We start from the raw sequence: 69,540 nt of genomic DNA, 5'->3' as shown, positions 1-69,540 counted from the left end.
CAGTACAGTAGCATTAAATAGCTACTTCCCTTGTGTGTTATCAAGGTTGTTTGAACAAAGAAAACCGTATCTAAGTTAAGCACACAATAGTACTTCCAAAGCAGGAGACTCTGATGCTCACCTCTGCCCCGAAAGCCAACGGCAGCCTTGCTCTTAAAGCTACGGTGATGACAAAGACAAGTGACATTTGTTTAAGTTACAGTTCTCCTGCTTTCTAGGTTAATTGCCATGCAGGAGCAGTATGTTGGCTAATGGGTCATTACACAAAGGTAACATCTGAAATGGAATCCCAGCTGCAAGTACTGGCAGTGATCCTCCAGGATCAGAAGTTACATACAGAAGACTCCTTTCTTTAACAGCCATGCTCAGGAGCTCCTTATTTCTCAGATAGCTGCAAGCTTGGAGAAGCAAGAAGGCATTACCAAAAACACAGTCTTTACTTACTGCCAGAGCATTATCTCCACCAGGCACTTCCCTTACTGAGGAGGGACCACAGGAACAGCAAAAGCACATGCTGTGCTCCCCAGACTGCCTTTGAACTATGAAATGTCAATTGTCAAGTCACCTCTTTTTCCATATCCAAAGTTTCATTGTTTCAGTGCAGATGCAGAAACTTATTCTAGCTCCTGGAACATGTCAAGGGCTTTTGGCGAGGCAGTGGGAGGTAAGGAACAGGAGCCGCATGTCCCTCTGTGAGAGCTGATCCTTCACAAGGAGCAGGTGAGGTTATAGAAGAAGGAAATACCTCTCAGTGTGCACCTGAATGAATTCTGTAGGAGCTAATTGTGCCCCAAAGTCAACAACACTCTGAAGGAGCACAGCTGGGACCAGGCACTCACCTAGTGATGTCCCCTTTATTTTCTGCTGATGTCTTTGGGTTGTTTTTCTGTATCGTCTCTGTCTGATGTGTTGTTTTTTTCCTGTGTGCGTAATATTCTTTTCATCCCCCCAGATTGAATTTTTTTACTTGTTGGCTTTATCGCTTAAAATTTTCGTAGAGTATTTGGGTGTGCTGCTGACAAAATAATAATTCATATTGTATCAGTCAGTATCACTCCATTGTCTTAATCTTTCATAATGGTTTTTCTGCAGCTTCCAATTTTCCCCAGAATAAAACAAATTACTTAGCAAGTGGAATATCTTCTTGTCATAATAATTTAATATTAAAATGTCAATAAGATTTGGTACACACAGCAGAGGGCACAGAGGTACAGAGACAGAGTAGAAATGAAGTAAACTTAATAAAGTGAGTGAGAAGGTGCAATTGGGATTGAGTCTGGCTCCTACACTGGATATGAAAGAACCTTTTTATCCTGCAGTGCAGTACAAGCATTGTGTAAGCAATAATATGATTGCAGGAGCACTTAGGCGTGCTGCCTGCCCACTTATGCTTAGTTCAAGTCCAATACCAGCGTCCACCCCTGGGGCTGTGTATCCTCACCAGGGAAGAGATCAGGGAGCACTAGGTGCTGACAGTACATGGCACATCATGGCAAATAGTGGAGAAGGAGGGGATGGCCCGTGACTGGTCATGGACCCTGGCTTCTGCCCAGCACCATCAGAGGGGGCTCTTATGAAGCAGTTGAACAGTTTTTGTGGCTTGTAGGTAGATGAAAGCACCAGCCTGTGATTCAGCATCCTGATCCAGACACTGGGTTAGGATCCGTGTTGGGGAGTCTGATCATGGCATGCACTAGATCAGACCTGAGCACTCAGTTTCATTTTGATGCAATCCTGGAAGGGTAAATTCTCCTTCTGATTCAAACTTACCCATTGCACTGGCAGATGAATGCCAAACGCTGTGGATTTCTCTAGAACATAGCAAGCTTCCTAAAATTGTCTGGAAGGCTCAGGAGTACATCCGTCCTTTCCCTCAGTACAAGGTGGACAGCAGGACAAGGTTTGGGAACAGTCCTGCTCTTCCCTGGGCAAATCCACATACCTCTGTAAAAAGGGCAGAACAGCAATCATAAACCCAGAATAATTCAGGTTGGAAGAGCAATAGAGATCATCTATTCCGACCCACTGCTCAGAGCCAGGTTAACTTCTAAGTGGCATAAAATCAAAAAGGAAGCAAATTTGCATGAGCTTCAGGAGCTTATTATCTGGCTCTGTTATGTCTTAGACTATAGGAAAGCCATTCCTATAGCTAGCAACTCTTTTCTCTTTGCAGCCATAGAAATGGGTGTTACATTTAGCAGCTGACTCTTTCCACACAAATATATCAGTATTTGAAGTCCCCATTTTCAGCACTTAATGTCTATTTCTGTAAAAATGGGACATAGGTCTGGCTTTGAATGTTCGGTCTTTTCATAGTCCTTGGGAAGGAACAAAGAGGAGAGCTAAAGAAACCAAAAGGCTACGCTTGCCTGGTTTCTCCCTTTTCACAAAGGAATATTCTATGCCGTAGTTATTGCCCTGCATAGCAAGTGGGTGACACTTTCATGCTATTTCAACCAAAGGCTAACCAGGAGTTAGCTCAAATATGTCTTGCTCTCTCCTACAGGTATTCACAAGCAAGCACAAGGGTGCCTGCGCCACAGAGGAGGGCAATGGGACACCAGGGAGCTGCAGAATGTTCCCACCAGCTCAGGGCATCAGAAAGTTGGTGGGGGTCATCTTGTGCTCACAGTTTTTACAAGGATCAATAAGGAAGGTTCTTCATCCACTCTGGGAGGCTTCTGCTTATTAACTGCTGCCCTTCTGTGTGTAAAAATAAAATTGGTAAACAGCAAAGTCCTTCTCACAGTCACAGTATTGAATGTCAGGATGACTTAACTGTCAAGAGCTATACACAGAGCTGCTAGAAAAGGAGGAGTTTTTGAAGCCTTGTGCCAGTGGAAGGCTGTTTTCTGCTGTGCAGTTTCTTTCCCAGTTCTCAGTCTGTACCAGTTTAAAACCACTCAGCACTTTCCTTGAGAGCTCATTCAACAGGGCTAATTGCTCCGATAATAGGAAACTGATCCTGATGTTCAGCCAATATTTTCCCATCCTCCCTAGTGAGCACTTTCTGGCTGCCACCAGGAATCCCTGCCTCTTTTTCTATCTACATGTTAATGCATCTATCTACATCTTAAATACTTGTGGATGTTCACTGCATTTCTGCCTCCCCCAGTCAAATTTTAGCTCAGCAAAACTGCCACAATACAGCTTTTATTTATCAGATAACTGTCACTCCTTCTTAATTGCTTTTCATTTGTTAGCTTCTTTCTGGGGTTAAAATGGTCATAACTGAATACAATTTTCTACATGTGCCCAGCTGCTGTTTTATAGACTGTATTCACAGCCTTTCTCCCTGGCTATGTCTCTGCTCATTCAGACCCAACAGTGTGATAGACTCACTTGCAGGCATGCTGCACTGCCAAAACCACATTCTCAAATATAAACTATTTGGGTCCTTCCATAGTGCCTCTTCCTGTGTGTGTACCCCACATACCAATGCCAATGAACGTCACCTACCAATCCATCCATCCATCCATTCATTTCATCTAATTGTATCTTGTCTCATTTCTTTCCTTCCTTGGTCCATCAGTGTTTTTTCCAGGATGGTTTTCCCATTGTTGTTTGCTCTGCCTCCCAATTTAGGCATCACCTGGGAATTTAATTAATGTGCTTTTTACCTGCTTTTCCAGGTCATTAATAGTGCTTTTGAGCAAGGCTGGATGTAATAAAACTCCCAGAGGTAATCCTAGTACAGCTTCCCTAACTAGACATTGCACACTGATGCCTGTTGTGCACAGCTTTCTAGATGCTTCCCAACCCATGCAAAATGGCTTAGTTCCAAGGCAATTAAAGAGAGGTAGTTTTCAAGGGAGGTTTTGTGGGCAATTAAAATTATTTACCAGAGTAGACATAGATTCAGATACAGATATAGATGATATAGATATTATCAAGATATAGATATAGATATAGATGACATAGATACCATAGATATATAGATATAGATCAGATATATAGATATATATCACAAAGTGACCTCATACTGTAAAGGTTTAATGTTCCTGCGTTTTCACATTTAATAAAACTAGCCCAGCAAGTTTCCTTCTAGTAAGAAACAACACCCACTCCCCCTTCTATATCCCTCCTCTTCCCTGAGATTTACACAGGGTTTGCTTACCTATTGTGCATCAGTAACCTTAATGTTAGCTCCCTACCAGGGATTTTCCAGTTTTCTCATTCCATTCTGCATCCTGCCCTGCCTGGTTCTGTCTGGGAGTCACAACATTTTAGCTGAAGGACAGTGATGGGTTTCTCCCTCAGGGACACCACCAGCCTCTAGTACCTGTGATCACACTGTGTGCTAAACACGCATCCATGGTCCTTCACAGATCCACACCAGCCTCCTCCCAGGCAGATTGTGTTCAGACATGTGTCTGTGTTCAATAAAACTCACCATGGAATGAGTCAGATGTCCTACTGGCACACAGATTGCTGATTAGCAAACTGTAAAAGTTACCTATGAAGAACTATGTCTAAAACCACTCAGTTGTACGCGCTGCGTTACGTAGCACTGTTGCTTTTCAAAGGATTGCCCTATACGTGAAGAAAAGCCCTTTAGTTCCTTACTCCTTCTGCAAAGGACTGAGGAGAAAAACACTCAGAAATTATTTGTAGGATTATTTATCAAAATCATTTCAAAATATTAAGGGGGCTTGAAATATCTTCAAAGCTCCACAGAGCGAGATAGTTAAATCAAGTATAAATTATGCATTATTATCTACCTATCACACAGAGCAGTGTTGCATCCTACAGGGTACTGCATGTTCATTGGTGGGCCAAGAACTTCATAGAAGTAGAGCTATCACCAATTTATAGCCAAACCTAATGAAGCAGTATGTGTAAAGCACTTGGGACCTTCAGTTAAAAGTATTATGATATTATAGCACTTAGGGGCATAAAAGCCAGTCTGATAACCAGTTGCAGAACAATTAAATCCAAGTATGTGTCCACACAGAAACAACAGAAGTGGGTAATTACACATGGCTGACAGGAAGAACGTGAGCAAGAGATGCTGCACCAGTGCCTCTGCTCTGTGGCAGTCCCAAAAGGCACTCAGAAAACATTTCAAGGGGATCAAAGCTGCCTCATGGGCACTATACAAATTCACCATCGTAAACACTGAATAATACATTACAGTAATCTGATTGCTATTGACTGTTACAGTTGCATGTGTGACCTTGGGCATACATTAATCAAAGGGAGCCGTTCATATTTCCATCCTGTATCCTGCAGCGATGTGCAAAACTCATCTCAAATCTCTGCTTGTCCCTGTATCTCTTTCGGTTCCATCTGATGTCACTTGGAAATGCAGGCTGGTATTTGGAGGGAAATGGCTTTTTCTATCCTCCCCTCTTTGTTTGAATACACACACATGCGCCAATATAGAATAATAAAAGCAGGTACCTTTTTGTCCACCCAGTGCTCTCTGAACCCAATTTAGCAAGTGTTGTAATCTGAAAGAGCATTCAAACTTTAGAGTAATTGGTTTCTCAGCAGAAACTATAACTAATCCAAGGCTCCATTTGGAATTTCACCAAATGTGCTTATTATTTACCCTAAGAAAGGATACATTGTCAAAATAAAAGATCCCATTGCTTTCATCTACCTAGCACAATGCAGTGTGTATAATGTGCTGCTCGCACAAGGTGCATCAAGGCTTAGACTGGAGAAACCAATCTCATCAGTTCCTTTTCCTTTTCTCATTAACAGAAGACAGTGAATACAAGAAAGAGCTGACAATGTGTTGAAAGCAAATTGAATAGGCATTGCTTTGCCTGCAGTGATTCTCTTATCCTTCCCCCAAGGCTCTCAGATGATACTTAGCACATGATAGTGCAAAAACCTCAGGTACATGCTGACTGCCATGCTGCCTCCTGCCCCAAGGTGGTCTTTGAGTAAGGAGAGCCTTCCCCCAGGCTGTGTGTTTAATCCCAAGTGAAGGGCTCTCTCAGAGCTTGGTGTAAAAGTTATAAAACCAGACTGGGTTTGGTATGGTTTCAGAGCACTGGCATGCAAACACATTTTTCTAACAACTTTATTCCATCACCTGAGAGCTAAGCACAATAGTCAATAATTCAAGGTAAAGGACTAAAAAAAGGCTGGGATTATTCCCCAAGCAAGTATTGTAAATTCAGACCATTTATATTCCAGATCAAATTTAAACAAGTTATGGTAATACCAATACTATATGAGTAGTTTGCTCTACACCCACAGCTACCTGCTTTTTAACTGTTTGATTTAAAAATAAATAAAAGTTTTAAAAGTCTTGCAATGCTTTTACTCCAAGCTCTCTCTGTGCTTTGTCAGAGTGTCGAGGAGCTGCTGAAGAATACCTGGGCCTGAAGGAGACATAAAGAGGAGCAGGCTGTATGCTCACTGCTGACAATCAAGCAGTCCTCCCTCCTGGCGATGTGAAAGCACAGAACTTAATTAAGAAGTCCCATTTTGTCTACAAAGCCTTTTATGATCCACGGCCTTTGCTCAGATACACTTACTTTTTCCATCAGTCACATCAGGAGCCGCGGGTTGCTGCAGAGCGTTGCCTGGGGACCCCCTGGAAGCTTTCTCCTTTATAAATCTTTCACACCGGTTCTATTACCTGGAGTGGACTTCCACAGCCTGCTCCCTGCAGACCTTCATCAACCCTACGTGCATATGCCACGACAAAGAAAAATAGCGCATGTAGACCACTCTTCCTCCTCTTTTCATTAAGCAGCAGCTCTTCAGCCCATAACAGTGTTTCAGAATAAATTAATAGATGTTTTAGAAGTGGTCTTAGAAAGATGGACCAAATTTCGTAAGGAGAATCTCAAGGCCTTATTAATCCCTTGGTTACAGCTATGAGTGGCCAGGGAATCTGGAGGAGAAATGTTAGATGTCGGACCCCCTTGGAAATGAAAAGTGATTGCAGAGTTTTGATGTCTTTGTGGGCTGCTATCTCAATACAGAATGGTCATGCATTGGAAATCATGTTGCAAAAGGATCTGTCTTGTCCCTACTAACTTCTCTCCTCACATCCCACAAGAAAACCTTTATTCATCCCCACATGGAAGTCCAAAAGGGAGAACTGCTGGATGTAGAAAATAAGAATGTTTCAAGGGTAAAAACTAACTCTAGGAGAGAGATCCAGGAATTCATTCCCCTGAACTCGAGGTTCAAGAAGTAATTTGAAAGAATGGCTGGAGACTGCAATCTGCAGCGCCTGGCTATGTTGTCCTCCTATGAGCCATACAGCTGATCTTAAAAACTGTTCTCCCTTCTCACTAGGAAAGGCTGGAGTTAAGGAACCTCAATCTCACTTACACAAGTTTATAGCCAGCATAACTTCTGCCTCTTGTGGGTGTTACTTTTGATTTATACTCATGACGCCAAGAAGAAAATCAGATCAAGGAAATATAAATCAAACAGAGATCAATACTGAGCATCAAGGTACTAATTCTATCTCCTGAAACAACCCTTACAAGCTGCAGGAGGCTGGGAGACAACTCCCTTGGGGCAGGCACAGCAGATTTATCTCAAGCTCTGGTCCTGGTACAGGGGAGATGTTGGAGGTGGAAGGGGATGGGTCTGCACTGAATGCTATTAAGAATCTGTGTCTGTCTGGGCTGTCAAGCAGTCTGTAGGCAGCTTTGGGAGGTTGTCATAAATCAGTGCACCCTTGCACTGGGGACTGGTGATGAGAGCCAACTTGGTTTGAAATCATATTTCACTGTGTTTTGCTTTCAGGAACCACTACAGAACCTCAGCCTCATGCTTCTTCTTATAGAAGGTCCACAGGATAAGAAACAGTAGGTGGCTGAGAGCTCTTCCCCAAAACCAAACTCTCCCAAATGGCATAGCAATGTCTTCTTCATCTCCCTCCAGTGACACCACAGCAGTAAAGCTGGTCTTTAAAGTGTACTGAAATGTTTCATGACTTGAGCAAACGTGCACTGGCTGGAAAAAGGCTGCTCTGTTGGTCCATGGGAGAACACAGTGCAGTGGTTCAGTGCTCTGTAGGCAGCCCACAAAGTGCCAGGCAGATGCTCACATGAGCCAACAGCTTGTCTGCTGGAGTCTTAATTTGGTTTTAGGAGACATAGTAAAAAGAATGAGGCACTTTGGCTGCTTTATGCTAGCACTGGTAAATGTGACTCTATAGATTATAGAAGTCTGAAATCAAAAGGCTCAGAAGCGGAGGAGTGGGAGAGAAAGAGAAAACAGGCAAGTATTTCGTACATTAGGAAATTTTACACCTTATTGATCAAAGCACAAATTGTGCAGGGCCTTACTTTGTAGAAATTTTCAGAGAAGTGAGATGGAAAGGGGAGATTTGTTTGGGGTAGAAGAGGGGCTGGTCAGGAGAGATTGATGGCATGTTAAATTGCAATAGCTGATAGCATAATTAAGTAATAAAACTCTCCAAGCAGTAATTATAGTACATGTCAAGCAGAGTTATAAGGCAGGAGGTCAAAGGGCAAGTGATTAACCATCTCAGAAGTGTAACAATCCCCTGGAAATGCCCAGCCCAGACTGCTGCTGCTTCAGTGAAATATAATTTAATAAGTGGCAGAGAGTAGGACCAGCTTTCTGTTTCAACTCTGAGCTGATGGCAGCGCCTCCCATCGGTCGCCAGCATCCATGAAGAAGAGTCAGGGGAGCTGCCCAGGTTCCTCATTATGAGGCTGAACACGCGATTCCTTACTTTGTGCCTGTGAAGCCCAGACTTCCCTTGACTTCCCCTCCTTGGAGCTGGGCTGTGGTACCCAAGGTTTCACCTGTCCCAGCACTAGCTGAAGCCAGCACACACTGAGCTGCTTGATTTTGCTCCAGACAGGACCAGGAGCAGTCAGCTGAAGATTCGTTTTAGAAAGCTCTTCCTCACTGTCCTGTTGCAATTGCAGCAGTCTCCTAGCAAAGGTGTGGTGCTTTATTTGAATAAGATCTCTATTGAAACATGCAGAGGATAATTCCTGTTCCTGTAGATTTCACATAGAGACGTTTCTACTTCATTAGTTCCAAAGAAATAAAGGAAAAAAACCCTGATCTCTATCTCAGTACAGAGATACATAAAATCGTATTTTTTTCTGAAAGTCATTCTGCCTGCTGCTTCAGCAATAAATCCATTAATGAACTAAGATACCTTCATTCAGACTTCAGAAACTTGTGGCTGGGCTGAGCTCATGACCCTGATGGTTTTTATAGGTCAGTACTCCTTATGTACACTTAGACATCATTCATACAGATGCCAGTCTTCTGCTGAGCTTTGCTACCCTGCTGCTAAGTATAGAAAAAAGGTCTAAAAAAATTAGTTGCTTTTTAATTTCATGTGCTTCTTACTCAAGGAAAAGGAGTTCTTGACTTAACTTCTTTAAACACTTTGTTATTTTTTATATCTATCATCACCCCTTATTCCTCTAACGTCTAAGATATATAGTTCTAATCTTTTAATCTCTCTACACACTGCGGCTTTCTATTCCCTTAATCATTTTCACTACCTTCCCTAGACCTTTTTCATTTCTGTTCTATCCTTCTGTAAGACTGGAAAGCAAAGCTGAGCAAAGTATCCATGCTGAGGTGTCACTTCATGTTAAAGATACGCAATAATTTTGTGCTTTCGGCTAGCTTTTTCTTATACAAATGAACATTTTGTATGGCCACCATTTCTTATTAAATAAATGCCTGTTGGAAATGTTACCTTGTTCCTCTCCTGACTACCTACAGTTAATTTAACACCAGCGTCACATATGAGTAGTTTAAATTGGGTTTCTTTTTCCTTTCAGTATGCTTCACCTTATGCTTACTTCAACTGAGCTGGGCCCTGAAGTGTAGCCCACCTCGCTCTTCAAGAGACTCCCGAAATGATTTTCAGTTTTATTGCTGCTTTTGGCAATCAAAATCATTATTTTGGCTCAATGATCGGGCTGGTCTGGAGCATCGCAGCACCAGTCTTACCCTGACATGGTTATTACTCCTTCCTTCGGAAGAGAAACGATGCACATGTAGCTGATCACTCTCCCAAGAAACGTTTGTAGGAGACTATTTAAAACATCTTTGTAGATGGAAACTGTTGAAAACCTTCTCCACACTGCTGCAGGAACATGAGGAAGTGTAATAGATTAGAGAAAAATGATTATTTTTTCACAGAACAGTATGGGTTTGTCCATGAGATAACATTAAGCAGCATTTTATAACTACCATATTTTTAGTTCATTTATTTGATTAACGTGAGTATTGTTTCTCCTTGCTTGCCAGGTGTTTCCTAATATGAGAACTCCACAGATATTATGTAGCTGAGACTCCTGCAGCACACTGTGCGCCTGGCACTGCATAAGCAAGCTGGTGTGTTTGCTCCTGACTTATGGTCACAGAAGTAGCATCTTTCGGCTCTATTTCCATGTCTGGATAATGCAGATCACAATATTGACTTTTTTGTTTGTTAAGTACATTGAACCCACTCATAGCAACTAAATTACAAAGACTTTTTCATCTATCCATGTGATGCATGCAGGTACTGCAATATCTTTCTATTTTGCAATAAAATCCCCTCTTAAATCATCGTAACACCAAGTTTCCATTAACCCTACTGACTGTAAATAAATATCAGTGCTAGAAGGACACTTACTGTTATTTGCCATTTGAAATGTTCATACACGCAGCCTTATGAGCATCCAGGGAGGCTGTGTAGGCACAAGAACCTGCCTGTAACTTCCAAGGACCACAACACTCACCACCTGCATAAGCCAATAAATACATAAATAAGTCAAATAGTACTGATTTCAATGACAAAATTTAACTCCTCACTTTAATAGGTAATAAAAATTCCTGCCTTCCTCTCCCTTCACCCACACTCTTCCCCAGCCTCAGTTATGAATCACTTCTTTGTTCCAACATAGTGGCAGAGGAATGCTGTCTCCAGTGCTATTTCCTTACTGTGTGTACGTGTATGTGCATAAGAAACTTTTTCCTCCTCCTTTGTTCTCTCTTGGGTCTTATTAAACGCAGCACTCTCCAGTCCCTTGTGGTGAGCAAAGCTGGGGAGGATGAAGGAGATGCTCCACTGGGTATAACAAAGAGGTTTGTGGTAGAGCTGATGGCTGCAAAAAGGTAAGAGTTATTCCTGGAACAGCAGAGGGAAGGAAGTATTTCCCTCTGTGAGGATAATTCTGGAGTTTGTTATACGAGAATGAGGAAGGGATCCCTTAATAATGCAGAAATTAAAGAAACTCAAAGTACGATCATCATCGCTACTAACGGCCTTACAACACACCTTTAATGAAGCGTGGGCATATATCACATTTCCAGCTTGAAAACAGGAGCACAAACACCATTAAATAGAAACTCAATTATACAAAACTCTGTAATGGGTGTTTCTATGTTTTGGCTGTGCATTAAGCAATGTTCCTGAATTGCCTATCTTTGCAAGCACTGACAAAATTAAATCATTCAATCTTTGTCACAAATGTTTACTGAGTAAACATGACAAAAAGTCTGCAAATACAGGAAATCTATTATGAGGCTAAGTGCTTCCTTTGCATGGTGGACCCTTTAAACACCCACTTCAGTCTCAAAACCGTATTTCAGGAGGTACCTTTCCAAACAGGGAGGTTTGCTGAGCAGCATGCCAGTGATGGCAAATAGGCAACCTAAAATAGATGAGAAGGCTTGTTGAGATAAATTTCTAACTCTACAGCCGGCAGTAAAATAAAAGATGGCAATTCATGCAAACAGGCTTCAAAATGCAGCACTTCTTTGTGGTTAAAGATACTGACACTTCCTGAGAGTTTTCCTCTTTTCGAGCACAGACAGAGTACGTGACCCTCCCTGTGGTCCTGGCATCAGAAAACTCCACGTGGGAGTTTTGGTTTCTGGGAAAAAACCCGAGTTTGGAAAAGCCAGGTTTTCCTCTGAAATGGCAATCTCAGGTACACTATTGGCTGTATTGAGTACTTGGTTACTGACTATTACAGTCTAAGTGCTCCCCCGTGTGTTTGCTCTCACCCTCTTGCTGTAATTTTGGCATAGAAATTCCCTACAAGCTTAATAATAAGAAGAATAAAAAGCTGGGTGAAAACTCAGCACATTTCAGCCCAATTTCTAGCTCATCTCTATTAAATACCAAACCTTTCTCAGAAAAACCTTAGATATTTCGGGTTCTTAGTCATGGTCACACTTCTGTCTCTCTGGGGTTTTAGGAATCAGTCTCTGAACTGCCTGATGGGTGGATTGAAGCAGGTTCATTGCCAGATCAGGTCTGTGTGGGATGGGAGAGGTGCTGTGGAGTTGTCATCTGCCTCTCAGATGCCCCCAGGACTGGAAATAACTCAGAGGGATGAGGAGGCAAAGGAGCATTTTCACCCTGTTGTGGAGCTCAGAGAGTCTCTTCAGGAAGACCCTGTGAAGAATAAAACCTTTTCTGCCAAGAACTTGGTCCAACACACTGAGCAACAGCAAAGAAAGCATCGCAAACTGCACACGTTGACCATTTGTGCCAACCAGATGTCTTGGAAACCCATCAGAAATGAAGCTGTAGCTGATAAACTTTCCTTTTGTATTTGTTTGCTGCTCGTTATGAGGGCTTCAGGACAGCCCAATGTACTTGGATAACAGCAATGGAAAGTTTTCAGGTTCTGATGTGGTGTCTGCTCTGGAGGAGCAGAGTTTGCTAAATCAGGCTGCAGTGCATACACCAAGTTACGTGACACAGGCGTAGATGAAGGGCAGATATATTTCTGAGTTTGCTATCTGATGTACTCCATTGATTTTCTAGGCAAATCTTTTCAACTCTGTGCCTAAGATTACTCCTGCCTTCAATGAGCAATGTGCGATATAAAGTGGCTGCCTCTCACAGACCCTACGGGCCTTTAACTGAGGTTTGTAACATCAATTTCGCTCAAGATGTCGCTAATAATTCAAAAGCAACAAGTGGCATGAATGAGCCTTGTACCTGTGAATAAACATTTAGATTTGCAGCAATCATTTTTCACCTATAAAAGTAAAGTTTGCAACACCATGTCCTTGTACCTTGGAAAAGTCTTCCAGGATCTCTCCTTACCCAGGCATCAAGAGTTCTTCCTCTGTCCTGCAGACTCCAGCTTCCCATTTCACACACAGCTTTGTAGCCACTAATCCGTTCCCCCTGCACGGTATTACATGGATAATTGTGTAGATACTAGACGTCTTTCAGCAGACTTACTGGAATATCTTGCACCACCATACAGCACATCTCTTTTATTTAAAAACTTCAGATGGTCTGTTTAACATTCATCTTTTTTGACATTCTTCCATCGATTCACTTCGGCGACTTCCTAAGCAGATGCAAGAATACATTTTAGCTGAATTTCAGGGGATACTTATTGCATGTTAAATACCACCAGGCAATTATTTAATGAGGTTTAACAAGTATGTAATAGATAGATTACTTATGACCTAGATGTGAAACCTCAACGAATATGTTTAATCAATTGGCATTCAATTAACATACATTAGGCTTTTCCTGCAGCACAGTGCTTTATTTTAGCTGTCTGGCTGACAGACCAGGCTTGAATACTTGTTAACCACTTACTGGCTGTAAGTTTAGGTTCAATATTGTACCTGCAATTAAAAAAAAAACAACCAAAATTATTTGCAAACCTGCTCTTGGTGAGTTTATGGGCCTGTAATTACCCATTTAGAAGTGTAAGTCCCATTTGGTGCATCAGTATTCTCTGTCATCTTCTCAACATTCACAATTGTTGGGACCTTTCTATGCCCCAGGCAGTTATGTCCATACCTTTTCTCTTATTCAGCAAAAGAAACTAGCTAGACCCTTCTTTTGAATGTCAACATTTTCACTGGCTATGAGAAGGTAATATAGGATTGAAGTGGCATATAAAGGAGCATTAGTGATGGATGTCCTAGGGTGGAAACATCACAAACAACCCAGCGATTCCTCTTCATCTCTGTAGTGCTATAGCTTTAAAAGCTTAATAAGGAACAACAAATTTGTATGGCTCTTTGTCCAGTTGTATTCATTAATTTGCATGCAACTTGTGCTTTTTGTTCTCACCATCAGTAGGAAAATTGTCTCTCTTCAAAAACTGTCAGAAATACATAAAGCACTATTAAATAATGTTGAAAGCAAGCTTAGCCAGGAAAACTGATGAGAAAGGAATTCATTTTCACACCAAGTGCTACAGAGGCTGTGTAACATGTCATGTCTTCAGCTTCACACAGGGATTTGGAAACACCCTTGTCCCACCTCTGTGAGCATGAACAGCTAAACCATTTGCTTCATCTGGTTGAGAAGAGCAGAGGAAGGCAGAAAGCATGGGTAATGCTGAATAATAAACAGGTTGGTTTTGCTACAGAGATGTATATCTACAGCATGTTCCACGCAGAGCTCTGCAATATGGTTTCTAAACTCTGTCCTTTAACCCCAGTCTAATTCCCCATCTGACTTTCCAGGCTTCATGTCACCATTTGCTGCACAAGGAATAAGGCAGAGTTTTTGGAAAATGGAAGGTGGTTTTGTGAAGACAGAAGCCACAGTGGGAGAAGTGAGAAAAACGACCCAAATCTTGGCGTACTTCTAACTGGCTGAAGAATACATAAAATACCCATTTTGGTTCAATTTCCCATCTTTCAAACAGAAGCCTCAGTGCACTCTGAGGGAAGAGCTGGAGAGGAGGTTAAAACATTGCAGCATCCTCACGCGTACTCTCTGCACATCAAATCATAGAGTCATAGAATAGTTAGGCTTGGAAAGGACCTTAAGATCATCTAGTTCTGATCCCCCTGCCATGGGCAGGGACACCTCACACTAAACCATGTCACCCAAGGCTTCGTCCAACCTGGTCTTGAACACTGCCAGGGATGGAGCATTCACAACCTCCCTGGGCAACCCATTCCAGTGCCTCACCACCCTAACAGGGAAGAATTTCCTCCTTATATCCAATCTAAACTTCCCCTGTTTAAGTTTTAACCCGTTACCCCTTGTCCTGTCACTACAGTCCTTCATGAAGAGTCCCTCCCCAGCATCCCTATAGGCCCTCTTCAGATACTGGAAGCTGCTATGAGGTAAGACAGAGCGTGCGCTAGAGGAATAGCTGTGTGCCTTTGTCCTGTTTGAATTCACATCTTTATCTCGGAGGAAGTTTCTTTCTAGAAATTCTGTGGCTTTGGCTGATTTACCATGTTCTGTACTTTACAAACACGACTTTCCAGCACCAGATCTCACAGTTGCAGGCAAACTTGGGTATCAAGGTCTGAAAGGCTGCAAAGCAAGAAGATACATTTTGTTCTTTTCTTCTGCAGAAAGGACACCCTGCAAGATTAAAGTAACTGGATTTTGATCAGCATTTCCCATTTGCACTGGGCTCTTTACGAATTGAAATGTAAAAGGTCAAAGCTCCAAAAGCATTTTTCATTTCTAAAGAGGTTTGTTCACCACTGTAATTTAATAGCCATGCCAAAGCTGATAAGATTTTGGAATCCGTCCATGGCGTGTATTGATGTCACAGGTCAAAAATAAAGGCTTCAATGTAATTTATTTCTCCAAGCACAGTGAAGATAATAACTCAAGCACAGAGCAATATGTTAAAACTAAATTATATTCAATAAAGATGACTTATGCCAGTCTTCTAAAAACTAAATACACTTGGCTCAACCCGCATGTGCTCATTACTCTGCTATGATGGCCTCCGAGAGGTACTTTGGCATCGTGCAGTGGCCAACCTATGATTCTGGATGCGGGGTTTGAGAGCACTGCAAGGGCATAAAGCTTGTTCCTCCTTTCTCTGTTGCAAATCTGACTTGAGAGAGCATTTTCCTGCACCAGCTTCTCCTTCTGTTTTGCTTTCTGCTGGATGGAATGATGCATAAGAACAAAAATTCATTCCTGCTATAAATAGTCTGTGCATGTGATACAAGGGGGAGGAGAGCAGATGCTGCACACATAGCTTCAACTGGAATGTCATGCTTTAGCACTGAGTTAGGGATGGGGGAAGGGGGCTCTTTCCAAACACTGGGAAAGAAAGAAAAACACTTTCCAAACAGAATAGGTACACAGCAGAGGCAGCCATATACAGCATTTCCTCTATCACTCACACTGTAATTTAGAGATTCTAACACTGAGGTCCAGCAGTTGGCTCATTCTTAGTCTTTCGTCCACTGATCTGAAGGAAATGATTGACAGTGACTCTGTTCTCCCATGTGGATATTTCTGGATGCAGGAAAACCAACATTGTCATCAGTGGAGTGTGGAACTTCACCCATTCATCCAAACAGAAATCAGAGTTTCAGTACCAACCCTGAATTATCTTTTAGCTTTTGCTCATTTTTATAACTGTTTTAGCACATTGCTTCTGGTTGTAAGAGTTTTTCACATGATCAAGAAGTTCTTTGCATGCCTCTCATTTGAGGTAACGAGATTTGATTTGGGCTACTGGCTTCTGACTGGAAGCCACCAGACTATTTTAGGCAGTAAATCTTCCTGTGAATGTGTAAAGTCATAAAAAGGTTGTATTTGATTTGAAAGAATTTCATAGGTTTGTGCCATCACGGTTTAGTTCTCAAGACTCTTGTAAGAACTGAAGAGACAAACTGTGCCTCCCAGATGCAGGGCTATGGAGCTGTCTAAGCACTGGAGATACCATCAAGGAGAACCCAGATTGCTCTGCTCACAGCCCCTGACTGAGATATACCCAGGGAGAGGCAGCAAACCTGTGATCTCAGTATGCAAGCAAACACCAAGGATGCTGCACTGGATAAACCTAGAGGATCCGTGACGAGCTCTAGAATCTATAAACCAATGTAACATCAGCTGGTGTGCTGCTCCAGAGCTGCACTTATCTGTAACAGCAGAGTCATGCTGGGAGCAGCAATACCTCTGCACAAGTTTGCATGGAGTCTGAAATCTCTAGGTTACGTGGATGATTAAAGTTGTAGTACAGTGTCTACACAACTAATAATTTTCAGTAATTTGTGTGTCAGAAGAATTGCTTATACACTGGTATCTAGGGAGCCGACTGTAATTTACCTGACAGCAAACACCTACAAAGAAGTACAGGCATGAGTGGAAGGGTCAGGTCTGTAGTTGTTTCCAGACTCTAATGAAAATCCTGGCATGACTTCCTCTAAACAATGGGAGATTTCAGTTGGGAAAAATCAAGCACTGCGAGGAAAAGCAATCAAATAGCAGTCTTCATTATGCAAATCAAAACGGCAAAAGATTGGTGACATTTACCCTGCTCTCACAGCTGCAGTTGCAGAATGACCATTGGATACAGACTGAATGAGGCCAGAAGGAATCATAATTTGCATGGGAAGGTTTAGGATTAAACTAAAAAGCAAATAAAGTCCTAATTCATTAACCAAACTGACAGCGAAAGGCTGTAAGACAAGCACAGAATCAACTTCAATTTGAACTGAAAAATAAATCAGGCACTACAAGGCTTTGATTTACAGATCATACATCTTCCTGCAGGATGCCATCAACCAGTAACCACCACTGCCATCTTACAGGCAAGTAAACCTCAAGTCGGGGTAGGGGAGGTCATCTAGATTATGTGTGAAAGAGTTGAGACAACAATATCAGCTTCTCTGAAATGATACTCATGAACGCAGCAGCAGAAGTTCTCTATGAAACAAAGAACAATGCTGGAAAACGCCACGTGAGGCAAGACAAGAGGAATGAGATGGATCATGAAGCCAAAAGTGGCTTCTCAAAGAAGTGACAGGAAAACACTTCATCCAATTGCTGAGGTCCTTAATACACGCTACAGCAGCTGGAGCCCCTTTTAGGGATTAATACAGAAAGATTTTTAACAGCCAAAAGCAAAAGGTGAAGTGGCCAAACCACTTTTAGAAAGCATAAGACAGGCAGAAACTGTATGGAGCTATTAAGAAAAACAACAGTGAAACACTGCATAGAAAACTCAACAGCAGTTTTGTTGAGGTCCATCAGGGCTGCTGATGTCCATCAGTCACTGTTTGCTGGGAACACAGGGACAAACACTTATCTGCTCTGCAAGGCCTCAAAACCTGGTGCCTGCAAAGCTCTGCACGGGAATAGCAGAATGGCTCTGCAACCACGGCAGAGAAGAAACAAGGTGAATTGGGGTTTTTTTTGAGTGTTTTTCTCATCAAAATAGTACAGTTGGTTATAGTAAGGCCTGCAAGAGGAGTCTGACCCCGAGGACTGTATGTTTACTATATGAACAAATCAAAAAAGCATTGATTGTAATGAAGGAATAAATAATCAGCTGACAAGTCCCTAGGCTCAGGGAAACATCGTCAGTTAACTTCTATATTGCAAATAAAACACTCAACAGTGTCCACTGCAAGTGCATCTGGAGGTATAAGACAATACAAAGATGTGCCCTCTGCCAGGTCTTGTCCCATGGTCAGGGTGAGCACAGTGGCAGTTTGTTTGCCTGATGCTACCACAGTGCTGAAGTCAAAAGCGAGTTCTCCCACACCTACTACTTGGCCTTGCCCCCAGCTTCACTGCAAGAAACAAATAACCATTTCCCTTATGAAATGCAGAACGTGCTTTCAACGACAGCTATTCTAAGAAAAAATAATCAAATATTGTAATGACAGCATCACTCTTGTAATTGACAGCTTAGCCAACACTGAAGTGAGGACCAGAAGGCTTTGCAGAACTGTGGGGAAAACACTGATAATATTCACATTGAAAACACTCTTAGCACTCACTGCAGTAAAAACTCAAGAACAGCTTTAGAAGGTAGGGATGACAACCAACTTCTTTACATATGCTGGCAGCAACTATCTCCTGTGCCATGGAGATTTCAGAAAGGAAATAAGGCTGTGAATTAGCAGACGGGCATTGCCTGTACCACCTTAAAAATATTTGGTTATTGAAATTCCACAGCTTAGCATCAGAAAGGGCTTTTTTGCCTTTTTCATTTACATCTTAACATATGGATGTGAGAACTGAAAATCCATAGCAGATACAAGCAGATATGAAATGCCTTTGAAAGCAAATGCCATAGAAAGCTCTTGATAGCAAGCAAAATTCCCTTGTAAAAAATCAGGGAATGATCAGATCTCAGCAATCACACTCTCTGAAGTTATCCAAAAGAGAGAGTCTGATGTGCCTGCTAAGGAGAAGGTCAGCACAAATGCCCACATCTGGACCACAGAAAGAATATGTGGGGGATCCGTCTGAAAGGTCCCCTCCTAACTCTACTCGCCCTCTAGTCAGACGAGAGCATTTAGTACATTTAACAATATAAGCTCCATGCAAAGGTAGGCTGGATGTAGGATGTCTTTTAAAAACTGCTGGGGAGGTCTGGAATGAATGCAGTGGTGTGAGACAAAAACTGTTGCATTGAGCTTAAAAATAAACGGATGGGTAGGAGGGGTGGATAGAGCAGGGAGCATCTGGAAGCAACAGAGGAGGAAGGAAATAGTCCCTGAAAGAAACATGAAGAAGGAAAAGCTGCTGATAACAAAAGGCCTGAGGGAGGGCAAATGCAAAGGGAAGTGATTTGGAAAGCAATAATAGGCAAACCAGTTAAGTAGGAAACTGGCCAGCTGAGAAGTTTCAAAGGTGTCTGTATGCACATGCGAGAGAAAGAGGACAAAGGGAATAAAAAATAGTATGCAGAAAATGAGGAGGCTGTGGTGGATGAGGAGTGCTGCTCTGCAGGCAGCCATGGGGCACTGCAAAGGATGTACAGCACGCAGCAGAGCACATGCTGGGGTCAGAGCAGTGAATCAAATGGGTCAAAACTGATTCTGAATTTGCTAATTCCATCAGGACCATCTAGACAAAACACTGAGGGCAGTAGTTCTGGCTTCCTGACATAGCTCAGCTTGCTCAGAGGGGGCATCTCACACACTTTTCCTCTCGAGGTCAGGAGGAAGCAGAGCGTTAGATCACATTCCCATTATTAATACCCATCAAGCCTTTTGGCTGGCTTCCTAGGTCCAGGATGGATGATCTGCAAGTAGATCTGAGCGACAGGTTTTTCTGGTTTGCCCACTGGTATTACAAGACTTTTTGCCTCTCCTCTGCAATCCTCCCTGGGGGTCAAGCAATGCGGAAGGGATGCCAGACTCTTAGGGAATGTGTGCTCCCCTCTGGTCTTGATGCTCTGCAGCTGCACAGCCTTGGAGCAGCTCCAGCCACAAGTTAGAATTAATTTGCTATTAACTCAGCCTATTTCTAATAAAAAAAATAATAGCAGCACTACTGGGTCAGACCAAATGTCCATCTGGCCTAGTTTCCTCTAAAGAAAGAGGTTTAAAAAGCTGTAAGAGTTGCTTGATACAAGGTGAGTAGAGGTGGGTGAACATACTCAATTAAATTCCATAGGTTTAACACCGTTTAGTGCAAGGGGAAATATATTTCTGCTGCTTATTATGTTCTGCAGCAGGTTCAGGACTATTCTGCAACTAAACTGATAGATCAGTAGTAGTGAAGGATACTAAAAACATTGGTTTAAACAGATTTCTTTGTTTGCTAGTCAACCAGCCATGGGGCAAATGCTTGCATCACACAGAAAGTGAACAGGGTCAGGACTCTTACAAACAGACCTCAAGAAGCATGAGAAAGGTGACTAATTTTGGAGGCACTGTAGCTCCAGAAGACTGGGGTTGTCTTAGACAGGGCAATGGGAAAATCCAACAGAGAGCTGAGGTCTCTTATCCCCACTGACCTTGATCTCTGTCACAGAGCAGGTTTGCAGACAGGGGAAGACTTCGAAGCCTTTTTCTGTCCCAGCAAACTGCAGTAGATGTAAGCTCAGGCAGCATGCCTGTGGTCCCATCCATCCAGCACAGCCCAGTTACAGCGAGAACAAGGATTCTGGCTTTCAGTGAGCACATCACTTCCGCTCAAATCAAAGCTTCTGCGATGAGCTTGGCACCCCCAGCACTGCTGCACCAGGGGAGCAAACCCCAGTAAAGTCTGTGCATCAGCTGCTGGTAGCCAGGATGGTCCACGCTGATAAACAGCAAAACCATCTCCTGTACCGGCCACCGAGGGGCTGGTGACAGCCTAATGGGAAAATATCACAGGGCATAAATATAAAGGCATCCTTCCCACTGCTAGCGGCTCATTACAGCTCTGACCTCCAGGGATACGGGCTCATTTCTGTAGCTGGTGGAATTAGTGGTTTACATACAAATTATCTGATGAATGTAGCCTTGTTTTCTGTTCATGAATCATTCATGACCTGAGTCAGTTTTGGCAAAAACATGCTTTTTCTGTAAGTGTCCTCTGAATCCTTGAGGAGCACTGAGCTCACGCATGTGCACAGCCTGCCCATTACAGCTCTTTGCTACTCACAGCCTGTGACCAGGCAGGTAACTCTCCTGATCTGACTTTTGCCTCCTTCACTTCACAGCTTAACTGTTTAAAACCAGGTGTAAAATGATAATGCTGAATAGCAGTTTTCTTCAGACATGAATCCCTCTGCTTACCTTCAAAGATGTATGTGTCAGGAACTGTACTTGTTCTTCAGACTTCCCTATAGGTAAATATCTTCTTTACATGCATGTGGGCTGCCATTACACAGCATACTCCAGCACACAGTACTCGGGGTGCCCAGTCCTTACCAATAAACATTGCATAGGAATATGTTCTGTGGTCCTGACACCCAGGTCCTGTCGGTTTCTTGCAGATCCATTAAAACACATGGTAATATACTGTTCGCACTTCATATTACATGGCTGTTAAAGGTGTTTGTCCCACTTCTGGCTATACAGACTTGCTCTAATTTCAAGCCTAAAGTAATTCTTAGCTTATTTAATCCATTTGTCTTCATGCCTTATTCGTCCTTATCGCTGTTATTTCTTCTCAGCAGTAATTTTCTCCTTTGGGTGTTTGCCTCCCTGCACGTTCCACTCTTAGTCTTTACCTAGCTAAACTCAGTGCTTTTTTCTTCTCTCAGATGAATGGCCCTTGCATTCCTCTGATTGTCCTAAATCCCCTCACTGGACCATTTACTATTTGAATTCTTCACTCTCATGCTTAGGGGAAGAGAACTGTGCACACTCTTCTGATGAGGTCAGACTCAGTAAAATCAGCTTAGTGCTTCCCTAGACTTCCAGCCTAAACTGGAAATCCAACTTGGGTATATCTGATCAGTTTTTCTTCTGGCACTTAGTAGTTAACCAATAGACATGCAAGTGCACTTGGGTTTTTCCTCATCCTCAGTCATTTCTAAAAAATAGCTGAAATTGTCACTGCTGCTCCATAAATACTTGTCCATACCTTATAAACTAGTGCATTTTGTGCCTTTTCTATTACTTCAGCGTTCAAGGTCAGTCTTCAGTTAAGAGCCCGATCCTGGTTTGCATTGACGATGCTCCTACCATCTCATGGGCTGTGACACTGGCATACTCAGCGTTCCTTTCCAGGGTCAATACAAAAATGAAATATGCTCAGTCCCACTACTGATCCTCAGGGATGTTTACCAATAGCCTCACTTCAGAACGATCACTCCCTCTCACTGTCTCCCCTTCAGCCAGCACTGTACCCACTTTACAGTTCCTGTATAAATTCTCAGCGCTTTCACTTGAGCTGATAATTTCCCATGTGGCTCTATATCAAATGATATCTTTGGTCTAGATAGATGGGGTATCCTGCAGTTCCTTTGTCTAGAAAGATCATTTATCTTACCAAATTTATCACAGATGGACACGGTTTGCCCAGAAGAATTTAATCAGCAACAGGACGGTGGCTGACTAACAGAAAATCCCCGGAGCTCTGCTGGATGCACACACTGCTCGAGGGGACCCCAGGGCCACAGACAGTATTTCCTGCACTGCTGCCCCTTGAAATGACCCACTCTGCCACCAGCAGATGTGAATAGGTGGTGACTCTCATTCCTGGTACGGAGGTTAAAGTCAACACAAGTGATGTATTTCCATACATCGAGCAGATACAGCCCAGCACTCCAAGGAGAGGAGCTGAAGCATTTACCTGCTTTATTTTGGTTGCTGTTATATATGTATTTGTTTATTACAAGAGAAAAGGGGCACGTTTTTTATACAAAACTGATATGTTTAGTGCTTTCATTTTATGTTTTGAGCACTTAAGCTATTCAGTGTTTAAAGGTAGTCTTGGTTCTTTATAACTCTATGCTGACAATAAGAGTCTAAGATAATGGAGCCTAAAGAGAGATTTTGCTGTTCCCATATTGTTTCTGAAATATGGAGCAGTCAAATGAACTCAGTAGAAGGTTTCTAACAGTAAATCTTCAGAAAAAGTGCCTTTAAAAGTAAGGTAGAAATGCTGGGGAAGGGAAAATGGCTTCAGATTTTGGTAAGAACTCACCAAAGTTTTATGAGATTTCCTTAGAGGCCCTGGAGCAAGTTTTCTCTAATTGTGATATCAAAATGCCTCTCCCATCCTCATCATTCTGGTGCTTTGGACCCATTTCAGCAAGCTCTTCAGTACCCAGCATTCCTATCAATTGGAACAGAAACCAAACATGCTTAAAATCAAGTATGGGCTGATCTGGTCTCTGCTGTGAATGAAGCAGCAGACTTCTGGGAGAGCTGAGAAATGGGATGCACTTGTCCAAGTGTCAGCCTCCCTGCAAAGTGATTAAAGGGTGTTCACTAATAAAGGCCTCTGCGCAGGGTAGTCTAAAATTCAGATCCATCCCAGAACAGGCAGGGTGCTGCCATGTCCCATAGACCTAAGCACACTGAAATCCATGCTGCTGGAAGGAAAACTGCTTCAGCCCTTCCCCATCTCACTATTCACATAAAGAATGAAAACCCAAGGAGGAGTATTTGACTTTTCCTCATCTTCTATGCCTCAATTGCCTTGCACTAGGCTGAAGAGGGAATGGTTAACATGAGCCATCCTTTCCAAGCCCAGCCATCACTGTCCCAGGTTTAGAAAGCTCATGCTGCCTTCCTTCAAGTCTGCCCCTGCCACAGGGTATCCTGAACATGCATCACAAATATTTTCTGTTTCTCAGGTTCATAATCTTCCCCAAATCCTGCCTGCTGATCGCAGCCCAAATGTTCATTGTTTCCATCCTGCTAAGAAGTCCTCCTCCCTCTTGGGTGTCTGGTTTTAAATTCTTGCCAGTGCACATTTCCTGAAGTGAATAGAAATATGGGACTCACCTGCACATGCAGTTGATGTGATCTTCCACAAAACCTGCCCACGGGCAATTATGCATTGAAAGGGCAATTACACACAGAGTGACCCAATTTGCATACAAAATCTAGATTATTGCCAAGAATTGCATGTACATATTCAGAAAATAGGGCCCTGAAGACATAAACCATTTCTTCTGCTATCAAATCACTTTCTGCTTCTGCAACAAGGAATGGAATACATAGGAGTCCTATCAGAAAAATGTTATTATCAGAAAATGAGGCTGGGGAGATCAGGTCAGAGTGCAGGCCTGTCCCCACCCTCACATCTCTCCCAGTTGGAAGGATGAAGATCAGCATGCCCCAGGGCTTGCTCAGCACACTCTCTCAGCCTCTAGCAAAGTATGGCTCAGTGACTTTCAGAGTCAAAGAAGGGATTTTAGCATTTAATAGCCTGGATTATTCACTAATAAATGGACTACTGTTGCAGATAAAAATTCTAATGTAGCATAAACCAATTCTGTTTGCTTACATTTGTCCATATCAATATAGTATCTGATGAGCAAATATGCCACAGTGAGCAGATTCCCTTTTCTGCCTCTGCATAGCTCAAGGGATAGTGAGTGAGGAAAGAGGGGTGCAAACACAGGTGTCTCTGCTGTGTCTGCAGAGTGTGTCTGTAAAGAACTCTGCCAGCACAGCAAGATGTCAGAGTGAAGTGATAGCCATGACTTCTGCAAACCTTCTCACGGTGCACCTTTAGCCTTGGCTGCAATAAGGACCAGCAGCAGAAACATCTGGTTTCAAGACATTTCAGTGCAGCACTGGCGGGAGTTGCTGGTGGTCCTGCAGCTTACACCACAGCACCTGTACCCCCACCCCAGTATTGTGCACATTCTGCAATCATAGAATGGCTGGGGTGGAAAGTTCCTTGAAATCATCAAGTTCCAACCCCTACCACGGGCAGGGACACCTTCCTCTAGAGCAGCTTGCTCCAAGCCCCTGTGTCCAACCTGGCCTTGAACACTGCCAGGGATGGGGCAGCCACAGCTTCTCTGGGCACCCTGTGCCAGCGCCTCAGCACCCTCAGTAAAGAACTTTTTCCTTGTATCTAATGTAAATCTCCCCTGTTTCAATTTGAACCCATCACCCCTTGTCCTACCACTACAGTCCCTGATACAGTCCCAGCATTTCTGGAGCCCCCTTCAGACACTGGAAGCTGCTCTGAGGTCTCCACGCAGCTTCTCTCCAGGCTGAACAGCCTCAGTTTTCTCAGCCTGTTTTAGTATGGGAGGTGCTCCAGCCCCTGATCATCCTCATGGCCTCCTCTGGATCAAATCACTATTTCATCTACCTCAGTTTCAAAATGTGGGATTTGAGACGAGGTTATTTCAAGATGCACGAAGACATCAAATTGATAAAATAGCGACATTTTTACTGTCCTGAAAGTTTTAGTGTCCATTCCTAGGAGACAAAAAGAAGGTGGGGGCAAGCAGGGAAGCCAGACAGCAAGAAAATGTTTATTTGCTTCATAAACTCCCTGATAGAGAGGCCGAGAGCACCTTCCTGCATGACAGCCCACAAAACACCCAGTGCGCTCTGCATTGTCACTGAGATGTGGCCTTTATGCTGGTAAATGTTCTCATTTAGCCAGTATATTTCAATAACCCCACTTCCCACTGTCACAGGTATTCAGATTCAGAAAATAAAGCCACCCTTTATAAAAGTACATTTAATGAGAGTTTAATGTGCATGCTGTAAATCTGCAAGCAGCTGGATGTGCTTTTAAGTTTGCTTGACGTCTTTTATTTGTTTAATACATGGGTCTATAAAAGCCGTTTTTCTGAGCCTGCTAATGAGCAATAGGGGACTTGCAGCTCTCTAAAACCTGGAACAAGGCATCAAAATGAAGAATGCAGTAAAGGCTGCTGGAGGAGGGAGCTCCAGATGTGACAAGTGGTGTTTCACGGTGCAGGATGATGGAGCGCCAGCCATGTGGCTGTGGCGTCACACCAGATACAGGCTGGCTTGTAGGAATCCAGGGCCCTTCTTTCAACTGAGCTGAACATGAGCTAATGACTTGTTCCTGTGGGTGCTAATGAGCTTGGCTTTTGTCCAAGGTGCAATAGGAGACTCAGCATGGAAGGCTTAAGAGGATGGGGTAGGAAGAGATAAGACCTTTGTGGAGGACCCCTATGAATTTGAAATAGACTTCTGTGGCTGTAGACAGGCTCTGAAACACCTGAACTGCAGGGATGCCTCTGACATCTGTTCCATGCAGCTCATCCAAAGTGAGGAATAATCCCCAAAAGCCACGCAGAAGGAGGGTCAGTGGCAGTACCAGCCAGCACTGGATTGTACATGCAAGTGCTGGGTGCCAGGTTAGCTCCCAACAGGCCATGGTAGTGCTGCAAGCCCTTGCTTCTAGAGGAGATGCTGTCTTGGAGAGCACCACCTGTCTCAGTGCCCCTGACCCCTCCTTGGTGCTGGGGATGCTGAAGCTTTCCATGAGAAATAGCTACGAGAAGCAGTGCTCCCCCATGTACATCATGGTGTACAAAGAAAAGTGAGCACCCGGAAGCCCTCAGAATCAGCTGAGGTTGGGCTTTCCTCTGAACATGTCCCATGAGAAACATGAAGACACTCACTGAAGAAAAGATTTTCCTAATATATTTTGGTTTGAGAAGTTGCTTTGGAAAAAGAAATCTTTAAGAAAAAAACCCTAAACTAAGGTGTTTTTTCTTGATGTCTTTGAACAAAGCATTGATAAGTTACAGAACAAGATATTTATTTTAAAAGAATAGAATGTGGATAACGAAATGCTTTTCAAGAGAAAGATTTTTTACTTTAATTTCACTAAACAAATTTTCTAAATTCCATCAGGTTGATGTGAAAAGATTTCTTTTTACATTTTCTTATTCAGGTTGTGCAACAGACAGAAAAATCAGTTCTTTGCACATCTTTACTCTTGAATATATTGAATTCCTCAGTGAAGATAGAAAGGATGGGAATCCTGGCGAATTGAGTAATTCAGATGAATAGCGTCTTCAAAGTCAATTACCACTGTGCAGAGATGATATCTACTTCTGTCTCATCTGGACTCTCCAGCTCAATTTTTGCTCTCCCCAGAACATTCTCAAGGTTCTTTATTCTTTTTTCCCCAGGCAAATTATCAAGGGACCTCTCTGTTGTGCACATGGATTAATTAGAGCAAGGAAAATCTCAGAATCACAGTCCTGCTTTATAAAAGAACTCACCTCTACCTTTTCACACCTCGGTCCATACATCTTTGTGATTGCTCGCATCCCATCTGGTTTGGACTCATCCAAAGTGAATCCTTGAGCCTTTCCGCAGAAAGCAGATGGGTGAAAGGCAGCTCCAAGCCACCACAGGGCATCAGTCTGCTCGGATCTAGTAACGCATCACAGCAGATTCCTTCTTGCAGACTATATCAAATTAAGGGAAAATACCAGTAACTATGTTAATATCATTAATATCATTAATATCATGTACATTACTGCTTATGAAAGACAAGCATTTAACTTCCCTGCGTGCCTGTTGGTTTAAAACAGGCGAGCTGACTGCAACACTGGCCTCTGCCTGACTCTTGAGTAAGCAAAGGCATGGATTAAAGCACCTTATCTGCCTGCTGTAACTGTCCACCATGGGCAGAAAAACAAAGTATTAATTACTGCTCTCCCAATGTTCACGTCCATCATACACCTTCCTGTTTAGACCAGCACTGTGCTGTTACACTCCCTATTCTCTATTGCTTAGGAGATAATAAATAAGGCCAATTATTCTTACCAGAGTCATAGTAAGCAAGCTTACTTCCTCCAGTGCAATGTAAATGCCACTTTTCATTCTTTTATGATTCTTTGGTCAGTTGTAGATTCATGGAACTGTGCTTATATCAAAGCTGGTTTTAATTTATTTCGAGATTAAAATTTTATGAGCAATTGCATCAGATGCTTTTCTAAAATTCAAATAGACTGCACTCACCACATTCCCTTCAGCCAGTAACTGTAACTCTACTTTAATAAGATATTGGATTTGTCTGCAAGATTATTATTTTTTTCTGCACAAACCCAGCCTCAAAGAAGTATTTATCTCCCAGTATTTGTTTCAGATTTAGGAAATCTGTGCATGGGAACTGACTGCCCTTCCTCCTCTGGTTTTCTGATGAGTAGAACAATATTTGCATTTCTCTCTTCTTCTGGTACTCCTTAGATACCTCCTATAGTTTCCCAGAAATAAGACAAGTGACTCCATCCTTTATCATCCTGGGACGAATATCACTTCTCTTAGCTGGGCTGTGCATTTTAAATTTCCCAAGGAGTTCCCTAATTTGCCTTATCTCTCTTTTGGGGCTTTTTTATTCATTGCTCTCTTTTTATTTGCGCTTAAAACTGAATATGGATCCACTACACAGACAGACGTGATTTATTCTATCACATATCCCAGTACAAACCTATGCACTTGCATCAGAATGCAAGCACAGTTCCATCGGCAAAGGGGATTCCCTTGAGCTGTGCCACCGGCAAGATGGAATTCTCTGAGCCAACAGGACATCTTTGTCTGAAAAGGGCTCCCCGAAATAGGTGTATCAGGAATGTCACTCCATGATAAGCCTCCTACTGCCTGACAAGAGACTGTTTAGCTACAGCATATAGTAGGATGCTAGGATGTACATACCCTGACTCACAGTAGTTCCTCGTTCCAGAGAGATTGAATATGCATCAGTGTGGAAGGATGTCCATAGACCAGCCTGTGGCCACCTCATATCCAATTCCCAGTTGTCTTGATTACAGCAACATCTGCCTCATCTTAGTGTATTCTCATCTCAGGCAGCCAAGTTGCTTCTGTCAATAATAAAAATAAGTAGCAGAGCAACCAATGTATTATTGATCAGATACTAAATATTTTATTGGTTTTCAATAATTCAACATGGTCTTAAAAAAAAATATCCCAACCCAAAGCCCCATGAACAATGGAGAAAACTCCCCAAGTCCTGAGAGGGCTTTGGGAAGAATGCTTCAAGGATAAAATCCGTGTTAAAAGTAGCCATACCTCTCTCATTTTAAAGAATGTTTTCAGGTTCGATAACATAGGAAAGGCTTTTATGCACTTAATGATTGGCCTGAGTAGGGTGGGAGGGTAAAATATCTTTCCTATCTCAATAATTTATTAGAAATAATGTTGCAGTGGGAAGTATACAAAAGGTTGCACCCTGATGGAGTAAAGCAGCGAGTATCTGTTTCAATACCATGTTTGCAAGTGACTTTACTTTTATGTGCTACCTCTTTCTTTCCTTAAAGAAACTCAGCTCCTTCTCTTACACTAGAGTTTGTGTCAGATTTACTTATTTTTACCCCAGGTGAAAAAAAAACCCCAACTCTTCTACTTTCAGTTGCAATAGACTGTGAAATCATACACCCGGTGATAGTTTGCTGAACATCAAATACTCTTGTTGCTTTTTTCTGCATTTACTGGCAGAGCTATCATGCAAGCAGTGTAGTTTTTAAAACTATAAATATCACATTTCTCCTCTCAAAAGTGACTTTGTAAAAAATGGCACTGAGGAATTTCACCATATTTTCCTCATTTATAGCTCCAGAGGGATGGTTTCCTCAGAGCCCAGTGCTGCATATTCACCCATACCTGATAATGAAGCTCCTTGGCCCTGAACCAGTAATCAGTCAAAACTTCAGCAACGACTTCATTTAAATGATGCCTGCACTAGGCAGGATTTTGTTTACTCCCTGAACTTCCACCAATACCTATGAAATGATGGAAATGCTCTTCTTCCCTTCGTCTTCCTGCAAGAATCGCTTGCATCAGCAGTGTACACACTGCAATGAAATAATAGGAAGTGGCAGATCAAGATATTTGGCCAGAGGTTTCTTTCCCAAGGTTCTTCCTCTGCTCTGCTGTTCATGCTGCAATAAATTTTGCTGTCATGAGTCCAATCTGTGCCCATTCCCAGGCTGCATGCATGGATTTAGAGCCTGTCAAACCCTGGACTGGGTGAACCCTCCAGCCTCGCCATGGGCAGTGGTCCAGGCTCCAATGTCTGCAGCACCTTCAGGGAGGCTGAAATCACTGCTGAGGGATCAAACTGAAACTGCTCAGCATCACCTGAGCCTGAGTCACATAAATAGATCTTGGGCCTGGGTTAAGGGGCAATTGTTTAATTAATTGTTTAATTAATTGGCTGCTGGCAATTGGCTCCTGTATAGAGATGATGCAGTGCTCATCTCCCATAAAAGAGGGGCTGCATCAGAGGGCTTATGAATTCATGTCACTGTGAGAAGAGGGTAGATTGACAGGCATCATTCTCTGTCCTCTTCCAGTTCTCTGGCTGTCACTCCTCTTTCCATGTTCATAGTGAATACTCACGTAGCTCCAAGAAAAACCTTAACCCTGGAGGATGCTGTGAGACATGGGTCCAGCTCAAATCAGGGCAGTTCAACTCCAACAGAGATGCAAGCAGAGAAGCTGTGACAGTGCTGACACTTCCCATGTCCCTGCCACCTCATACTCTCCTGTGTGAGCCCACATTAAATGTTCACACTGCTGGGGCTTGGCTGATCTTAGCCCTTAGTTAGAAGAAAATCAGCTTTCTTTGCCCAGCCATTCTTAGAAAAGAAGATGCCATTTGATTTTATTTTAGGTGCAGGCGTTCAGTTTATTAATAATTCTGTGAGCTAAAGCAGCATGGACTAGACCTAATTTCCATGAATGGCAAGCTCATTGGGAAAAAATGGCCTAGCTGGGGGATGAATCACCGTTTTTGTATCAAAGCGGGGAGATTCAGATGAAATGCGTTCCTGGTGCTGATTCTGTCCTCACTAAGCTGCAGTTCCTAATGGAGATCAAAGATCCCATTAGCCAGATTTGATGAAGAGACAGTCCCTCATTATAGACTTCGAACGAGCTGAACAAAACCCATTAAAAAAAACAGGGCCTGCTCTTCCTCTCAGCACAAACCTGGTTCCTCTGCTTTGCTGAAGCATCCCAAGTGAAGATTTTATAAGCTCTTTTCCAGAACTTGCCAGAGTTCTAAGTAATCCATCCTGCTCTCTGACATGGAGGAAGGAATGCAGGAATAGCTCAATAGCTTAAATAAAACAAGTGGGAAGAAAATGCTTTGATAAGGAGTCATCAAAGCATTAAGGCTGTGAATGTAATTTAAATAACAGACTTCTATGGGATGCAAGTGAGAATTCAAGTACTGGAAGAATCCGGGGTTTGGGGTTTGTTTTCCTCTGGCTTGCACACAGGGCCATCGGCTGTGCTGTTCCTGCTAATGCCCAGGAGAAAGGCACATTCAGTAAGGACTGGGAGCAAAGCATCAGTTAAGGGAAGATATTCATTAAAGGCTCCTATCCCAGGCAATCCTGCTGTCACTCACTTACAGAAGAGCTGCTACGTTACCACTGAAGCCTGCACTTGCTGGCCAAGGAGCTAAGTCATCTTTCCAGCAGCATTAGTGTAGCCTGCAGCAACTGGGAAGGCTCTGTAGTAGCCAAAGACCTCACTTCTGGTGCTTTTCCTGTCCTTTCTTGGCCATTGTATAAATATGCATTTATCCTGCCATGCCTTGAGGTCCCACAATACTGGAATCTGCTAATAGCAACATATGCCAGATACCAGGCAGCTAAAAATCAAGATTCGCATTTCTATGGCAAACATATTTCAAAACTTGTCATTTTGTGTTGCAACTTTCTTCACCTTAGAATCACAGAATCATAGAATAGTTAGGGTTGGAAAGGACCTTAAGATCAGCTAGTTCCAATCCCCCTGCAATGGGCAGGGACACTACACACTAAACCATGTCACCCAGGATTCTCTCCAACCTGGTCTTGAACGCTGACAGGGAATGGAGCACTCACAGCTTCCTTGGGCAACTCATTCCAGTGCCTCACCACCCTCACAGTAAAGAATTTCTTCCTTATATCTAACCTGAACTTCCTCTGTTTAAGTTTGAACCCATCACCCCTTCTCCCCATTAATCAATATTCCTGGAAAAAAAACCAAAACTAAAACATTTAAAAAGACTGCCTCATCTTACTGGCCAAAATCTCTGCTCTTCATCAACCAAAGTTCAGCCTCATGCACTTTTGAGTTTTAATCTGTGGGGTGTTTCAGCTCTCTGCTGCCTTTATCTCCTCTTGATGACAGGAGATGTCTTCTCCTGGAGACGAAAGTCCTTACCATTTCCCAGCTCCTGCTGTTCTGCTCCTACCTGGAGAGGATGGAACAGAGAGAAATTCAGCGCAAGACGCCTCCAATTTGCTCACCTTAGTGCAGCCCTGCGGCTGCAGCCTCAGTCAGCTTCCCACTAAGTACTTTAGTTAATTGGCAACAAATTGGAAGAGATGAGCTGATTGCAATAAATATTTTATTAATGTTAAAACACAAAAGGTTGCATCCCTCCCAGCCCCATCTGATTGGGCACAGTCACACCTATTAATATGGAACTGCCGCATCAATTGGCAACCCCGGGCTCAGAAGGAGCTCATTATGAAAAGTACTTATGCATGGATCCTCAGTAGGTGTCAATCAGCATCGTGCCATTGAGATCAATGGAGCCAGGCTTATTAAGAGAGTTAAAGCTCCAATAATTCACCTGGAAAATGAACCCTACAGTCTGTTCTCATATAGAAGTTGGGCAAAGGAAGAACAGGTCTTTCTGTAGTTTTTATTTACAAAAAAAAAAGCAGTTTAGCTGTATCTAGATCTCAACTATTCTTGGAAACAAATATTCAGTAGGGGTTTACTAAGCTGCAAACTAAAATGCAAATATTTTAACCCAATACTGTTATAGTTGTCCACAAGCCCTGTTTGCCATCTTTTGGGGGATACACTGCACATGTAAGTCCTGAGTTACTGTAGTGCTGCTGGTAGGGCCAAGCTTATTTCCATCCCCAGCCATGTTGTAACCCCACACCAACATGGTACAGGGACTATCTCTGGCCAGGGGGATGGGAACCCATGGTATACCTATCCCAGCTCCAGTTTCAAGGTTTCAGTGATCAAATCAAATGTGGTGATGACAGAAACATGGACAAAACAATGACAAGAAGTGGAGGGAGAATATATTAGTGATGAGCACAGCCCCTTCCCAGTTCAGGAAGACTCTGTGAAGTATCTCTGAGCTGATGCTTATTTTTCTGAAACATTTTTTATTCTAGGGAAAAGAAAACAATTTTTCTTCTCTTTGCTTTTTAATTTGAGGGTTTTCTGTAGAACAAAACCTCCTGTTTCTGACCAATTTGTTGTGTGGATGGGATGAATAATTTTTCAGGCTGCATTTTCATCATAAGTTGTTTACTTTGTCTACTCACTAGTCATTTGGGGGGATATTTGAGCTGTCACTGGAGTCATTTTGGCTTTCCTTCTGCTCCTGGAACAGAGGACAAACTGTTTAAACAGAAAAAACCACCAACCAATGAAAAACAGCAAGTAAAGAAATGTAAATAATTCATAAATACTGGTTTGTGCTCGGCCTGGCATCGGTGCACAGCACAGCCGCTCTCAAACAGCTACGCAAACAGAAAGCTGTTTGTGCAATGATGCTCCATCCCCTTTTCCATCACTATTTGTAAACAGCAGCTCGAAAGCAGAGCAAATAGTTGCAAGAAGTTATGCTGAAAGGGGCAAGATAAGGCATCGCAACAAATATTTTCCCATCAGAAAGACGTGTGATTAGTCCAATCTCAGTATTTTATATGATACTGAATTTGAATTTTGCTTTATGTCAAGGCTCAGGACTTGCAGTGTGGTGGTCTGCCCATCAAAGTCACACATCAGAAGGTAATATCATGAGGTTAAATTCCTCAGCTTTCTTTAAAGTTTGGGGGTTTTTAAGTTTTTCACATCTGCAGATGGGATGTGTGTTTTATCAGTGCAGTCTGGGATCCCAGGGTACCTGAGCCAAAGATGCAGTGAGGATGATGTTATTTATAAGGAGCTTGACTGAAGGTAAAAGATTGGCTTAAGGTGATGAAAGAAAATAGCAAAGCATCTCTATTTAAGAGGTAGAGGTAGTAAAATATCTGTTGAAGCATTAAGGTATTTAAAAATGCATAAAACAGCTCCTGAGGGCAGAAGGCTTTCCATGAGGACCGGAGCAGGTTGGGGCTATGGGCGCTGTGGCTCCCTGGTACATGGGGCAGGGGAGGAGCAAGCTGGACTCACAGTAGAGGGCCCCGCAGGACCTAGAGAAGTAACCAGCTTGTGCCAAGGAAGGATGAGTCAACCCCGAGACAACAATGTCTCAGGGAGATTAATGCCAGCGATGACGGTGGCATTTCCCAGGGATGCATGTCTCCATCTGACTTTCCAGAAGCATTGCATTTGTCCAAGAAATAGAGCCAGACATTTTTCTTGGCAATTCCTCCCCCTTTCCCACGGGTCTCTGGTGCCTCTGAAGCAGATATAAGTCATTGAACAGCCAACCAGAACATCACGGGCTGCTCCAGGCTCCCAGGACCCCACACCGGCTGCTCAGATACTGGCACAAAACCAGATCTTCTAATGTGGTGCCTGTGGTCCACCACAAAGCTGCTTCACAATAGCTCGTGCTAGTGGATGGCTCCAGGAGATGTGTGCAGAGCACTCAACCTTTCATTTAAAGGTGCACTTCAGTAAATAAACACCAAAGAATAAAGCATTTTATACTTTCCAGTTTCAGGTAATCCCCTAGTGACAGGTCCCCAAGTGACCACAGACTAACCGCTTACCTCCAAGAAAATACAAGCTCACTGCTGGCTCCCTTCAGACTCTTCCTTAATTTTCCTCTTCACCACCAGCAGTCAGTTGCTGTATTTTTCTTCTCCTAAGCAAAGGGCTATAATTTATACAATATACAATATAATTTATACAATATTTCTTATGAAATAACAAAGGGAAGAGAAATGGGTGGCAGGAGTGCCAGGACTTTCTCATGCTATGAGTGCATCAGACACTCTCTGCAGTGTTTTATGGTAGGGCAGAAAAAAATGCAAACAAAACAAACCAACCATGAGCAGACATCCTACTTCACCGTGCTTCCAGCAAAGGAAATTTCCAGGGTCAGAGCTGGACAAATGAGCTTTTCCAGCGATCCCTGACGTCACCTTGCAGAGAGCCGCCAAGTCCCCTCTCTCTTAAATCCCTCTTTGTGTTTCACCCAGCCTAATTAAGTTGCTTAATTCCATTTTGTGGATACATTGTGGGAGCAAAGCTCTGTTCCAACAATGTTAATGAGCTTGGGTTAGAAGTTAAAGCCCCCACTAATGTGTTTAAATGAGTTCTCACCCGGAGCTTTACAATCAGCTGGAAGACGCTTGGCTTGTGCTTTCCATGGCGGTGGGACAGGGTAGGGTCAGTCTCAGGTTAAGGTCCCTCTTCCCCACCTCAACGCTCACTCTGAGCTCCTCAGATCAATCACAGCCTGCTGAGACCACCTAAAGCAGCTGAAACATTCCAACCTACCGCTTGAGCTTTGCCTTTCCTAATAGTTTTGAATGTTGATGATTTTGGTCTTTCCTAAATGATTCTCCTTGGGACGTGTCTCCATCCCTGGGGGAAAGGGGACTTCATTGCAGCTGACCTCTCTCTCCTGCCAAGAATCCTCCTGGTGCCCAGCAGCTTCTTCACCCTCCCAGGATCAATTCTGCAGAGATAATTGATGGCTCCTTCATCCAGTCTTTCTTCTCTCAGTAAATACACTTCCTCATAGCTGGCATTAGCAGGGCCAAGTGAACTCTTTACAATCAATGGCTGAGGGTGAGGAAGTTCCTCTGAGAAAAAGATTGTGTTAGCAAACTTGGAGGCTTGCTGCTGGGGCACAGTGGGAGCACTGAAAGGAACAGCACTCAGCTTCTCTCGGGCTGTTTTCTTCCTATACTTTTTGTGCACTTTGCATAATAATACAATAGACTTGACAAAAGATTTATTCCTGGCGCCTATAAAATGACACAATACAATGAGTTTCAAATGGAGAGGAGAAAAAAAATTCAAGAGAAAAGGTAAATAAGCAAGTTCTTCTTAAAGTCGGTAAATGTTATGGACAAAAATTCAATTAGTGCAGAGGAAGCTGCAGAAGCTTCATTTTTCCTTTCTTTTTTTTAAAGCCTTTTAACATCCAGGCAACGGGGCCTATTTAAAAGATGCCAGTTGTGCCTGTGCACGAGCATGCTGGCACACACAGGCAATATAAGTCTGCCTGTGTGTAATTGTTGCTGTTCTGCTTTATATCCACACACAGCTGTTCTCTTTCATGATGGAGCACCACTTGCTTAACTAGAAATATTTTTACAGATTATGTATAATCTTAAATTGGTGGTGCTCAGCCACAGGCTATAGTGTGTGCGTATGGCTCATATAAATCAATAACTCGCACAGTGCACATTTTGCTTTGAAGTACACGTTTGGACTGAAAAAGAGTTGTTGATAGTGCTGGGCACCCAAACCATCTACGGCTTGCCTTTCTCTTTAAGGCCTTATCATATTCACACCCTGAATTGTAACAGTCCCCAGAGAGGACTTCACATGGGTGTTTATCCTTTCAAAAGTTATTTTTGAGGCTTTATTTTTCTACCTGCTGATGCATCCTCTCAGGTACAAAGTGTCATCAGCTCCCACGCAGCCCCTCATGGAAACCTAAACATAGAAGCTGTAATTGCCATAATTTAAAATGTGTGGCTGGACAAAGCAGAGTGGTAGAGCAGCCACCTCACCCAGAACCAGCAGAAGGCAGGCTGGATGTGGTCCTGAGCAAGATGATCTAGTTGAAGATGTCCTGTTCATTGCAGGGGGGGTCGATTAGATGAGCTTTGAAGGTCCCTTCCAACCCAAACTGTTCTATGATTCTATGATCCCTGTACCAGCTGCCTATGACAAGGATGCGCTGCCCCAGAGATGGATACACCTTCATCACTACATTGAACTTCTCCAGCCCCACCTCGCCTGGCTTAGTGCTTCCTACAAAGAGAACACCATTAAACAGGAATCTCACTTTATTCTTCCGTCAAGAACTCTCTCCACCTGAGAAGCGTTTTGCAGAGCTGTAAACGTGGTGCTGGCTGACAGAGGTTTCTTTGCTGATGGACCTCTCCAGGAGATGGTGCTTTCCATGACAAGAGCCATGGAAAAGGTGGCTTCTTGCCTATATGCATGTGTAGCCTCAGCACCTTCTTGAAGGACATGTTGGTAGACTGTGTGCATGGTGATTGGGGGCCATCGGGAGACGTAGCAAGGCTAATAACATGCTTGGGCATCTCCAGCTTTGCTTTCAGAAGGACTGTTTCACTAGGGACAGCCTTAAGAGCCTACAACCTCCTCGTGCTATGTCTGCAGGCAGCTAATGCAAGCCAAGAGCACCATCTACTGTTGTGCAGTGCTGGATTATCTGTTATTGACAGGTCTGGGGTCCAATAAGGGGGCTGTTCCTACAGTCAGGGTCTTGACTGTTGCACTGAACATTGTTCAATAGCTTATTAGAGTTTACTGATAAGGAAACCTCTCAGAGGAATGGATTTCTCTATTCAGCAATTACATCACGTGTGAAACTCAACATTTACAGGGAGGCACGTGGTGCAATACTACAATAAAGTTAATTCCCAGGGTACGATAACGCACATTATGGACTATGCAGCTAATTAAAAGCACTGGTTTTGGCCGAGGTGACACGCTGGAACAGCAGCAGGAGGAACACGTTATCCTGCACTATGGCAGCACCACACAGAACTTGATAAAAATAGGGTATGAATCACATGGCCCCGGGCTGGGTCTGTCCTCTCCACGCTGTGCAGAGCAACCTGCTCTCAGCCTCGCAGCAGAAGCACTTGCTTGGCAAACACTCCTACTCAAGTGTTTGCCCACAGATACCCCAATTTCCTGGAAAACTGAACCTTTGTCCAGAGCATGGGAGTAGGATGAAGGCAACAACAAGCTATGAGGACGTGGCTTCCAGCTGAGTGGGCAAGGGTTGCAGATAGTGGACATCAGGATGGCTCTTCATCTCCCTGCCCAGCCACCCACACCAAGCGGGGTCCCCTATCCCCACCAATCCCAACACTCAGGGTGCTGCACTGGGACAAACTGACAGCAAGTGGAGTTGGACTGAAACCTTGCACTGTGCAATCCCTGGTACAGAGCAAAACTTGAAGTCTTTCCCTGCAGATCTATGAGCAATGGCTTTTGATTACCCTTGACAATCGTTTCACTTCTTTCATATTTCCTTTGTGGGTCTTTAAACTCTGCAACAGCCCTGGCTGGGAGCCCCTACTGTGGCTATAGGAACAGAAGCTAATCAAAGGAATAACTTATCCTTTTCTCAGTCATTATTAAACCACATCTGTACCTGATTTTTGGGCCACCCAGCAGAACCATAAAATGGTTTGGTTTGGAAGGGACCTTAAAGCTCATCCAGTTCCACCCTCTGCATGGGCAGGGACACCTTCCACTAGAGGAGCTTGCTCCAAGCCCCTGTGTCCAACCTGCCCTTGAACACTGCCAGGGATGGGGCAGCCACAGCTTCTCTGGGCACCCTGGGCCAGCGCCTCAGCACCCTCACAGGGAAGAGCTTCTGCCTAAGAGCTCATCTCAGTCTCCCCTCTGGCAGGTTAAAGCCATTCCCCTTGGCCTGTCCCTACAGGCCCTTGTCCCAAGCCCCTCTCCAGCTTTCCTGCAGCCCCTTTAGGCACTGGAGCTGCTCTCAGGTCTCCCCTTCAGGAGCCTTCTCTTCTCCAGGCTGACCCAGCCCAGCTCTCTCAGCCCGGCTCCAGAGCAGAGCTGCTCCAGCCCTCGCAGCATCTCTGTGGCCCTTCTTTGGACTTGTTCAAGCAGGTTCATACCCCTCTTGTCTTGAGGGCCCCAGAAAATAATCTTCAGCACAGTCATAAGCATAAAGGTATTGATAAGAGTATGGTATGCATCTGGTAGAGCACTGCCAGTTTGATTCAGCAGCATTTCATACCCACTTTCATTTTGTGTAATAAACAGCCAAGGCACAGGTCAACTGGCCTCATTCTTACAGGAAGGCTTTTAAGCCCTTCCCTGCCAGATCCAGAAATGCATCATTTGCAGTCAGTTATCAAAAATAAAGGTATTTTGATGCACTGTGTCACAACCAAGGTGGAGCCTGAATCCCAAACCTGAAGAAACGCATTTACTTCATTTTCTATTGTTTTTATTTTGCACTTTGCAAATGGCCCAAGTTCCAGCAGTTCACAAAGCAGCTCTAAGAGCTGGGACCAGGCTGCCATCACAGGCATTTGCTTCCCAGGCCCATAAATCTCTCTCGATGGGGTCTCATTTTTCTTTCCATTGCTCCCACATCCCCCATGGACACAGAACAGTGGGGTGCATCATGGAGATGAACACTGCCAGGGATAGGGCTGGGCTCCCCAGCTCCATGTGATTTGTGAGTGGTACCTGCAGCGTGATGAGGCACTCCAGAAAGCAATCGATTCTCTTTTTATGTGTTCTTAGAAAACAATTACCAGCAGGAGTGATGAATGCACTTCTAATTATATCCTGGCTGTCTCACCCCCTCCTAGTCATGAACTACTTTAATAAGTAAAGGGCATTCAGGAAAAAAATGGTTTCATTCAGTGACAATTAACTCAGGGTTTCCATACCTGGTTCTGGGGAGATGTTCACAGTACCCAGGGCAGATGTTGTGGAGGGCTGAGAGTGGAGAACCAACAGCTGGACTGAGCCCCCAAGATGCCTTTGTGTTTTTGCACATCAACTCTGTCACCCCTCCATGTAGTGCTGCCATTCACAGCAGTGATTTGGGCGGTGTAGCATTTGGATGCCTGTTTTATTCCTTTCACTTGCTGAAGTAGCTCCTAGCTCAAGCAGAGGCACTCATGTACTATGATACAGGTGACCCTTTAAAGCAAACCACTTGCCCATGCTGTATTTTGACAACAGTTTTTAAATGAAGGGTGAAAAACACCTTTCAGCTATTACCTTATTGGACAAAAACTATTAACTGAGGACTGCCAGTGTTAGCGGATGAAGACTGATCAAGTACCTGATTTGGAGATGTGTCTGTGCTTCATCAAGCCCTGTAGGTCTGTTAAATGGCCCCAGAGAGGCCATGAAAGCATTCATTTCTTTAGGAGATTACCACTCCAGCTACCTGTCCCTGATGCCAATCTGAAAGCAAACATCTCTGCAAACAGCAGCAGGGATGGAACACTTCGGTCCTTCCAAACTCCTGCAAAGATTTGCATCCACCTCATTTTAATTAGCCTTTGCTGGGCCTGTCCTTAGTTTCTCTCAGTTCTTCCTCTCATTTCATCTAAATCATTTGCATTACATAAAAGCTCTGTGGTGCTCAGCTTGTTTTGCAAAGGCTGCACCATGAGACTGCCTTTCTCATGTGCAGCTATTGAATCAGCTTCCTATTGTCTCAAAGTACCTTTTCCCTCCTCCCTCCCAAAAGGCTTTGAGAGACATATAATACCCTCTTTAAAATGGCTCATCATGGATGTATCACCTGAGGATCTATTTCTAACCAAGATTCACAGTGAATAAGCATTATCCTTGATAGACTTTTTCATGCATTAGATTGGAAGCAAGCATTGATCAATGCAAGTTAAAATAACTTTCAGCTACATAAATATAGAGCTCTATTTTGTAATTATTTGCAATACTTGACTATAAGCTTGAAAATAACATCTTACCTCATCAAGTGTGACCTTCTGTATGTGCCAAACACTGAGCAGCTTTTCCATGGGTGTTTCAGACTTCTCTGCGTCTTAGGAGAGGGCATGGTTTGGGTGCTGGAGAGAAGTCACCATTTCTAACCTGGGAATGCAGAAGAAAGGGCAGCTGCAGTGAACTGACATGATGCCCCAACCTTTAAGAAACCTGGGTTTGCAAAATAAGTTAAAAATGGGTTACTATCTAGATTGCCAAATGCCAGCAAATAAATTGAGCATCTTCACATCTTCTTCTTACACCCCTGATTACAGCTCCATGGTGACTGAGGTTACAATCCCAGCTCTTTTTGACTTCACTGGGGCCGACTCAGTATAATTTTAAATCTACTCTCCCAAATCCATAGCACACTCTCTTTTATACTATAATTGAGACTTCTCTTTTCCTCTGTGGATTTATTCTTTCTTTAGCTGGCTCATGGCAATCAAACAGATCGCTTCATCTTCCCAGGAAAACTTCCACTTCATTAAAATCCTCCTCTTTTTTTCTTGTTCTTTTTGTAATTAATGTGAGTCACAGAATATTTTATATTTGGAATCATGTTATTTGTAGACAGTAGTCAAACGTGTTTGGTTAGCAGCCAGATGCTAAGCATATGCAGCAGAGGAGTGAGATGAAAGGATGTAGGTAAACAGGGAAGACACATGCTGATCGCTGACTGACCCTCCCACCCCTCTCCATGCTGCTGTACTTGCTGTAATAGATGCCAGCCTGAAAGGTAAAGGAAAGCCAAATTCAGATGGAAAGCAGAAGTAATTTGGAGGATAAATTTTTAATTAAAAAAGCAGTATGGGATAGCAAGTTTAGAAAGATTGCTCCTAAAAGCTTAAGGCTCTGTTATTCTGCCCTCTATCTTTAGCTTTTTTATTGATATGGAATGAGGAAAGAGCTTTTTCTGGATGCATTGTAGGAAAGCACAATTCATGCTCTAAACATCTTTCTCATTTCCATCCAATATTACTGCTCTGCCCCTTGAAAGGTTGCAAAAAAAAATACAAATAGAGAAGAAAAAGGCTATCTGCTTGCCAAATTATATGTTTCAAGCAGGGAGCACGCAGATCCAGAGCTGTAATAGCTTCTCATTATCTTGCAGGGGTAATTTAAATTAGTTGAGTGTGACATTTATTTCTTTGTATTGCAGCCATTCTTAAATGCCTTAATGCAGGATCAATATCACTTTGTACCAAGCACAGACCTCCACAACATGCTACTCCCCAGAAAGCATTTGTTTTTGCTAGCCAGGGCTTTTTGCTTGACCCACTTCCAGTGAAGAAGTGAAGGACGGGGCCCTCCAAGATGGTATTCCTTCCTGGCTCATGGCTGTTTGCTTGTGTGCAGCTCCTCGTGTCCAGCCGGGCATTTTGCAGTGATGCCACCAACTCACCGCAGCACACGTGGGCTTTTGCCTGGATGGACATAAACGAGAGAAAGGGAGGACATGAATGTTGCTGGGTACATCAGAACAGAGCACATGGAAAAAACAGAGCTGGAAAACTCACTGTATATAATCTAAAATAACCCCCCTACTACACACACTGCAAATTCACAATGCATATCTATACAACAGTGAATATGCTTTGAACCCTCTCTTTCCTTTATCTTGCTGTTCCAATCATCCACCCTGCTAGATGAAATCACCGAGCAGCATTTAGGTGGTGCTCTCCAGGTTTCCTCTCTGGAGCGCTGATGGCAGGTGAATGCGAATGTTGCCAAGCAGCATCTGCCTGTGGCTTCAAAAGTTCAAGCTTTTGATTTGCTTTGTGTAGCCACAAATGGATGAGTTTAGTAAAATAAACTACTTGTGTGCCATCACGTGATAGAGGCACAGCATCTCAGCAGAGACCAGGGAAAACTGTAAGTAATTGTTACAGAAGGAGGATAATCTGCAATTTAGTCCTCCTTAAGGTATGTGGAGTTGGAGACTGGAAGCTGTGATGTGAGAGAGATCAACACTGAAAAATCTTTATAGAGGAATTTCTCAGATGACAGATCCCTCTGCAAGATGTCACCGTCAGAACTCCATGAGATTTGGTGCTGCACTAATGTGGTTAGCTGATATTTTTAATCACTGACATCTGTGAGGGCAGAGATGAAGTAATGGGGGTCTACCCACTTTGAAATAAAGGGCTGGAGCTCCATCCACTCTCCACTCGCTTTCATAGGATGCAAAACTAAGTGACTATAAACACCACTATTCACCTTATTTTTCTGGGTCATTTGTTTCTGATTCATTTTATGGTGAGATGTCCCCTGTTAAATGTTTTGGTCCAAATTCATGCTAAGGGAACTCCATGATCTTCAGGAGGATCAGATCAGCAGTGAACTCAGAGCAGGTTGTAGCAGACACTCAATTCAAGGCCTTTGCTGTTAGTGACATCTTGCAAATGCACTTTGAATCTAAACAGCACATGCTCAGCCTACCTGGATGAAGGTTACACAGAGGAGTGCTGGGGGTAAAAGTGATGCAGCACCCAGCAGCTCCAGCACAGAGGTCACTTAGTGCTGCTGACACCAGCTCCAGTTTTGCACATCGGCAGATGAGTTCCTGAATGCCAGGCTGGACCTGGCTCCCAACAGCACTAGATACGCAGGCAAGCATAGAGGTAGGAACAAGGCAATTGTGGCCTCTTTAAAAAGAGACACAATAAGAAATAATGTTGTCACATTGCTCTCATGTACCTACATGTGACAACTTTAAGAATCCAGAATCTTTACTAATTTAAAGACTAGTTTATCTACCCTGATCTCCTCTTCCAGTGCTATTTCCAGTTACACTGATGGCAATTCCTCTACAATTACACATCTGTCTGTCTGCAAGAATGGAGCTGGCTCTTCTGAAACTTTGGAGTAGATAAATCAAATGAGGGAGGCAAAAGCAGTACTTGAGTGTGATCTGACTTTAACAGATAAAATCAGAGCAGCTCCAGCCAAGCTAGGAGCAATAAGCTGAAATCAGAGCAGCAAGTCCAGAAATTGTCTCTAGAGGACATTTCACAGTGCCCTGATGCTACACCCCAGCATTAGCCTCAAAAGCCCTGCAGTAACATCCCTTCTGGTATAGGCAGAGGTATTAGAGATCCAAGCCAGTGTGGTTAGCTAACACTGTCTGGTGCTAATATTCACCCTCATTCAGCAGCCTCGGAGGACAGCTGATACAGCACATGATTAAGCACAACAAGCTGAACCTCAGAGATGAACAAGCCTGTTGATAAAGGACAAACAAGCATTATATTTTTATGATACCAGAAATTAGCATATCAAAATCTTGTTCTTTCTTCCCATAGCCCACATTTCTGGGGAGGGAGTACGGAGTTGCAGAACAGAAGACTTTTTTGCATTGGAACATATGTTTGTGTCACTGCTCGGCCCGTTGAAGTTCCTCATTAGAAAACATCATTTGAATTCCTAAGTAGCTGCAGAAGATCAGTGGTTAACAGGGATGTGTGGCAGTGCTTTAAGCTTGAGGATGCCAACTTCATACAAGGTCTCTCCCTTAAAATTGCAAGGTATAGACAACAGAGGCCACTCACTGTCAAGATGAAAAACTGTATTAGCAATTCCTCCTCAACATTACTGCTAAACCACCTGAGGCATGTTTCACTGTGGCTATTTCAGGAGGAGCAATCTCTGCTGTTTGAGTCCTGTGGCATAAAGCAAAGGCTGCTGGAAATGAACCAAACCTGCCAGCAAACACTTTTGTCACTATCACCTTTGCTTTCAGCTCCCATGCGGCATTAATTATTTGCCCACAAAAATAACGTCTGTGGAAGCAAGGGAGCTCTGATGGAGCTCTTTTTCCTAAGAATCCAGATGGATTCACAGCTCAAGGTAAGCTGTAAAGGACAGGAAGAAAAACTCTTGCTTTTGTGACTTCTTCCTGCAAGAGCCTGAAAGAGAGGATGCGTAGGTGGGGGGAAGTTACTGGGCCCATCAACTAAGATGCCCAAACTACTTCTATCAGATGTATTTTTTACCCTCTCACCTACTCAACACACATAACTATGAAACGGGGCTGATAAAAGCTCGTGTCTCACCAGCCCATCTTGACAACAGGAAACCTTGACATCTTCCAAGTAATTCAAAACTCTCCTTCTTAGAGTCAAGATTGAGGGGGGAGGGGGTAATTTATTTTTAGGCTACCCATTTAGAAGAAAACAACTGTGAATAGGAAGCTACCCATTGCCAAGGTTAAGCTTCGGAAAACTTCTCTCTAGCTGTAGCCTAACGATTTTTTTAATAAGAGCCAGACACTTCAAAGCTCAAGATAGAGTCCTTGTTTGAGCTAAAGCCCAGCAGCTATCTACAAAACAGAATTAATTCCATCCGCTTTCAGAGGGAACAGGTACCCCATCCCAGTAGCGTATTATGAAATGTTCAGTGTATGCTCAGTTGCTCCCTACTTAAAGGTAGCTTGTGATATTTTATTCCTATTTAGAGGAATCTCTAAAGACAGACATTAAGAAAGAAACCACGCACAAAGTCTGAGTGTGTCTTTGGGTACAGCAGCACCTGAAGTACAAGCTGCCTAAAGAACAAGACGCAAGTTTTGTGGGGAGGTCTGATACACCTTCCGTTAGCCAAACACACACTGATATAAGCAAACCAGGAAAGCAGAGACACAAAAATTACAAACAAAAAGTGCCATGCACCAAACCATGTACATCCCTATTTATAAACCCAAATGGACACACAGACATTGTTGTTTTAATCCAACATGGTCTTTTCTCTTACTTTGGCAGAGAATCTGATAAGCTTATTTACCACTGGATGCTTTAGCTCTGCTGCTTGCTCCTGGCAGAGCTGGGGTATCTGGGACTTGCACTTTAAAGCATTAATATTGCTCTCTGATATGCTGATGGGGTTGCAAAAAAGTATTCTGGTGAAGGCTGACTGCTATCTGCTCAGAATTTAAACATGGGAATCAAATGCACAGTGGGATGCACCAGCCATAAGAACTGGAGACAAATCTGCAAGGTCTTCCTTCGACATGCTGGGAACATTTTTCCACTCAGCCTTGAAAGAGTCAGGGTTGTTCCAAGTCATCCAAGTGAAGCTAAATTGTTGATCAGCATCCAGAGCAGACCTGCCTGGTCGAGGTTACAAAAGAAAAATGGCTTTATTAGGGTCTGTCAAAGCATAAACCCACGCTGAAGACACTGCTTTACCGTCTGTGATAAAGAGCCTCTGTGTAATGATAGGTTGAACCCCAAGAGAAAGAAAATAGGCAGCAGAGCCTGTCTGGGTGCATTGGATGTGTCCTCATCAGAGAGCTACCGTGGAGGACATGGTAGCTTCAGCTCTCCAAGCAGCAGCTCAGCTGGGGTTTAACCTTCCGGGGCCTCCTACAGCATGAATTCTCCTGTTATACATGAGCCCCATGTCTTACCTGACTTGCACACAGCATCTCCAGGCTACTTCAGCGTATGGGAGAGGTGCACCCACTGAGCCGTCCTCACCCAGGTGATGTGGGTACCGCTCCAGGGATTCAGCTGCAGTGTCCTCAGCAGCATGGCCAGCACCAAGTCAGACTCCTGAGAATACACGAGTGTGTCAGCCAGGGGACTCTTCACTTCAGAGGGGAAATGTAGGCAAAAAACCCTGGGAATACCACTGCCCTGCAGAGAGCAAGCTGAGCTTCCAGGACTGCTGCTTTCTCCCTCCAGAAATTCCTCGCCTGAGTTGCTTTTCTACAATCAAGTGAAGCATTTCAGGGTATGGGCAAGTACTGTCATAGAAACACACCAACTTCTGCTATTTTGATTCACCAAGACAGAAAATTAAAAGAACACAAACTTGGAGTTGATAAAGATGCAAATGTAATTATCACAGCCTTGTCTTGCTTCTTCTGGCCAAGGCAGGGTGAGAGCTGCAATGGCAACCTTGGGCTTGTTTATCTATTGGGGTGTTTGGATGGTGTCCAAACAGAGGACATCAGATCTGTAGTCTTGTCAGAGTAGAAATATAGTTCAAACCATCCTTAATCCAATTCTGCAAAACTGAGAGGGAGGAAAGTTGTAAGTGGCTGGTGTGTCCAACAAACAAACTGCATGATGTGTGTCTATCAAACCAAATCCAGTCTCAAACTCCAGTCACTGAAAGGTAACCATGTGTCATCCTGTGCTACTGGTGCTTCAGCAGGGATAACTCTCTAATTTTGACAGGGAGAAATCATTCACCCTGGTACTTCAGGACCCAAAATGGTGTCAAGGATGGTGTCATACTCAAAGGACATTGGGATGGACAGACACAGCCGCCTGCTACCATCGTCTTGTCTCCAAAACAGATACAAGACAGCTATAGACCAGATGATCCTAACAGCCACATTAGCATGGCATGGAGCACAACAGAATAGCCAAGCTTCTCTGTTTATTCTCACATTGTATATACATGTTTGTAGTCTTTAAATCACAGGTCCCTCCCATACTAAATGATCCCAAACAGATACAACAATAAACTGCAATATGAGACAGAGACTGTGAGACAGAGCTGAAAATAGTACTGGTGAATCACAAACACTGAAACAAAATAAATGAATCAGTCCTAAAGAGTCTAATTAATAAAGGTTAATTTATTTATCGTCCTGGCTAACCTGATCTCTCCAAACTCATCTGACAATGCAAAATGAACAAAGCACAGGAAAGGCAGCATTAATTGCAAAGCTTCAGTAGATATATTTTCCAGAAGCTTCTTTTTCTGCTACATAAAAGGCATCCTGGATTCATTAATATATCAGTGTGGTCAAGGTGCACAGACATGCTCACTCACATCCTGACTGGCAGCAGCATAATTAAAAGGATGTTAACAGATTAACTCTGAGTTAGAGACAGATCTTTCTTCCCTTTATCACGAATGGCACCAGAGATGGTCAGCAAGACCAGCCCTACCCACACCTAAAGAGATGCTACATCTTACCCAGTGCAGTCTGGAGCGAGGAAGGCTTCACCACGCACAGCAAATCAAGCCTGGGACACTTACAGACTGAGGAATAACTGTTTACAGAGCCTAACTACAAAGTCAATCCACTGTAACATGCTACTACATTTTTACATCTGTACCTGCTCCCCAGTGGAGCATAACATTCAGCATCTGGACTAGTGAAAACATCACTGCACTTGCTGGCTCACAGTAATTGTAAATGCAGCTCCCTACAGAACTGAGCCCTCCCAAGAGAACACAATCCCCCAGTCCTGATGCCTTCTAAAACAAAGTCTTCCTTAAGACTGAAAACTTAAAGAAGTTTCATGGTTCACCAGGACAAAGCTAATGTGAGCACTGCACTCCAGGCTGGCACCAGGCGTGCCAGGGGCATCCGCAGATGCTTCCACCCGTCCTAAGCTCTCCTACATGAAGTTTATGCAACAAAGATCATTGTCTGATACTTGAATAGCACAAAGAAAATCTAAGATTTGTGCTTTCTGTAGCACCATTCAAACACTTCAATATGTGATGGGCAAACCCAAGCTTCCCATAAAGCCATTACCCCTTTTTAATTCAGGAGCTTCACAGGTTCTCCCCTTGCATTTTGGCTCTGCGGTATATGCAAGTTGTAAGACTGATTTCTAATACACTTAAACAGGAAAATAGTTGCCTATACCTGCAAACACTGTTTCGTGTTGCTGATTTCCGAATTTGTTGAGGATCTCCTGAAATCAACCTTTGGATACTCCTTCAAATCCCACATACTCAGTGGCTTCTCCAGGAGGTACTTTTGCCTTCTGCCAGGAAGGAAAGAGGTGGCCTTCACCGAAAAGCTTCAATTAAAACCTACAAAACATGGCTTGAAATAGGGAGTGAAAGAAATCTAATGGGGGTAAAAAAGTAGAATCTGAGTTTTACAGCAGAGTTGTGGTCATAAAGCTACTAACTCCCCTTTCTTTTTAAGAGTCCTGGATTACCGAGTCCTCTACACTGTAGGTGGCTGCATTTCATTTCTAAAGACCTAAGTGCCTGTCATTTCAGAGTAACTACCTGTAGGAAATGGTAGGAGGGCATGTCAGAATGTTCAGTTTCAGATGGGCATGTGCATTTTCCACTAGTTCTTTCCTTGACAATTGTGCAGATGTTAAGGAATTCTTCCCTCTTTCACACACAAAAAGAGAAATTTAAGACCGTATTTTTCTGGTTTTAAAGAGGTAAGTGCAGGTTTTGGAAATGAAGACAGCTTCCCACTCTGTCTGAGAGACCTGGGAACTCTGATGTGTCACCGGAGAGAACAGCAGAGCAGTTCTGGGAGGATTCAAAGGTCACAGATTAACTGAGCTGTAACTGACTTTCAAATATTGATCCATTATTATTAGTGTTTGTTTAAAAATCAAATGGTATTTGATTTAAACTTATTGTGCTGCTTTCAGAGGCTGGAAAACACCCCATTTGACTCCACTAAATCGGGTCATTCCACCAAAACACAAAGCTTTCAAGAAGTTTTTCTTCCAGCAATGCTCTCTGCTTCCCCTCACTCCAGACTTAACTTTTCCATACCCCTTTGCCTGTGGAGACTTTGCTTAGCTCCAGAGCAGCTCCTACTTGACTTTGACTTCATTATTATGAGTACTACCCATTAGAAGACAACCCTGTTTCCAAGTTCTGGGTATGGCCAGCAAGATTCTTCAGAAGTAACTGCACAGTGAAAACAGTGAAAATCTTCTAACATGGTTACTTGAGGTAAAACAGCTCCTTTTGTGCTTTGTGTTACATTGACCCATGAGAAGCAACCACAGGCTGCGGCAGGAGCCACCAGAAGGTCCCAGGCTTCCATCAGAAGGTTAAAAACTTTCACATTTCATTTCTGCTGGTCCAGATGACTATTGCTGACTTCTTGAAAAGACACACCACAGCCTGAGTGCCCAGGTGGGTCATTGAGAAGCAATTTCCAGTTCCTTATTTCTTGACTATTGTAGGGAAAAGAGCTCCAGATATTTCATTTGATGAACATCATTTAATCATGTTTTTCAACTACCAGGAAATAAGAAAACAGACAGCTTAAGAATTGTGTATAACTCCATTATTACCAGACTTTGTTGGAATAGAATTGTGATTAATAGTCCCAATTCTCATTTCAGCCCGAGGTTGACAAAAATCAATGTCATCTTAACCTTAATCTTATAAGAAATCCTTTCAGTTTGCTGGACCTATTGAGGTTTGAATCTTTAGAAGGTTAAGTTTTCATAACAAAAATATGGATATAAACTTCAGTTCCCTTTTTCAAAGCAGTGGTTTTCATACAAGCATATGGCTCCACCTGGGACTTCAAAAATGGTCAAGTGCTGCAGAAAAGCTATGAGCCACAGTGATTGACTGGGAAGTGTATGAAGCTCCCGGGACACTACTTAAATACAGTCTGGTACTAAGCATGATGAGTACTAACAAGTATTAGTCCCTAGTGCAGGGGCTGGTTTTGTTTGATTCTGCACAGTAGCTAGCTGGACCTGAGGCACAACAGTAGTATAACAGAAACCATTTGGGTACTGACCATAAGGGACCAAACCCAGAGCTGGAGTAAGAAGAGTTGATCTGCTGCAGAGGACGGAACTGTGCTGTTTTATGCTGAGAAAATGGCCCAAGAGCTGATCCTGTCTGTGGGAACCCGATGGTGTTCAGATTTCTTTTCCCCCACTGAAAGTTCCTCAGACCAGTAAGGGAAAAGGGAGAGAGGAGAGATGTATGCAGCAGGCTGGGGGGTAGTGATGTGGAGGGAGGAAAACAGAGCACTATTTTCCTAGCTTTGAGAAGTATAAAGTAGAATGAAACAGCATTAGAGACTAACCAAAGTGCTTGATACTCTTGGATATGAATATATATTCCTGTCTTTGGATAGAAGCTTTGCTGTCTTCTGCTCCACTGAAGCCAACATGGGACCTGGCTGGTTTACTCCAGCTGTGGGTCAAGTCTAAGTCTCCTACACATCCACCCTGTGCCCCTCCTCATGCTACTGCTAACGAACATATAAACCCAAGCATGTTACTCCACGCTCTCTCTACCCACACTTCCCACATGGAAAGAGTAAACTACTACTCTACTCTGATCCTTTTCCTTTAGAAAGAGTCCTACTAAGTTGAAATGCTGAAGAGCAACAGCTCCACAAAGTGCAACGAGGAGGCCAAGAAGCTCTTTAAGACCTTCCCAATACCTTCACCTTTTGGAAGACGTTAATAAGCTGCTAAGCCAGGCAGCAGCACAGAGAGACTTTTCAGAAGAGAAGAGCTCAGCAGCAGCTCTGCCTCGCTCTGCCAGGCAGAGGCTCCCCTGGAGAGCTTGCCTGCTGGATGGATGGCAGGAGCCTTGGCAGAGCAGCTGTCAGGTCACTGACAGTCCCAGCATGAGTGTTCACTTGGGCTTGTGCCTTTCCTTCTCCATATGTGCCGATGCAGCTGCGCACACATAGACATACATACATTTATGACATCTCAGTCAATACTGTGGAACACGGCTCTTCAAACCTTGTATTCTGCAATTTTGCAGTAGAATGAAAAGGTGTTTTCATGGCTAAGGAGTGTCAAGTGATTGTCACCTAAGTGGGTGCTGTACAGGCACAGAGATCCCTTGCAGGATAGCAGATATTGTCATTCCTGGTCAATCTTAAATTTGAAAGAGCAGCCAAGGTAGGCAGAGCAGTCAGAAGTTACACTAAGACACCCCACATAGTCATCCAACAAAGCATAGTGATCGTAATCACCCATTTCCTGCTAAGAACCAGCTCATCCTCCAGATCATTTGGCTTCCATTGCTGGGCTGGGGTAGCTCCTGCCATCTCCCCTCAGCTGAGAGCTGAGGACAGCAGATCTGATCTCCACATTAGCACCTCAAGCACCTACTTCCAAATGTAGAGACATTTGCCAGGCAGCAAAAGCACAGTGGGAGCTGTTTATTCAAAGGCAGGGAATGGCATCAATAAATCCAGGCAGAGCCTATCTGCTTGCTGGGAACACTGCAGAGAGTGATGAAACCTCTGATACTGCTTCTAATTACAGCTTTTGCCCCTGGGAGCTGCAGGCTTTATTAATGCAATTATGATTTAGCCAAAGGCAGGGAATGTTTCTGATGACCTTGTAGGGGAACAGAGGCCTTTAGTCACCATGGGAATTGCTTCCTTCCCCAGCAAATGGCACATAAGCAGGTATGTTCCCGTTCCTGCAGATTCACCACCTTGTCATTTGACCAGAGTATGCAAACCGCTGTTTGATGCCACCTCCCTCACCCCCACAAATCAAATCAAATCCAACAAGTTTCAAGTCGGTCTTTTGGGAAAGGAAAAAAAAAAATCAACCAAAAGTAAAACTTAAAATTCTACTAAAGTACACTTATACCCTGATTTACAACAAGTAGCAATAACCCACACAGTCCTAATTACAACTTCTGTCAAGCTCTGCTTCAGTTGATGTCTAAACGCATTCAACATGGAGACCTGCTCTCAAAACTATGTTTCCATGAACTGGAACTGTATCATGGCAAGAACATGCCATTAACAACAACAGGGTGTTCCTGGGAAGATGTCGTAACCATTCAGGAATGACATTTCAGACCACATGCTACAGACCTAGAATCAAAGCAGGTTCTAACCTCAGAGCATCATCTACCCTTAGTCAAAAGAGCATTACATAAGGTTACCATATGTGCTTTGTAAATACAAAACCAAAAGAGGATTACCAGTTTTGCTTGGATTTTAAAGGACCAAAAATACCTCTCTCCAGACATTACTCCCAGCACTTTATCCCCAATGGCTCTAAAATTGCACTGATGCTCATTGAGAAACACATAAGGACCATCCCACGACTGGACATCTCAATTTGACTACTCAAGGCAGACAGTGAGTGGAAAAAATGAGAACTGTTACTTTACACACAAATATAGCGAAACCTGGAGGAGGTTGGCATGGCTGGGCCAGGCTCATTCAAGGAACTGTCAACACAGTTGTGGAATATCCTGGCATTGGACCTACCTTATCTGGTGCTGGCTGTGGTGTGCTGTTGGTGGCCGTGTGCACCAGCCATGCGGTCTTTGGCTGGGCTTCACTGTAGAAGAAAGCAAAACGTCCACCTTCAGCACTTTTCACCCCTGAACACCTTGCTGGGGGTTTTGGGGTCTTGTAAGTGAAGGACACGTGCAAGATCTTTTTTCAAAGTACCTGAAAAAAAGCCCTACAAGGAGATTTTGCAAAGCAGAGAACTGAGAATCAGGATAACTAAACAAATGCAGAGGCATGGGCGCAAGTTGGGCAGGCTGCTTGCACCTCCCCTAAGGACCTACCTCTTGGTGCAACTGGCAGACACTGTGACAAGGCCCTAGGGAACCACGTGCCACCAGCTAAAGGCCCACAGAACTTGGAGACCCTCCCATAATGTGAGGGAATGAGACATGGACAGATGCTTTCAGTCACATGAATCATCTTCAAGAAGCCTGAGGGACAGAGTTTTAAAAGACATTATAATGCATTAGTCAACCTTAAAGCAAAGGCTTCTGTAGACCTCAATATCTTTAAATAATTATGCCTTAGAGACTTGCCTGAGGTTGCACAGAAACTCTGACAGTGCAGGGAAACAACCATGTTCATTACAGCCCCAGACCACTGAGCTGCTCCTCAGTACAATCACAAACACCCATTAAGGAGCAAAGGGGGATTTGCATGAATTTCACTGTGCTGCTTGCAGCTCCTGGTAGCTTTCCATTTTGCATGATGCTATAGTTTAACCTCCTACTGTTAAGCATGAAAAACTGCCATAAAGCAACAGCTGGTGCTAGCAATATCTGCTCAGTCCTAACACCACCCAGCATGTACCAGTACTGAATATTGATGAAACTCAAACCTTATTACAGTGTAGCACAATATGTTCCTTGCCTATAGACACCCTTTGCAGAGTTTTCTCATTATAAAGCAACCAAGACACAAAATGAGGAGCCAGGTCAGGTCCAGGTTCAAAAAACCCACTTGACCCAAGGTTTTGGGAAAGTCACAGGGGTCTTGCTTAGCTCTAGGAAGGAGCGTTTCCTACTGCAGGAGTCTAAGCCAAGGGAACCCAAAGCTGGGGGATGTCAAGTCTTGATCCATCTCTCCTTAAGAACACACTTTGTTGCAGTCTGATATTGTGTCCTGAAGACAAAGGCAAATTAACCACTTCAGACCAGCAAGTGTTTCCATGCACAGCAAAGGTTCTCTATAGAATCCAAATTGAAAATCCCTGTTTACTAAATTCACTTCCATTCTGATGCCTTTTTCAAGTTCAAAACTGGAAATACAAAATGTTATGAGCTGTATCAGTCCAGAAATAGGAGCGCAAGTGTAAATTACAAGACAATGCTATTCCAGATACAGATAAATTTTGAACGAGTTTTACTTCTGGGAATTTAGTGAACTTAGAAGATCTATGCATTATTGATTCATATGTTGGTAGTGGTCCAAATTACACAAAATCCACATTATTCTGCAGCTGATAAGTCACATTATGAATTCACACATTCACCCCCTCAACCAAAGAAATACAGAGAAACAGCAAAAGCAGTGTTGTGAGTACTCTGGTGGTCTGCAAGTCAGTAGAAGATGCTCTGTAAAACAAGACATGAGAGTCAGTGGCAGAGGAACATCCTCATTATCACCTTCCAGCACCCATATGCAGGACTGGTCCCTTATAGCTTGTAGCCATCAGACAGCAACCAAACCACCCTCTCCCACCTTATAGACCAGAAATAAGGAGGGAAGAGACCTCAACAGGCCAGCCCTCTGCAATGGGGGAGAATCAGCCTCATACAGCTGTATCTTAATTTCCTTCTCTTACACCATGCTTGTGCTGAAGCTTTCACAGTACCCTGGGGCAAGCAATGGAAGTACTTGATTATTCTTCCTGTTGGAAAGTTGTTCCCAACAGTCTAAGGAGACGAAACCTAAACCCGTGACTTCTCCCATGAACAGTGGGCATGGGGAGCATTTTATTCCTCACCTCTTTGTTCAAACCAGTTTTAAATCCTAATCCTTGTGACATATTTGCTGTGGAGACCTTCTGTTTGACCTCATTTGAAAATTTAATAAGAACAATCTCTGTCTCATCCTTAAGATCATTAATGAAAATACTGATGGACAGTAAACCCAGAATAAAACTGTGCAGAACCTCTGCAAAACCTTCTGGTTTGAGAAGAAACAACTTTCTAGCATGACTTTTCCAGCCAATTTTGAAACCACCAAATGAAAATTCTCTTCTAATGAGCTTTCTCTACCTCGAGTATGAAAATTAATTGGAGAAAAATCAAAAGCTTTATTAATGTCAAGTTATACGATATCCACGGCTTTCCTTTTGACCATAAAACTGGATTGTACTGACACAGGAGAAAAATCACAATGTCTTAAAAGCCATTTGTTCATGACAAAGCCCATGGGATGCTGCTGACTTCCTCATTATGTGCGAACAGTTGCATTATTTGTTCCGGTGTTTTCCTGGCAGATAACATCAAGCTGCAGGTCTGTACATGGAGGTTCCTTAGCCCCGTTTGAAACAGAATTATTTCACCTTTGCCAGGGGGCATCACCCATTCTTCATAAGGTCTCAAAACCAAGGAACAGCTCTGAGTTTGCTCCAGGCTTTTCTCTACATCTCAGTGGTTTCTCACTGCACCTAGCAGATTTGAGAACAACAGTCCACATGTTTTCTTGCTTTCTTCTGTGTTGGCTGCCTGGTGGCAGCTGCACGCTTTAGTTGAAGCTGAAGGATTTCAACATGAAACTCTAATGTGCTGGGCATTGCTCATCCACAGCCTTCCCTCTCCACTGAGGACCAGGCCAACACTTCCCCATCCTCCTCTTGCATCTAATGTCTCATCCTCTGTATCCTTCCTAGTTCCCTCATCATTTTGTGCCTTGGTCATTTTGTTCTGTCCTCCCAGCTCACACACTGGTTTTTTTGTATTCCTCCATAGTAATGTGACCCAGTTTCCATGGTCTGAACTGGCCTGCTTTGTATTTGTAGTGACCAAAGGCATCATGACTTAGCACTAATAAACAAAGCCCATTAGATGCACAGACAAAGCACACCAGAAGGATACTGGCCACCATCACCCCTGTCCAGCACACCCTATTTCTCTCTGCATACTGACCTGAGAGACTTTTGCCTGCAAAAAAGTAGGAAACAGCCACTTCTCTGGAATGCAATTAGAAATTATTTGCACTAATGTCTGCAGAACTGGCCTATGAGTCAGGTTCTAGATGTTCAGTCTAGAAAGTCTCTTCCTTAGTTGAAGGTATCGCATGCAAAGCTGATGGGATGGCAGAGGGAATTCTGCCAGGCCCTGGGCAGAAAGCTGCAAAAGGCAAAGTGCAAGAAGCTGTTCTGAACTCCTGCGCATCACTCATTCCCTCTATGATTTACTGCTGCCTCCAGCAAGATGAGGGAAGTAGTAAGGAATCAGGGAGACTATACTGGGCAGCCCCATGGGCAAAAATCCTGGGTCAGTGGTTTGCCTGGTGTCAGGATTTGAATGCGCAAACCAGATGTTTAAGGGAGGAAAGTAAAAGACCCACTAGGTTTCTCATGATGATCCTTACAGGCAGTATGTCCAGGCATAGGAGACTCTGTAGGAGAGGCCACGAAGAGGCTTGTCAAGAGGGTAGATTGGCATCAAGGAAGGAATGTACTTGAAGAGTGAAGACAACAGCTTTGCTGGCACGCGGGTGCTGTGACAGGGATGGGGTGGAGCAGGGGTGCAGGCAGACAAGACATTGTCACAGCATATTGGTAAAAACAAGGTTCCGAGAGATGTATTAACCGAGCAGAGTGGGGCAGGACTGCATTTGCTGAGGCATGGACAGGGCAGTAGCAGAGATGAAGTCACATTCCCAAGATTCTGGCATGTCTGGGTTTACATACTTGTGTGTGGGAGTCCATCTGAATGGGAAAAATCTTGATGAGGGGAAGAAAACAGGACTCAGGGCACTTCTTCAGGTTTTCTATTACTCTGGAAGCCCAGTAAGAAATGGGGGGTGGCTAAGGGCATCTACAAACCTGCCTATGCACAAACCTGCAACCATTTGGTCAAGCTCCAGACCCACTGTGGATGTGAAAGTCTTTAATAGCCCCACCCCACTCCACCACCCCCCCCAGGCCGTGTATACCTGCTAGCACGAGAAGAACCCCAGGAGCCCTAGATAAGCCAAGAGGCACAGACACCCTACCTGCATAGATGGATCAGAAGGGTTGAATTATAGAAACGTTAGGCAGAAAAGCCTGCAAAATTTAGAAGTAGCTTCAACACCAGGACCCAGAAAGAAATCTGAGTCAAAGACAGCCATATGAGCTGACCTGAATGATAATCATGGTACTGGCAGCAGATCAAGGAGGGATGAAGGGGAGAGCATGGGGAAGAGACTGAGGTCTCAGCCACGCAGAGATTGAGGTGATGACTGCATCTCCAGAGGACATTGAAGAGACAGGCTGAGATTTTCATATGGACAGGAGACAGGCCTGGAGTGATCAGAGTCACCAGCACAGACTCAGGAGCTATTTCTTTGCAGAAGAGATTGTTCCCAGGCAAGACCTAAGGATACAAATATGTGAGTCAGAGGTGGGTGTCGTTGCTGCAGACAGTCAGAGCAGGCAACACCACATTGCAGCCTTGGCCCCAGGTCTTGCTGCTGCCAAATAACCCCAAGCCAAGAAAAAGAGCCTGCCATGACCACGTCGCTCCACCAACAGCAAATAAGTCACTGTAGTCTTAGAGCAGGCAAGCCTAATGTCACAAAGCAATTCAGGAAAGAAAATCGTGGGGAAAGATCCCACTGGAGTGGCTGGGCTAGGCAGAAGAAACAACAACTTGGTGAAGAATACAACTGATCATCTTTCTTACTGCTGTAGAAGCAAAGCTTAGAATACATGTCTCGAGAGTAACAAAGGGTGCAGCTGATCAATAGGTAGCATGACAAAAAACCCAAACCAGGATTGCTTTGGGTTTGCCACGTTACAGAAACAGGTTGCAACTTGTGTTATGCTTCTTGGCCAAACTATTCCTCAGAATAAAACTAAACAGAAAGACAAATTCAGCTAACTGAATTCACTAAGTGCATTAATACAAGCCAATGAAACCACATTGCCTCTGGTGGGCCCCAGCAGCTCTCCTGCAGTACAGAGGCATAAGCATCACTGGGTGAGAGCACACAGTTCGTCACCTGTCTACACACAGGCAGGACCAATCCCACACCATCCCCATGGTGGGAACACGGGCAAAACTCAGGAGCTGCCACAAATGAAGGTTTTAAGGACCCAGGCACACTGGCAGCGGCTCAGCTGCTGCTGGACCCAGCCTGTGTGTTGGAAGCTGAGGGGATCTCCATATTCATGGGCATCTCAGTGCACCCTTTGGCTCACAGCGTGTTTGCATAGCAAGCACACAGCAGTGGGAATTCCTGCTTAAATTATTTAGCCTCTCTCAGTCCAGGCTTAACTGTTACCAAATCACTATGAGGAAAAATCTTCCTTTGACTTCAGAGGACTCCACATCAAACCCCAGTAATGCTTTTATTTCTAGATGGAGAGGCTCTGAAATTAAAACTGAAAACACAGGTTGACATGCAATTCCTGGCTCTTTTTGTATTTTCTACAGTATCTTCTTTCAATTGGAATAACCCAGAGCTTGGCTTAAGAAGAAAGAAGGATCCCTTTGGCAAATACTTGCTCACTTATTGTGAAAGATTTTCTAAGAACTGCCCACATTTTTCAGGACACTGATCAAAGAAATCATTATTAATGAAGAACATCATCTGACAGAATATGTTCAGAAAAAAAAACAATTTTCCCCTAACAAGACTCTCAGAGACCAGGAACTCAGCATCAAAAATGTCCCACACAGCCCCCCCCCCCCATGCACAAAGCATCATAACTGGAGGGGAAAGGGCTGTCGGACAGAAAGCCCACACCTGCACTCCAGTGCCTATGCATCCAGGGTGACCACATGCCATAGAACCATAGAATCCCAGCCTGGTTTCTGTTGGAAGGGACCTTAAAGCTCCTCCAGCTCCAACCCCTGCCACGGGCAGGGACCCCTTCCACTAGAGCAGCTTGCTCCAAGCCCCTGTGTCCAACCTGCCCTTGAACACTGCCAGGGATGGGGCAGCCACAGCTTCTCTGGGCACCCTGTGCCAGCGCCTCAGCACCCTCACAGGGAAGAGCTTCTGCCTAAGAGCTCATCTCAGTCTCCCCTGTTTCATTTTGAACCCACTACTTCTTGTCTCATCACTACAAGTCCCTGATGAGGCGGGCCATAAGCTTTGTGCCAAGCTTGCAAACCCTCAGGACTGAAACAGAGACAAGGATGCAGCAGAACCATGCAGGTGTGGGGAGAATAAGAGCTGCAGCTGGCCCTGGGGACACCACAGCTATAAACAACTCACAAACAGTCAGTTAACCAAATGCAGACCTGGAGCTGGGCTAAATTGGTTTTAGGCAGAAGAGAAGCAGAATCTAATACATGGAAGGGCCACTGCACATGATAAGTTTAGATGTACCACAGCTGCAGGCCAGGAAGAAGCAATGGAGTAAAAGCTTCTTTGCTCAGTGAAGAAAGAGCAAATGTGTAAAGGCATGTTGGAAATATAAAGAAATTACTCCAGAGCAAGCAAAGCAAAATCACCACCAAAACAATCATATTCCTGCCAAAGGACCCAGATGCTGACAACTTACTGTAACATCCACTATTGCTACCAGAATGAAACCACAAAACTTAAGGGCCAGGGGACCAAAGCAAGGATGAACGTAACCCCCAAAAAAGGGGTCAAAGCCAAGTGCATGTATAGATATTTTAACCACATTATTTCTTTTTTCCAGTAACAACCTATCATGTCTAATAATTGCTAAGCTATTAGGATACTGCTTTAGGATACTGTACTGTAATATGTAGGATTGCTAGTATTAGGATACTACCAATAAGTTCTTGCCTTACGCATGAGTGTGCTTCCTCTTTGCCTGTACAGCTTTTGAGCCCATGAGCAGCATTCACTTCTGAGTGAAAAGGGGCTCAGCACAAGTTGCCATTTTTGTACTGTTTCATGGGATTTGGTGATTGTCCCTCTGATGGGTTTTCCTATGCAGGGACTCTTCCAGCTGCAGCCGATGGTGCTCACTCTCCATCTGTTCCCCCTGAAGAGACCTTTGCACAGACACTGTGAGAAACCCTCAGCCGTCTACCGCAGCCACAAGCTCTTTTTCTGTTACACCCGGAGCCATAAACCCGCAGCGAGAGCCCCGCAGTGAGGGCTCAGTGAGCAGGGTCCCCTGTCCCACAGCACCATCTCGTGGGAGACTGCAGCTCGGAAACACCCCCCAGCAAAACCAGCAACTTGGATTATATCCATAGGTAAGAGTCCGCTCACTCTTCCCACAGCTTCAAACTCCTACGAGAAGCTGCTAAGGCACAGAAAGAGCAGCACTGCAGCTCTGCAGGGCTTGTGCTGCCTCCTGAGTGCAGCTAAGCCAGCAAGAAGGCACAGGGAAGCCTCACCACGGCACAGCATCACCATGAGCTTGTGTCTGCAGGAGAAAGCAAAGGATCCTGCATCACATTGCACAAGTCAGCTGCTCAGAGAAGGGATCCTGCCCCTTTGCTGTGCTCTGGGGAGATCCCCCCTGCAGCCCTGATCCAGCTCTGGGGCAGCAGCACAAGAGGGACATGGAGCTGTTGGAGCAAGTGCACAGGAGGCCACGGAGATGCTGCAAGGGCTGGAGCAGCTCTGCTCTGGAGCCAGGCTGAGAGAGCTGGGCTGGGGCAGCCTGGAGAAGAGAAGGCTCCTGAAGAGGAGACCTGAGAGCAGCTCCAGTGCCTAAAGGGGCTGCAGGAAACCTGGAGAGGGGCTTTGGAAAAGGGCCTGTAGGGACAGGCCAAGGGGAATGGCTTTAATGATTCAATACACAGAAAAGTCTCAGATCAGAAGTGCAGCAACTATTTAGCCCATCTCTAAAGCATCCTATTCCAATTCTCCCTTTCACGGAAGACCTTCAGGTGCTGCCTGCTCAGCTCAAGACACAACCAGTGGGGGAAGAACCCATCCAAGCCTTCACAAGGAGGAAAGCACAGCCTGGGCTCAGGAGGGTAAAGTGTGAGAAGGCAACAAATAACACAAAGTGCTTTGATTTCAGGAGCACCCCATTATTTGCAAATGGATTTCCCTGTGGAAATGTTCAACCTTAACATGTGGGGGTCTGAAAATACCCCCAGGAAAACTCCAGGACACAAAGCGTCATTCTCCCCCTTGTACTCCTGCCAGAGCAGCCCTGAACGAGGCAACTTCACATTCCCTCAAATACTGCAGCAACCCCTTGCAAGAGCACCGCCTGTTCTGCCAACCACAGCTGTGGCAACACAGACTTGGGATGGGTCTGAAGCTTCAGGAAACAAGATGGCCAGTCAGAACCGAAAAAAGACCTCAGGAAAAGCCTTGGTGACGAAGCCACCAGGCTACCACAGGCCTGCCTGGAGCAGCTCTCCTGCCCTCAGCCGCTGCCATCCTCACGTTAGTAAACAAGGCGCAAGGCTGATACAAAAACTCCCGAGAAGATCAAAACACAACTTCCCTTTGCCCATAACACTGAACCACTGCCCTCACACAGTAAGGAAGGGCGGAAGCTTCCAGTAAAAATCCTCCAGGTTATCGCATTACAGTGGGTGCATATACTTATAGAAGTACACACACAGGTAGATATACAGACATAGCTACACATACAAAGATGTCCATGTAGATATATATGTGCGCATATATATATGTACAGATATATACACACACGTGTGTATTCCGCACGTTAACACTTTCAAGACTGCTTGACCTGATACTTAGCGGGCAGGGAAGCTCCATAACGTGCCCGATGGGTCCCACCAGCCAGTGACAGGGGGACAAGAGCCAGCACAGACGCCGTGCAGGGGGCCCACAGCAGAGAGGGGCAAGGACAACAACAACCCAAAAGCGCCACAAGCGCCTTTCCCACCGCCACCACAGCAGGGCTGGGAAGGACACACGGCCCTAAGGAACATCACTGGGACGGGAAACCACTGCGGGCCGGGAAACCGAGATCTAGGGCAGGGAATCGGCAGCAGGGGAGGAAACCACGGCGAGGGGAAGCGGCCGGGGTCCGCGAGGCCGCTGGAGCAGCCGGGACTGGCGGAGCGCTGGGTGGGGCCTGGTGGAGAGGGGCCGTTGGCCCACGCCCAACTGACACTGACCCTCGCTCGGGGCAGGTACGGCCGCAGCTCCCGGTGCTCCTGCCCCACAGGTAACCCCCAGCCCGCTCTGCCTGCCACTTTCTCACCCCAGCGCCTCTCTCCGCTTCTCCCGACAGAGAGGTTTCCCCTCCGCCTGCCAACGGCAATGGAAGTGTCTGGTCTGAGCTCGGATGCTCTGGCCACGCAGCGACCGATCGCGACTCGAGCGTTACCCCCTCTCGCGGGGCTGCCGCTGTCCTTGGGGCCTGCCCGGGACCGGCCTGGCCCCCACCAGCTGGCGCAGGGGGTGCCAGGGCCCCCCGGGGCCCCGGGGCAGCGGCTGCAGCTCCCCTCTGCGCTGCCGCTGCCACCCGCGGCACAGCTCCCCTGCGCCCGTGGGCAGGAGGCGGCCGCCACCGAGGACCGGGCAGCCACGGGGGGCACCATCGGCTCCGCCAGGCCCCACCAGACTGCCCCGGCTCTGCTGGCAACCACGAAGCCCAGAGGTGAGGCCCGGGGGGCTGAGGAGCCTGAGCGCAGGCAGCCAAGCTGAGCAAAGCTTGCATCGCCCCGCGCCTGCCTCCCCTTTGCTTGCCTTTGCAGCACCAGTGACCGCCGCAGCAGCAATGGCACAGCCCGTGCAGGTGTCCCAGCAAGGACCAGCCGCCCTCGCTGACGCCTTTCCCGAGCAGGCAGCGGACACCAGCTTCACCCATCGGCTCCAGCCATCGCTTGACACCATGGGCAGACACGGCACCAGCCCTGATGTGCCCGACTGGGAAGGCTTCCTCCAGCAGTTCCCTGAGCTCTCCGAGTACATTGTGGAGGGTGGTGGCACGGTGCTGGAGGGGCCAGGGGACACTGAGGACACTGTGCCTGATCCCTCCATTTCCCAACAGCCTCACCATCACCGAATTCTTCAAAGAGTTCCTTGAATTCCTGGAGCGTGTGGTGAATGGAGACTGCGTTCTGGACCAGGCAGCGCTGGCGCAGCTCCCCAACAGGGAGGACAGCAGGGTGACCACTGATGACCGCAGCTGTTCTGCTGAGATGCTCCATGAGCTCCCTGACAACTGCAGGCAGGTGGCACAGGGCGGCTGCTCCAAAGAGCCAGTGGTGGTGGTGGTGGGGCTGGGGGCTGGCCAGGATACAGTTCCTGATGTCCCCAAAGTCCCCATCCCAACCACCTCTCTCAACAAGCTCCCCCTCCTCTTGGTGTACAGGGCAGAGCACAGCAGCACTACAGAGATGAAGGATGCTGACACCTTCCGCTGGCAGCCAAGGGTGCTTCTGAATCGCGTGCCACTGTGGAGAGTCCTGGCCTCAGCTGCCCTCCCACACCATGCACCCATCACACACAGGCTGGTGCAGCAGGCACTGAACAGCCAGCCCAGGGTGGTTCTAAAGAGACTGCCAGTGCCCAGTCCTCAAGCCATTTCTTTGGCTAAGCCCCAGCACCAACCACCCTGCATGGACAGACTGGTGCAGGAGGCATTGCACAGCCAGCCCAGGGTGGTTCTAAGCCCTTTGCCACTCCCCCTGGGATTCATCTCATGCCAGGGGTTGCCCACACTGGCAGGAGTGGGCAGCAGGCCAGCCAAGCACCCCATGACAGGCAGCACCACCAGCAAGCAAGAGTCCTCCCAGCAGGACAGCATCCCAGCTAAGAAAAGGAGGAAGATGGAGCTGCGCCGGCTGAGGAAGCGCTAGGAAACGCTGTGCTGGGGGCAGACACACGGGCACAGCACAGCGGTGGGGAGCAGTGCACAGCGGGCAGGAAGCAGCAAGGGGGGAGATGAGGACGCCCTGCACCGACCGCATGGCAGCTTCCTGAACTCCATCCCGAGTTTGCGCCCGCTGGGGCAAGGAGTGAAGGTGCTGGGGCCACTGTGACCATCGTGACAAAACCGTAACAGAGCTGGGAAGGACCACAACAAACCTGGAAGACAGCGTCATGGCAGCCAAGACCCAACAACTGAAACGAAAAATTCAAACAAGCAGGTGGCAAATCCCCTTGGAGGTGGCAGATGAAATCAATTGGAAAGGCATAGGAAGAGAAGAAAAGGGGATGAGGATGAAGGATTGCCCAATGCTGATGTGTTAGAAGGTGCGAGAAAGCCAAGACAACCAGTTAAAGCACAGGTTGTTCAAACAGGCTCCCTGCTCATAGAATTCTGCAATCAGCTGTGTTGGAAAAGACCTTTAAGATCATCATCCTAAGGTCTTTCTAAGGCTGCCATCTCACCACCTACTCTGCTCCAAAGCAAAGATGATTCCATCCCCCTGACTGAGCAGGCACAATCCCAAGTCCCACAGCAAGGAACTGAAACCATTTCAATGGTGACTGCAAAGTGCCTTTGCCATCCAGGACTGGTGCTGCTCAGCTGCTGCAGCACAGACTCTCGGCAAGCACCAAGATGAGGGCTGCTCTGGGCAAAACTGCACCTGTGCCACCCAAGTCACCAACATTTATGCTTCCTCAAAAGCAACAGTGCAATTAGGACTGCAGCACCGCTCCCCCTCCTAAACTGCACAACCAAAATCATTCACTTCCTTTTCCCACTGCACCCAATAATGGGGGTTGAGTAGGCTAAGCCAAGTTGAGCAAAGCATGCATCACCCCACGCTTGCCTTGCCTTTGGGTGCTCTTACAGCAGCGTTGACCACCCCAGCAGACCTGGAAGATCCCATGCAGGTGTTGGAGCAGGGACCAGCCGCCCACACTGAGGCCTTTCCTGACCAGGCAGAAGACACCAACTCCAGCCATCAGCTCACCTCACTGGACACCATGCACAGAAATGGCACCATCCCTGATGTCCCTGACTGGGATGGCTTACTCCAACAGCTCCCTGAACTCTCACAGAATACTCTGTGGAGGGTGGTGGTGTAGTGGTGGTAGGGCCAGGGGACACTGAGAACACCGTGCCTGATCTCTCCATTTCCTCAACACCATCACCATCACCAAATTCTTCACTGAGCCCTTCGGATTCCTGGACCATGTGGCAAATGGAGACTGAGTTCTGGACCAGGCAGCGCTGGCGCAGCTCCCCAGCAGTGAGGACAGCACCGTGACCACTGATGAACGCAGCTGTTCTGCTGAGATGCTCCATGAGCTCCCAAAACACCCCAGGTACGTGGCACAGGGCGGCTGCTCCAAAGAGCCATTGTTGGTGGAGGGGCTGGGTGCTGGCCAGGACACAGTTCCTGATGTCCCCAAAATCCCCATCCCAACCACCTCCCTCAACAAGCTCCCCCTCCTCTTGGTGTACAGGGCAGAGGACAGCAGCACTCTGGAGATGGAGGATGCTGACAACACCTTCAGTGATACCCCAGCAGCCTTGACAGCACCGACTCCTCCAACAAAGTCCCTGACCGGCTGCAGCACTGGGTGCACATCAGGAGAAGCAAGGGCTGCTCAGTGTCAGCAATGCTGGGGGAGGCCAACTCCTCCTGCGGGGTTCCAGCCTCCCCTTGCAGGAAACAGAGGAGGAACAGGTCAGGGGGTCAGCAGACCTCCCCCCCTGGCCACCACTGAGCCCCTCGCACACTGCAGAGGAGAGCTCCCTGGAGAGCTCTGTGCAGAGCTCTGAGGACACTGCAGAGGCTGCAGGGGACAGAGCTGTGGAGAGTCCCCAGAAGGATCCCCTGGCAGCTCCTATGGAAAATCCACTGCTGAGCCCCCGCTGGCAGCCCAGGGTGCTTCTGAACCACGTGCCACTGAGGAGAGTCCTGGCTTCAGCTGCCCACCCACACCGTGCACCCACTACACACAGACTGGTGCAGGACACACTGAACAGCCAGCCCAGGGTGCTTTTAAAGCAAATACCAGCACCAAGTTCACAGGCCAGCAACTTGGCTGTAACCCAGCACCAACCAGCATTGCACAGCCAGCCCAGGGTGGTTCTAAGCCATTTGCCACTCCCCCTGGGACTTATCTCATGCCAGGGGTTGCCCACACTGCAGGGATGGGCAGCAGGCCAGCCAAGCACCCCATGACAGGCATCACCACCAGCGAGCAAGAGTCCTCGCAGCAGGAGGCCTTTCCTGACCAGGCAGAAGACACCAACTCCAGGCGTCAGCTCGCCTCATTTGACACAGGAGATGAAGATGGCACCATCCCTGATGTGCCCGACTCCGATGGCTTCATCCAGCAGTTCCCTGAACGCTCTGAGTACGTTGTGGAGGGTGGTGGCGGTGGGAGCAGGGGACACTGAGGACTCTGCCTGATGTCTCTATTTCCCCAACAGCCTCACCAATTTCTTCATCGAGTTCTTTACCTTTTTGGAGCATGTGGTGAACGGAGACTGTGTTCTGGACCAGGCAGCGCTGGCGCAGCTCCCCACCAATGAGGACAGCACCGTGACCACTGATGAACGCAGCTGTTCTGCTGAGATGCTCCATGAGCCCCCAAACACTCCAGGTACGTGGCACAGGGTGGCTGCACCAAAGAGCCATTGGTGGTGGTGGGGCTGGGGTCTGGCCAGGACACATGCTACTGATGTCCCCAAAGTCCCCATCCCAACCACCTCCCTCAACAAGCTCCCCCTCCTCTTGGTGTACAGGGCAGAGGACAGCAGCACTCTGGAGATGGAGGATGCTGACAACACCTTCAGTGATAGCCCCGGCATCCTTGACAGCACCGACTCCTCCAACCAAGTCCCTGACTGGCTGCAGCACTGGGTGCACATCAGGAGAAGCAAGGGCTGCTCAGTGTCAGCAATGCTGGGGGATGCCAACTCCTCCTGCGGGGTTCCAGCCACCCCTTGCAGGAAATAGAGGAGGAACAGGTCAGGGGGTCAGCAGAGCTCCCCCCCTGGCCACCACTGAGCCCCTCGCACACTGCAGAGGAGAGCTCCCTGGAGAGCTCTGTGCAGAGCTCTGAGGACACTGCAGAGGCTGCAGGGGACAGAGCTGCGGAGAGTCCCCAGAAGGATCCCCTGGCAGCTCCTATGGAAAATCCACTGCTGAGCCCCCGCTGGCAGCCCAGGGTGCTTCTGAACCACGTGCCACTGCGGAGAGTCCTTGCCCCGGCTGCCCTCCCACACCGTGCACCCACCACACACAGACTGGTGCAGGACACACTGAACAGCCAGCCCAGGGTGCTTCTAAAGGGATTGCCAGCACCAAGTCCTCTGGCCTGTTCCCCGGCAGCCCCCCAGCACCAGCCACTCATCACGGACAGACTGATGCAGGTGGCCCTAAACAGCCAGCCACAGGTGCCTTTAAAGTGATTGCCAGTGCCCTTTCCTCAAGCCATTTCTTTGGCTAACCCCCAGCACCAACCACCCTGCATGGACAGACTGGAGCAGGAGGCATTGCACAGCCAGCCCAGGGTGGTTCTAAGCCCTTTGCCACTCCCTCTGGGATTCATCTCATGCCAGGGGTTGCCCACACTGGCAGGGGTGGGCAGCAGGCCAGCCAAGCACCCCATGACAGGCAGCACCACCAGCAAGCAAGAGTCCTCCCAGCAGGACAGCATCCCAGCTAAGAAAAGGAGGAAGATGGAGCTGCGCCGGCTGAGCAAGCGCTAAGAAACGCTGTGCTGGGGGCAGACACACGGGCACAGCACAGCGGTGGGGAGCAGTGCACAGCGGGCAGGAAGCAGCAAGGGGGGAGATGAGGACGCCCTGCACCGACCGCATGGCAGCTTCCTGAACTCCATCCCGAGTTTGCACCCGCTGGGGCAAGGAGTGAAGGTGCTGGGGCCACTGTGACCATCCTGACAAAACCGTAACAGAGCCAGAAATTGCCCTGACAAACCTGGAAGAGAGCTCCATGGCAGCCAAGTGCCTGCAAAATCAAACAAGCCGGTGGCAAAATCCATGGGAGATGGCAGATGAAATCAATTTGGAAAAGCATAGGAAGAGAAGGTGATGAGAAGGAAGGATTTCCCAATGCTGATGTGTTAGAAGGCAGCCGGTTACAGCTCAAGATGTTCAAACAGACTCTGCTCACAGAATCATAAAACCAGCCAGGTTGCAAAAGCCCTTTAAGATCATCATCCTAAGCTCTTTTTAAGGCTGCCATCTCACCACCGGCTCTGTTCCCAAGCAAAGATGATTCCATCCCCCTGACTGAGCAGGCACAATCCCAAGTCCCACAGCAAGGAACTGAAACCATCTCAATGGTGACTGCAAAGTGCCTTTGCCATCCAGGACTGGTGATGCTCTGCTGCTGCAGCACAGACTCTCAGCAAGCTCCAAGATGAGGGCTGCTCTGGGCAAAACTGCACCTGTGGCACCCAATCCACCGGCATTTATGCTTCTGCAAGCAACAGTGCATTTAGAACTGCAGCACTGTTCGCCTTTCTACACTGCACAACCAACATCTTTCACTTCTTTGTCCCACTGCACTCAAGAAGGGGGTTGAGGATCCTGAGCCAAGCTGAACAAACCCTGCATCGCCCCACGCTTGCCTTGCCTTTGGGTGCTTTTACAGCAGCGATGACCACCCCAGCAGATCTCGCCTAGCCCATGCAGTTGTCCCAGCAAGGACCAGCCGCCCTTGCTGAGGACTTTCCTGACCAGGCAGAAGACGCCAACTCCAGCCATCAGCTCGCCTCATTTGACACAGGAGATGAAGATGACACCATCCCTGATGTGCCCGACTCGGATGGCTTCCTCCAGCAGTTCCCTGAACGCTCTGAGTACGTTGTGGGGGGTGGTGGCGGTGGAAGCAGGGGACACTGAGGACTCTGCCTGATGTCTCTATTTCCCCAACAGCCTCACCAATTTCTTCATCGAGTTCCTTGCCTATTTGGAGCGTGTGGCGAATGGAGACTGTGCTCTGGACCAGGCAGCGCTGGCGCAGCTCCCCAACATTGAGGACAGCACCGCGACCCCTGATGGACCCAGCTGTTCTGCTGAGATGTTCCTTGAGCCCCCCAAAACTCCAGGAACACAGTGCAGGACGGCTGCACAAAGAGCCATTGGGGGGGAGCGGGGGAAGGGGCACTGAGTACTCTGCCTAATGTCTCCTTTTCCCCAACAGCCTCACCATCACCGAATTCTTCAATGAGTTCTTTGAATTCCTGGAGCGTGTGGTGAACGGAGACTGCGTTCTGGACCAGGCAGCGCTGGCGCAGCTCCCCAACAGTGAGGACAGCATCGTGCCCACTGATGACCGCAGATGTTCTGCTGAGGTGCCCCACGAGCTCCCTGAAAACTGCAGGCACGTGGCACAGGGCGGCTGCTCCAAAGAGCCAGTGGTGGTGGTGGTGGGGCTGGGGGCTGCCCAGGACACAGTTCCTGATGTCCCCAAAGTCCCCATCCCAACCACCTCCCTCAACACGCTCCCCCTCCTCTTGGTGTACAGGGCAGAGGACAGCAGCACTATGGAGACGGAGGATGCTGACAACGGCTTCCATGGATCTGCGGAGAGTCCCCAGAAGGATCCCATGACAGCTCCTATGGAAAATTCAGCGTGGAGCCCCCGCTGGCAGCCCAGGGTGCTTCTGAACCACGTGCCACTGCGGAGTGTCCTGGACCCGGCTGCTCTCCCACACCATGCACCCATCACACACAGACTGGTGCAGGACACACTGAACAGCCAGCCCAGGGTGGTTCTAAAGCGATTGCCAGTGCCCTTTCCTCAAGCCATTTCATCAGG

The 69,540-nt window shown here is 45.7% G+C and overlaps 4 long non-coding RNA genes across 5 annotated transcripts; all 4 read right to left on the bottom strand.

Moving 5' to 3' along the window:
• Positions 1-10,913: 10,913 nt before the first annotated feature.
• Positions 10,914-21,605, bottom strand: LOC133262369 (uncharacterized). 2 transcript variants are annotated; one of them, XR_009741281.1, is made up of 4 exons: positions 21,412-21,605; positions 13,463-13,572; positions 13,003-13,286; positions 10,914-11,012 (listed from the first exon to the last, which is right to left on the bottom strand). It is a non-coding gene; the product is annotated as an uncharacterized LOC133262369 (long non-coding RNA). The 2 variants fall into 2 exon arrangements; XR_009741282.1 differs by lacking the exon at positions 21,412-21,605 and having other exon boundaries at positions 13,463-13,593.
• Positions 21,606-22,210: 605 nt separating this feature from the next.
• LOC133262370 (uncharacterized) lies at positions 22,211-27,465 on the bottom strand. The gene is made up of 3 exons (XR_009741283.1): positions 27,312-27,465; positions 23,270-23,401; positions 22,211-22,342 (listed from the first exon to the last, which is right to left on the bottom strand). It is a non-coding gene; the product is annotated as an uncharacterized LOC133262370 (long non-coding RNA).
• A 4,617-nt stretch (positions 27,466-32,082) lies between these two features.
• LOC133262603 (uncharacterized) lies at positions 32,083-35,597 on the bottom strand. Its single transcript, XR_009741361.1, has 3 exons — positions 34,797-35,597; positions 33,399-33,457; positions 32,083-32,296 (listed from the first exon to the last, which is right to left on the bottom strand). It is a non-coding gene; the product is annotated as an uncharacterized LOC133262603 (long non-coding RNA).
• A 3,047-nt stretch (positions 35,598-38,644) lies between these two features.
• Positions 38,645-45,892, bottom strand: LOC133262460 (uncharacterized). Its single transcript, XR_009741319.1, has 3 exons — positions 45,535-45,892; positions 42,035-42,179; positions 38,645-40,923 (listed from the first exon to the last, which is right to left on the bottom strand). It is a non-coding gene; the product is annotated as an uncharacterized LOC133262460 (long non-coding RNA).
• Positions 45,893-69,540: the final 23,648 nt, after the last annotated feature.

The sequence above is a fragment of the Pezoporus flaviventris genome, unplaced genomic scaffold, assembly GCF_033815535.1.
Source record: "Pezoporus flaviventris isolate CSIRO_AGI_PZ_B2104156 unplaced genomic scaffold, CSIRO_AGI_Pfla_v1 ptg000213l, whole genome shotgun sequence".
NCBI classification, from domain to species: Eukaryota; Metazoa; Chordata; class Aves; order Psittaciformes; family Psittacidae; genus Pezoporus; species Pezoporus flaviventris.
The sequence above is the reverse complement of the archived record's forward strand: the minus strand, read 5'-3'. Positions and strand labels throughout refer to the sequence as shown.